Source organism: Phoenix dactylifera, unplaced genomic scaffold, assembly GCF_009389715.1.
Source record: "Phoenix dactylifera cultivar Barhee BC4 unplaced genomic scaffold, palm_55x_up_171113_PBpolish2nd_filt_p 000877F, whole genome shotgun sequence".
Lineage (NCBI taxonomy): Eukaryota > Viridiplantae > Streptophyta > Magnoliopsida > Arecales > Arecaceae > Phoenix > Phoenix dactylifera.
This window is the reverse complement of record NW_024068240.1, coordinates 117,625-188,267: the sequence shown is the minus strand read 5'-3', so window position 1 is coordinate 188,267 and position 70,643 is coordinate 117,625. Positions and strand designations below refer to the sequence as shown.

At 44.2% G+C, this 70,643-nt stretch overlaps 5 protein-coding genes across 7 annotated transcripts in view; 1 reads left to right on the top strand and 4 right to left on the bottom strand.

Annotated features, from left to right (window-relative positions):
• LOC103711394 (ribosome biogenesis protein BRX1 homolog 1-like) overlaps positions 1-5,993 on the bottom strand; it is a 7,944-nt gene extending 1,951 nt beyond the window's left edge. Inside the window, exons 1-8 of one of the 3 annotated variants that reach the window (XM_008797521.3) lie at positions 5,815-5,993; positions 5,142-5,334; positions 4,907-5,048; positions 4,407-4,485; positions 4,059-4,183; positions 1,489-1,590; positions 355-423; positions 168-266 (exon numbers count right to left, since the gene is read on the bottom strand). In XM_008797521.3, the coding sequence (XP_008795743.1) occupies positions 168-266; positions 355-423; positions 1,489-1,590; positions 4,059-4,183; positions 4,407-4,485; positions 4,907-5,048; positions 5,142-5,323 (798 nt within the window). In that variant the 5' untranslated portion in view covers positions 5,324-5,334; positions 5,815-5,993. Of the gene's footprint in view, positions 1-167; positions 267-354; positions 424-1,488; positions 1,591-4,058; positions 4,184-4,406; positions 4,486-4,906; positions 5,049-5,141; positions 5,357-5,814 lie in introns of those variants that run through there. The other 2 variants (XM_008797522.4, XM_017843872.1) reach the window with 2 other exon arrangements.
• A 3,051-nt stretch (positions 5,994-9,044) lies between these two features.
• Positions 9,045-15,384, bottom strand: LOC103711410 (bZIP transcription factor TGA10). The gene is made up of 11 exons (XM_026806327.2): positions 15,123-15,384; positions 14,298-14,395; positions 13,450-13,502; positions 13,196-13,330; positions 12,918-12,983; positions 12,734-12,793; positions 12,487-12,564; positions 12,281-12,353; positions 11,914-12,185; positions 10,650-10,889; positions 9,045-9,887 (listed from the first exon to the last, which is right to left on the bottom strand). Exons 1-11 carry the CDS (start codon positions 15,218-15,220, stop codon positions 9,741-9,743), a joined length of 1,320 nt encoding a protein of 439 aa, XP_026662128.2. The 5' UTR covers positions 15,221-15,384; the 3' UTR covers positions 9,045-9,740.
• A 4,812-nt stretch (positions 15,385-20,196) lies between these two features.
• Positions 20,197-20,961, bottom strand: LOC120107476. Its single transcript, XM_039120755.1, has one exon. The coding sequence runs from the start codon at positions 20,959-20,961 to the stop codon at positions 20,197-20,199; it is 765 nt and encodes a 254-aa protein (XP_038976683.1).
• Positions 20,962-34,215: 13,254 nt separating this feature from the next.
• LOC103711395 (TBCC domain-containing protein 1) lies at positions 34,216-49,092 on the top strand. Its single transcript, XM_008797524.4, has 9 exons — positions 34,216-34,778; positions 35,751-35,891; positions 39,484-39,906; positions 44,059-44,163; positions 45,840-45,980; positions 46,943-47,146; positions 47,463-47,555; positions 47,800-47,911; positions 48,750-49,092. Exons 1-9 carry the CDS (start codon positions 34,311-34,313, stop codon positions 48,791-48,793), a joined length of 1,731 nt encoding a protein of 576 aa, XP_008795746.2. The 5' UTR covers positions 34,216-34,310; the 3' UTR covers positions 48,794-49,092.
• A 1,312-nt stretch (positions 49,093-50,404) lies between these two features.
• Positions 50,405-53,790, bottom strand: LOC103711396 (thioredoxin-like protein Clot). Its single transcript, XM_008797525.4, has 2 exons — positions 53,542-53,790; positions 50,405-50,828 (listed from the first exon to the last, which is right to left on the bottom strand). The coding sequence occupies exons 1-2, from the start codon at positions 53,684-53,686 to the stop codon at positions 50,575-50,577; spliced, it is 399 nt and encodes a 132-aa protein (XP_008795747.1). The 5' UTR covers positions 53,687-53,790; the 3' UTR covers positions 50,405-50,574.
• Positions 53,791-70,643: the final 16,853 nt, after the last annotated feature.

Here is a 70,643-nt window from a genome sequence, read left to right as displayed (position 1 = left end):
TTTGAACCAAACGCCAGTCAAATGTTTACATGCTTATTTCTATTGTAGATATTTTCTTTCTGCTTATTTTTAGTTTAAAACATTTTAGATGAAATAACAAATACTAGCTAAAACTTTGAATCGTGTAAAAAGGCATATCTAAACACAGAGAAAAAGATGACAGCTACCTGGTTAGGTGATACATAAAACGGGTTCTCATACAATGTTGGGCCACCAAAACTGCCACCAAATATCTTGATTGGATTCAAACAAAATCTTGGACCAACCTATTTGCATCCAACTCCACGTTATCAGAGAACCAATATTCATGTCAAGACATATGCCTTACAAACTTGAGAAAAAACTACTGGATACCTCTACGAGCGTCATTTTGTCTAAACCTCCTCTGTCCACTTTATCTGTTTCATTGTGCGGAACAGAAATCTGCATGGCCATCAGACTTTAGTAAGGTTTGAAAATATAATATATACCTATATTGATAAAATTCTGGAAAACAATTTTATAGTTCAAAAGCTGCATTTTGATGCCCTTTAAAGCATAGTCATCCAGGACTTGTACATTAAACTTGAACATCGGATATAATCCTCAATCCAACTTCAGGCATATGACTTGTAACTATGCCATGCCTCTTTAGTTTTTCCAGTAAATTCATTGTAACTAACATGTGCAGGTTAAAACAACATGAAAATATCAACATGGGTTGTAAAATTTTACACCATCCCTAGCCAAAAGAACCAGGAACCATACCTTCAAAGTCGTGCAATGGATCAGTAAAATTCCATATCTTCATGGTTCAAAAGCTTTTGACCACAAATAGTTATCCAGAGTATCACAATAATTATAGTAGTATCCATATCTAGGTTTAAGAACAGAGCTAGGCCTCCTCCCAGGAGGAAAGTACCAAAGCACAAATGGAACATGTGGCTTCGATTTTCAATTTTAAGAGTTCAGTAGTCATGACTTTTCAGCCCAGGGTACCGCACCCACAACAAAATTTCTCTGCAGACTTGCTTCCACAACTTCCTAAGCACTTTCATACTCTAATTTTTTTGGGGAGCTCCACTTGATTGCATTTGCACCAAAGCTAGATTCAAGCAGCAGGTTTGGGGGGTCGGTCCAAGGTCAAATAAATCTGCTGGTAATGTTAACAGGGCTGTGGGGGTGTGTGCGCCCTTGCATCGAACACTGAAACTCAATATCTGAATAGCTCAGATGGAGGCCTTAAGCAATAATGAAGCCATTAGACATAACAATTGCATGCACACACTGGATCTTGTTTCATACAAAATTAAGCATTGCATGTCATAGATGCCACCACTTGGCATTCAGCTTAACAATTGGATCCTAATTCACAAATTATCCGAAAACAGATTAATTGAATGGTGTTTTCACGTAAACAAAACTTTTATCTTGCTGACAAAGAATCTGCTTACTTGGATAACAATTCATATGCAACTAATCATAAGTGTCATTGTAAGACCACATCACCTGATAATTTCGAAACCATATGTGATCGTCGACGATTGAAAAAACAAGGACATGGTCATGGAAAGGTTTAGCTTTTCTGTGATCTTTTGGTGTTCCAAATATCTGCAGTTAGAAATAAAGGCATCAGCATATTTGCAGCAAAACAATGTTACCAATGCACACAAGGAAACAGACTTTTCTACAGGGGCCACTAGCATCGGCTACAGAATGCATCAGTACATATGCAGCAAAATAATCTCATCGATGCACATATGGAAAGAAACTCTTCTACAAGGGCCATAGCATCAGCTGCAGAGTCATACAGATACTAAAATTGCTAGAAATATCATAATCCAATCAAAATGTCATCTGAACTTTAATGAGATCATGAGACAACTATTAACATGCCACCTCTAGTCTAAGCGATGTTTGATATGGTTATCCTTGTAGTCTATATTAAATATGTATTATATAACTATGATGTGTTCCGTATATTGTTTATCGATGTATTTTTATTCTTACATGAGTCTATACTTCGCAGAATGGGGTAACTTGTGCAGTGGCGGGATTTTTGAAGTGTATATATCAGGTTGCTCTTGCTAGTCGGTTATATTTTTTTAAAAAAAACCACTCTAAATCTTACTCCTTATGTTTCATGACTCCTAGAAAATGAACATAGAAATATCCAACAAAGGAAAATTGGGGCTCATCAGAAAGTTGGGATGCAGATATTTTTATCACATGTTTGCACATACAACAAAAAAGAAGATCATTAAGGTTACAACCCATCATGTCTTTCACATATTTGAGGGAAACATTGTTCTCACAATAAACATTCTCTTTTAATGAGGCCCTGCCAACCGCACAATGGTTTTCTTTGTACATTGTGCTTTTCAATTTCAAAGCAAAATACTTCTATGTCTCACTCAAAAAACGTCGATGGAGTATTCAACTGGTCCCTTTCACATATTTCTAAAGGGGATCACACATAAGGTAGAAATTCTTTTTCTCCAATAAAATGTCACAACTAAACCTATACAGGGTCACAACAGATTGGAAGATCTCTTTATGTGTTTCAATAGTAACCTTCTGTCATTCCCCAGTTATCACTTGGTAAGCAAGCAAAGTGTCTTAACAGGCATAGTCTCTCATTTTCTTGCTCCAAGCTCATCATAATCAAATCCTAACCACTCCAAACCGAATAGTTAAAGGATGTTAATTTGTTATGTACTCCTTTGTTTATAGTTTCTCCATTGAACCTTTAACCTCTAATGAAGTCAACTCAAGATTCGAGTAATGAATTTCCATTCTTATTTCCATAATTTTGTTGCATGTTTGAATAGGTGGGCAACTAACATGGATCCCAAAGGAATTATCGTTTCTCAATAGTCTGGTTTCCTCTCGCTATTGCTAAGTCTAAATGTGACAAAAAGTCCTTGCCATGCACAATTATGTTTTCTTGATTCTTGAGCATTTCAGTATCAGTTTGGCGACGTTCATCATTCATCCAGATGTGTAACAACTAAATCTCATGTATAGAGTGCGAGTGCCAACCAGGCAGACCAAGCCCAATTAAGGTTGCAATGCAACCAATAGTGCAGTTTTCCCACATTTAACAGGCATCCTAAAGTCTAAAAATTAAGGAAAAAAAGAGTCCACTTCAACATGCAGAATTTAGAAAAGATCACCTTTATCTACTCCAACAAGACTAAACTTCCTTTTTTAGAACTCCCAGGTAAAGCAAAGATTAAAAGAACAAACTTATTCATGAGGCTGAATCCTGATGGCTTCTTCAACTTCTGGAACATTTCTCTTCCAAATGTTTGTTGGTAGTACTTGAGATAACAAAACCATAAAACATTTTCACTGGTCCCTTTTCACCAAATCAAACATTAGTTCATCCTATTTTAAATTCATGGTTTTTCTACAAGTCAATCGGTAGTTCTGTTTCATTGTAAACCATTGGCATATCTGACATCTGATAGTGGCAAATATGAATACCAAAAACAAAAAAAAAAGGGTTACACAAACAGAAAAATAATGAAGATGCCTTGGACATGCAAAATGTCAAAAGGAGCGGCCACAATTTTATTTTGAAATGACAAACTATAATTACACAATGCTAGATAGCTGCACCACTAAGTTGAGATACAACATAAAACTTCAAAAAGAAAATCAGCAACATATGTATTTCTAGTAAATGATTTCTAATTCCTTGCCACATATAGATAGGTGCTTCAAGTTTTGATTTAATCCAATTAAACTATATTTTTCAGGGGTCAATCTGTTCGATATACCTATCCGAGTTGTACACATATTTCAAAATTATATTTTTTTAAAAAAAAAAACTAGTAAGTGATAACTTTTATTGGGTAAAATGATTTTTCACACAATTGGTGTTTATGCCTTGTTTTCTATGTAGATAGAGAGTGTTCAATAAAGTGAATGTTTTCATTTTTTTTTATAGATCCCATTGCATGCCTGATCTAAAAATGTTTGCTCAAAATGAGATTATGGATTCAACTTATACACGATTTCTGAAATTACAATTTCAGCCATCACACATAGTAAGAATGAAAAACCAAGCATACCTGCATTATGATCTCCTTTAGAAGCTTCCAGTGAGGTTCTTTATCAAAATTTGTTGAAAATGTTAAGATTGGGCGAGATCCTTTTAAGTGATTTCCAGTCAGCTTCAATTCCTCCATTGTGTGTACTATAAAGAATGAAATAAACATGCTTAATCAAGGCATGAATATATGATGGTTGCGGAGCATCCAGACAACACAGAATTTTCCTTAGTTCTTATTTATGATCAAAAGAAGATACTTTCAGCTGATACAGAAGTTAAAATGGTAATTGAGAAATCTACATCATGTTGCATATATCTTAGGCATAGTATGCAGAAGAACACGATGTAAGCGATTGAAAGTAGTTACCAGCATTGACCAAGAATTTCACAGATGGTCCGCCTGGGGACTTGGCCATCCAGAGGTAAAGATCCTTCTGCTTTCTGCACTGATGTACAGGTATAATACAAGGAATGAACAACAAATAAATCACATTTATGGTTGCATTTAAGTAATTAAAAAATAAAGTGATGACAGTGTAGAACTATCAGATGTAACAAAACCACTTAAGATTGTAGACTTAGAAAGTGAATATAGCATCTAGCCATGTTAGGGGTAAAAATAGGAAAGAAACAAAAAGAAAAAGTTTCTCTTTTATTAATTTAAGAAAGAATCATAATGCATCCACCATTTATATGGAAGCTTAGAGCCTTGATCTCAACCACTTCCAGCTGCTAACCTCATGGTTGCTGAATTTAATTACAAAAGAGGGCCACACTATGGTGATATTCACAAAAGCACGCACATTAACCTTCAATATAATTAGTTAGGTAGGCAAGTAATATGCGATAAAAAGATTTAGCCTGTACCTCAAAAAACAAGCAGCTGGAGCAGTTCCTGAGCTCAACCAACTCATTAAGGGTAGCTCCTTTGCTCTCTTTAGATTCAACCTTGCTATCTTTCTTGCAGTGAGGAAGAAAAGACACCACATTCAACATCAGATGTCGATACCTACCAATACAAATTAAACCATATTCAAACAAAACATACAGAAAAAGAAGTACTTTTCAAAAGTTAGGCATCGGTATAGTTATAATAGACTACCTATAAGTAATTCGCCGTGAGCATGTGACTAGAACCTTCTCTTTGTTTCTAAAGACTGGAGAATCTCTCTGCTTCTCAACTTCCCCCTCCTTCCATCCCACAAGAGTCCGTTGGGGTCTCGCTGGGGCGATTTCCTTCTTTGGAGCTTCTGAAGCCTCCTCATGCTTTCGCTTCTTCCCCATTCCCACTAATTCTGACATGAATTCTTACCATTACTAAATTGAAGCAGGAAAAAAGGGTAAAAATCTATTGCTTCAAAGAATTACATCTCTCACTTCATAAAAATTAGTAGCTTGGACGGATTTTCAATTGTAAGATTACCGAGCAATTAGTACAATATCCTAGGAAAACCAGATTTTATTACAATAAACACGGGGAGAGATTTATAGAGCAGGAGAGCTTAGAGATAAGAGAAAAAAAGACAATAATTGTGTTACTATATATCGTTGCTAAACAAAACCCTAAAAATCTCATTTTGAATTAAAAAACGACCTTTATTCATCAATTTGAGCGGAAACTTAAAACATCTTAGTGCGTTAATCGATCAAGAACCTATAAATATTCATTCAATCGTAAAAAAGTAGATTAAAAGGCGAGAATCGAGGAAGATGGCCGGCTGGGATACAAAACCAAGAGAAGGAGAACAAGAAAACCCTAGAAGATCAGGGATTACCTGAGAACGAGCCCTTAAGGGACTAGGGTTTCTCGAGCAGGAGAGGGAGAAGAAGAGAGCGGAGGACGCCGCCGTCCTATTTGATCAATCGGGATTTCGGGAAGTGGTTGGAGGGAGCTTAGGAATGGGGCGAGCCACGGGTGGATCAGGGGTTAGGGTTTTGGGTTGGGGTTCGTGAAGGGATGCCAACGGGTTGGGTTTAGCTCCGCCTTACTGTATCCGTATCCGATCCGCACTTATTGCCTATAATCTGGACCCGCATCCGCACGCATTGACGATCCAATAAGAGTAGAAGAAAGAGCGAGAACTGGTATTTTTCCTTTTCTTTTTTGTTTTTGTTTTTTGTTATTACAAATTACAAATTACAAATCAATGAAGCAATTGCAAGGCTCCGTCACCTGGCTTTGCCGGTAGATATCCTTTGAAACGGAAAGGGAGATGGGCTGCACAAATTAGGGTTCATGGACATCCAATTTTTTAAGATTTTTTATTATTATTTTTAGTTTCTTTTCCTGGCTGTAGATGGTACACTGTACAAATAAGTTCAAGTTGGGGACTAATCTAAGACGGAGTCCAAGGACAGACCTAAAATTTTCAATTCCTCCGTGATGTGCAGGTGAACTCAAATTTGGGATATAGAGACGACAAGGGGAAGAAAATAGAGTTAGAACATGGATGGGTTGGACCAAGTTGAATGCCTCGGCCCTAATATAACCCTATCCAATCTCAAGTTGAGATTTCTCTAATCCGACTAGATCTTGAGGTTGTGCTTCTATGGATCGATAAGATAAAAAGATGGAGTGTAGGGCTAAGATTAGGAGAAGGGTTTAATTTAATGATGGAGAGGAATTGTGGACGGAGAATATGACTGACTCATCAGTTTTTTTAAATCTTATATTGATGTTCTTGCAATCTAACTACTTTGTAAACCCGTCGAAGATTGAAAATTTGACTTTTGTGGCGGTTCAAGAGGAAGCTAACTATGAATCCAAGGTCTACAAAGCTAAAGGTGGAATTAAGAGATCTTATAAATATGTTAACAAGTGTCTCTTCTATGTCTTGGTATCTTGAGCAATATGCATCCAAAACTCAAATATAAGAGTATAATAATAAAATATATTATAATTTTAAGTTGCTTGTGGCAGTCTAGTTGTGATGTATACTATAGGATCCTTACATAAACATTGGTTTTCTTTTTTCTCAAAAATAGAAGAATAGGAGTGGGGTTTTAGGCAAATCCTTGCATGTTCATAAATAGAAAATCAGCATATATAGAGATAAGTTACATATGGTCGCTTATCCTATTATTTTTGCTACGTTTATCATCCTCTTCCATTTTATGCCTGTTTTTATATAAAAAGTTATTTAAGGATACTGACATAAACATAATCTTACCTTCTTTATTTTAACATTTATCGATTTTTAAGCATATAAATAATTTTTGAGCTTTTGGTGAAACTTCTATATTTCCCCTCCAACTTATAATTTTCTAAATCTAGTTGGATTCTAATGCTAAAAAAGTGACTAATTATGCGGGGACGATGTTTTCAAATTGTCTTGTGAACCCCATTATGCACCTTTTCTTTGTATGTCAATGGAGAGAAAATAAAGAACCGAAGTCAATTCATCCAAGTCATTTAAAAGACTTTGTGCACCATCTAGCTACCTCCATATTTATATTATAATCTATCGATCATATTATAACGAACTCGGAACCGATTAACAACTCCTATTCTATTAAATATTAGTTCATATATAGTCCTCCTTATTCTCAATTGATAACAACCCATTTTTTAAAAAAAACCATAGTAACTACTTAGGCCTTACCTCGTCAATCAAAAACCACTTTTCTATGCCTTCACAATATTAATTATATGCCTTGATTAGTCTGAACGAAATATCCCCTAAGTTCAACTTTTCCAATAACAAAGGCCTATTGCAAATATTTGCTTGTAAGAGGTATGTATATATGCATATAAATTTCAATAAAGAAGAAAAATAATGTATGATGATAGTGCAGAACAATTTGCATAACTAAGTTGTCTAAATGATTTGACTGCAGTAGAAAGACAAATTAACATACCAGATTATCAACATCCAATTAGCTCGCAGTACATTAAAATTGCGAAAGCTTGCTTCTGGGTGTGACATAGATAACATTTGATGCAAAATGAATTTTTGTATTACTACATACAAGCTTTTTCCTTTTTTTTTTGTAAAAATATATGGGCTGATGAGACAATCCGAATAAAAAGATGATGGCCAGAGCGGGGTGGAAGTGTGTACTTCAACCACAGCACTTGGCAATTAATGGTAGGTTCCTATATGCTGAATTCAGAATAAATACACGTACATACATATATAAAATAAATAGTGAAAAATACTAGATTTTGAGCAAATTAATTTAATCATCCATCACCAGATTGGAATATTGGATGATCAAAACATCATGCAAACTTGAAATTATCACCAATCGTGACATTGTGAAAAGAATGTCATTTCATGCATAATATTGGAACTTGCACGGCAAGTTAAATACTCGTGTTAATATTTTATCCTCTCAGAACATGCACACGCTACCTCTTTTCAACCGGGTTTAATTAGATGGGATTGTAGGGGATGACCAAGAACAAGCTCATGCTGATGTTTGTGCAACCCATCAACTTCGTAAACACATTGATTTGACTGAAAAATTGACTCTCCTGCAAGGATTCAAGATAGTGCTCTAGATATGGATCCAAGGCCTCCAAAGCTGAAGATTGAATGAGAATAAATAAATGCTCTATGTCTTTGTATCTTTAGCAGTATATCTTCTTTTGTACATAAACCGTTTCATCAATAAAATTTTTCGAGAAGTGTCTCAGTTTCTCCATTTCAGCTCAAAAAAGCAATACATATCCAAAGTACGTATAAGAGGAAAGTAATGGAGTATATCGTAGCTTTTTCTTATGAAAAACTAGCAGACGACTGTATACAGGATTCTTATGTGAATATGGGTTTGTGGTCAAACCACATGCTATAATCACAGTTCACTTTGTAACTGTTTCATATGTAAGATAACAAAGCCTAGCTTTGAGCTTTTTCAGGGGAAAAAAAAGAAAGAGACAAGGCCTTTATTCCACTAACAAAATCTGAAAATTAGTAGCACGAGAGTACAAGATTCACCAAGTAATTGATCTCAAACCTCGGTGTTCTTGTAGTTTGTAGCCTAGGTTGAACATGAAGCCTTTCAGTAGTAAATATTAGCCAGTAAAGAGTATTTCTCCCAGAAAATCACGTCTAGCTAAAAAGGCCACCGGCCTTCTTGCATGAAAAATAAAAGCAAACAAGGAATAGATGACCATAGCAAATAACTAGAAGCATAAAGTACAAGCTAAATAAAGTGTGCCGAGCCAAAGTTCAATACAAAACCCCCTCTCTGACACCTTCAGTGAGTAATCCAAAAACATGCAGGGTAGGATAGCCACGCGGTGACGTGTTTACAAGTGGACCCACCCATCCCTTCTCTCCGTGCTCACACCTAGTAGTCTTGCTTTTTCTTTAATTCTCCTTCCTGAAGTTCTCCTAGGATCTTCTCACCTCCCTCCTCTTTCTCCTCCCTCCATCAACCAAGTCAGGAAAGATTGCCCCAGTCTCTACTTCCCCACAAATCACCCTCATGATAAGGTAAGCTAAGAAATAACGCAAGCAGATGGGTGAAGCCTAGGCCACATCTCATCGATTCAGTGTATCTATATATTATATATATATCTGTACATCTCTGGAAGAGTCAAATGTATCCCTCTACTCCTCCATAGAATCCCATTCAATACCAAGGAAAGAGATGGAGGTGGCCTGCATGCACGTACACCACTATAACCTTATTCCTGATCTCTCCTTTTTGATTTTTTTCTCTCTGTGTTGAACTTCTAGTGTTCAGAGAATCACTACTGTCTTGGTCGAGATAGCCACAGGGAGCTCAGCGCACGGAGCCGATGGAAGTACTCTGCGATGGCCAACAAGCATCTGGCCATTTGACGGGTCGTCAAAATCTGGTGAAGCCGGTGGAAGGTCTGCTGCCTCAGATTATCTGCCTGTAAGCATGCATTTTCTTAGAATTAATATCAACCTCATCCTCCCCATGTCGCTATTGGAAATATAAATGCCTTAATTTGTGAAGAAAATGAGGAACGATGTTGAAAATTTTGTTCATTTGGCGAGGTGGAGTTTTATGCAATGGCGTCTTTCTCCTTGAGATGGGAGTATCGCCACTAGAAACAAAAGGTCACACGTACGACTTCGCATGTTAAGGAGGACGGATATGGTGATGAGCTCATACAAGCCAAAGAAGGCACAGGCAGCACAGCTTCACCATTCCAATCCAGCGAAGTCCTTGCGTGTGTATTTGCCTAGTTATATATTTATAACCAACTAAAGAGTGTGGTTGTACCAGTTTTGCTGAAAACTATACTTTTATTAAGTTGCCAGACTAACTCCTAACCTATTTTACTAAGTTATCCCCACAACAACTCCGATGACAGTGACTTTAAATAACTAGGAAACTTAGTACGAGCTTCTCTCAGTACTCAAATCTCGTACCCTCTGTCTCTCACCTTCTTCTAGAGGTCGTGAGTCTGGGTCTCGTGACACGTGGATTACACATATTGTTCAACAAATTATAAATAATAATACATTAGTAATAGTCTAATGATGGTTTTGATGTTGATGAGATAAATTAAGTGGCATCTGCGGTTGTATTATAGAATGACCGCTGTTTATGTACATTCTAATTACCTCAATTTCAATTATGGGATTAGTTATTCAAAAAAAAGGAAGGTATTAGTGATGGGGCTTACTTGTCGAACAAAACCCTCAAGGGAGGTAAGCTTGTTCATGGCAATGGCCATTTGGCCCATGTAGTGAGCCATATTGGAAGGGCAGCTCAGCGCATCAGAGGTTACGATATCCGACAGAGACTGGTTAAGGGCTTCAAGCCCTTGGCTCAACGCTTCCTCCGTCTCCTGCGCCGACTGTTGCAGACCACATACCCCCAATATCTGTTGCTCTGTTAGGGGCTCAAGGTGGCTCAAGAGCATCTAAACACCAATATATTTTAAGCACATAAGAAAGAGCTAAATAAGTAGGTATTCGTTGTACAATACCATGCATGCAATAATACCATACAATAATAACAAAAAAAAACAAACAGATAAGACCTTCCAGCAGCTTGCATTTTCTTATTGAAAATGATAGTGGTTGCACTTTTATCAGTGGATATTTCAATAAACCACAGGAAATTGTCAGCTTTACTACACATAGAAATGCGTGAAAAGAATAGGTGTCATATATCTATTTATTATGTAGAGAACAAAGGCAAATCTGTAAATGAGAGGATGGAGAAGTTAAGGGATCCATGCATGCTTTCACGGCTCAACAGTTGGTTTTATTTCTGGTTTTATTCCTTCTCTCCTTCCATGTAGAAACCAACACCACTTACTTTGTAGAATATATGAAGGCAAGGCCACAGCTCCACCAGTTATATACCTCCAACTCCTCCACATCAATACTCGATGACATGCATGAGGTTCATGTCAAAATCTTTTATAAAACTAAATTGCTCCCGGAATCACAAATTAATTTAGAGGAAAAACACAATCCTTCAACTATTCTTATAGCCATATCTAAATATTGGCACCAATTATATATATATTTCAAACTTTTGAAATTTTGTGAACTTTTAAAAAGTAAATTACCTATGATTGCAATAACTGGTTGCATGCTGTCCTTCATCCCCATATTAATGGGTATGAACGACTCATCTTTTGATCATGATGAGAACAGAAATAATTGGTAGTTAGTCAATGGAGCAGATCTACTTGGTCTTACCATTTCCGACCAATTCAAGCCTTTGAAACCATACATGGGCAGTAACATTGTTTTGTTAAACCCCTGGCCTTGCATTTGCTTTTGGGACTTAATTAGATGTCTACAGTGGCAGCCGAACTACAACTCCTATTGCATCAAATCGTGTCCACACCGGTGCCAAGGACATATATCCATGCAGAACTGGGAACATGCAAAGGGATATATAATACGAATTAGGGTTAGGGTTTGGAGAACCTTGATGAGCTCGGAGGGGCGGAAGCCGCCCATCCACATGAAGCAGCGCTCGGCAGGGGTCTTCCACATGCCGGCGATGAGGTGGAAGACGTCGGACTTGATAACTATGCTCTTGAGGTTCATCATCTCGTCATAGTGGACCAGGCAGTTCTCCACAAACAACCGGAGCTCATTCTCCGGTAGGTGCTCTTGCACTGCAGCCTGGAGCTCGCACATCCGCCGGTGGTGCTCCTCAAGCCACCTCGCAAACTCCATGTCAAACATCGCCACATCTGAAAACAGATGACTCATTATAACATAAAAAACCGAACATTTATAATACCATACTATATGTTCATATGTAAATTTTGGTCATGTTTGATGATGCCTGGGCTTAGTGAGCTGATGCTGGGTGGGAAACCTTGGTCCCCAAGGAGTGCTCCACCACCGAAGAACGAACCCTGGTTATGAAAAAATATATGTGACTGTTATCGAAAGATAACGAGCATATATAACGTAAAACCGAAGGGGAAAGAAATGGCGTTATGATTCAAGCTCAAATGGAAGTGTCTCAGTGTATATAGAACTTCACACCTGAGCTCTTGCCCTCTGGAGCTCTTGTTCTATCTGAGTCAGCCTGATTCTACTGTTCTCGAGTTGTTGGACGTAAGCCTGTTGAGGGAATAGAGATTAGATGAGACTTTTCTGTGTGGTTAGTTGTTTCCCGGGACAAGTAAAAGCCAAACTAAAAAAACATAAAGGGTGGCTTAAGGGGTGGCTTAGATGGCAGTTTTCTTCTCCTTTATGCTATATTCTTTCGTTTTTCTTTTACTTGACTGACCTTCTTCCTTAGCCTGCTTTTCCTGGCCGCCTCCCTATTCTGAGCAAGCCTTCTCAGTGTCTGCCCACAGGTAAATCAAACAGATAATATGACGGAGCAGAAACCTACTCTACCTTGGGAAAGAAACAACTTAGAAAGCTCCAGATGATAGATAGCTTATCTCTTTCATGCAGATGCAACTTACCTTAGGATCTGGTGTCCTGGGCTCTCCTTGTTCTGAAATAGATGTGCCCTTTCTGTTCCCTTCCTTCTATCCATATGAAAGAATAACGGTGACCAACATATTAAGTGGAAAACCCACCCTGGGTTCTCTCAAGTAGTTGTAAAAATGACTATTCCAATCGTTGAAGTGAAAAGATATGGCTTCAATGTTATCTTTGGGTTAGCCGTTCTTCTTTTTTTTTTCGGTTTTGTTTTGGGGAGGGGGGGGGGGGGGGGGGGTGCGGGAAGATAGTGTTTCACCTTCACTACTGCTTTAGTATCCTTCCCAGGGTCAGGCAAAGCTGGGGGATCGCTTCTTGGGTTGCCCAACTCCATGATTTGATCTGATGACTTCTTAGAACCACTGCTTGTTGGAGAAACGAAACTAATACCGCCCTATAAAAAACAAAGAAGCATATGAGAAGATCATGTGAACTAGATCAGCTCATCAAATACTCCAACAAAAAAGTATCGACGAACAAACAAGGAGAAGGTCGTGTGTTGAGTCCCCGTACCCTTATAGATGGCTCTACATGCATAGGCTGAGAAGGGAAAATGTTCAGAGTCTCTGCATACATGAAGCCCTGCAAGCATTAAATCCCCCGAAGGTGCACCTCAAAACATCCCACCAGAAGACCATAAATAGAGAACAATCTCCCTCGGGGAAATATAGGCACCGCCTTTTAATTCCACAGACAATCATGACCGTAAAGTAGAATCTTTCAGATATAATACACAGCACTGTGTTCGTGTGTGTGTGTGTGTGTGTGTGTGTGAGTGAGAGCGAGAGAGAGAGAGAGAGAAAGGAGAAGCAAAAGATGCATGAGATATATATGAGCCACAGCTAGGCCTTCATATTTTTCCATGCACTTGTGCTTTCTGCCATTCATTAAAAAAAAAAGTAAAGAATTTGCTCAAAAAAAAAGTATAGAGAAATAGAACAATAGAAGGGTGAATAAAGAGAGAACAAATGGGAAGGAAAGGGGGACAGAAATCTAGTCTTACCCTCTTCAGTGCAGGAATTTGCAAGGAAATCATGAGTAGTTTGTTATATGACATAGTCTTAAAAAAAAAAAAAAATACTTTTATTTGTTTTCCAAAAATTCGAGTTTCTAATCCTATCAACCAAAATCTGGTCAAATATGCAGGACAGCAAGATCTGTTTGCCATGATCTTCTCATGACCCCAAAAAGCTTTTCTTGAAGGGAATCTCTACAGCTATCTCATATTCCCCCTCTCCCCTACAAATCTATAGACCTTGTGAAATGATAACCTTTTGGATTCCCATTGAAATCAACATAGGAGATGAGGCCCAAAGAGGACAGAATTAAAAGACAAGAAAGAATAATTGGAGAGGACTCACGTCTTTGTTCTTGAGCTGATGAGGGATCCTGCCAATTAAGATACATGGACAAGTCTTGGTCCAGCTCCCCCAAGTCATAGGCTCCAGTTTCCTTGCTTCTGCTATCATATCAAGAAAAGAATCCAAACAAAAAATGAAGTCAAAATCAAAACTTTTTTCTATGAAACAGCCATGAAAGCTAACTTTGCAGTTAATTTACACCACAAATGAACCAACTATGCTGTAAGAATACAAATTCCAACTCTGGAATTTAGCTTTCCTCCACTCTAATCACATGAAATAGAATCCGAGGCACGAGCATCTCAACTCAACGAAAATTCCTAGACATGAGTCTTTCACTACTCTATTTGTTACCAATCCTTCATTTCTTCCCTTCCGAAAAAGACATCTAAGCTGGTTTAATTTACAACAAATCAAAACAAGATTCCCTAAGAAAATGAAATCCAAATCAAAACCTGACACCAAAGCAACCTTTGTACCCTAAAAGAACCAACTTTCTTTCAAAGAAGAAAATATATCTGCATAAATTTTAGTTATCTTCCACTTTTATCGCATGGAATAAAATCCAAAACTTTGTCAACCTTAATTCAAAACTACAATCCTACCACGAGTCTTCCTCTGCTCCATTTCTAACCAATCCTAAGCTTATTTTGAGTCATAAAATAAACCTCTTTCGCCTGAAAATATCAGATTCTAAGACATGCTTCTTGCTCTCTCTACTCCACCTCTTTGTCTCTCATCAAACTAAATGAACTAAAACGAATTCAAAGCCATGTGATCTCTCTTCTCATGATAATTAATTCTACCATCTCAAGCGTTAATTACATGGAGTTTCCATGCGTCGAAGAGGAGGGCTGGATCAAGCCAAAGGATATATGCTGCTCTTGCCGCTGCCTCTGGCTCGAATTCCCTTTATTGGCCATCAAATTCCTCCGATTCTCTCCCTTCTCTCTATCTCCTTCTTTCTCTTTCTCCCTCTTCCACCAGCATCAAGAGACTCCATTAATGGCGCAACCAACTTCTGTTTTTTCCCATTGGCGATCTCCGCAGCAAAGCCATATAAAAAAGCCGACTTTTTCTTTCTCAGTTCTCTTCCTTCTGACCGAAAGCACGCCTTGAGACGTTGGACGAAGCCGAGTTCCAGATAAGGCGGGTTGTGAGATGCGGTAAAATGACCGCCCAACCTAACGCCTGCACGAGGACAAGAACAGCAGTAGACCAATTGAAACCTACCGCTCGGAGAAGGTGGATGCCGCTTACGCTGGTGACCCGAACACGGGCGGCGGTTTTCCGAGACCGGGTTTGGGTGCCTTCGTGGGCATCAGACTAGATCGCCCTTGTCTGTCTCTCCAGCCGCGGTTTCTGTGGGCATTAACTTGGTCGCATCAAAGGTAGGCGTGAGGCTCATAGAAAAGAATTCTGATTTTAGCTGAATTTTCATTGCAGATCACGTTTATTTGAAGTCTATGACTGATGGGCCTTATTTGGAAAGTTTTTGTAGGAAATTTAGAAGTTTAAGGGCTATAAATTCTTCTGTTGCTTTTTCAACATGTTCTTTGATGATGGTGATGCCAGCATTGCTCAAGAGCTAGTTCTAAATTGTTGAACCTTAGTTGGAAGTATGACAATAGCATCTTTAACTGATGTTGATGTATGAGATTTGTAGTGGTTGAGAGTGGAATTGGGAGAGTCATGAATTGAGACAATCTAAAGATTTGACCGTTGCAAATCTAGCCAAGATGTCAATAGCCATGTTCATGCTAACTCTATATTTGAACAAAATGATCATTAACATCATACGCCAAAGAACATCTTGCTTCGACTGAGAATAGCAAGGTTTCGCAACAACAGAAGTGCTAAAGAGAAGGTTGAATGAGGTGTATATGCTTTGTTCTCGGTAATATGAGATCAATTTATATATTGATTCTAGCACAACTTAATTGTTTAGCTCTCTAGCATTTTAAGCAAGGATATAACATTTCCTGAAAAAAGAAAAATAAAACATAAGAATTGGAAAGCAATTCACTAGGTCTTATATAATCAATAAAGATACATTAGAGGGATAAGAAGATTTCTTTTAACCAAAAAAGAAGGATGAGAAGATTGAAGGAAACAACTCTTTCATCGGACTTTAGTCAACAATGATGAGAGTTCATAATAACTCTAAGTGCAATACAGAAATAATCTAGTTAAGAAGTATCTCAACAATGTGGTCATAAAAGTTCAAATTCATTCAAATGTAACCACAAATACCATGATCAGTTTGTGGTCATCCCTAATAGATTTGTGCTACAATGTTCCTTAGTTTATATAAATTATGGACCGAGTCCATTGTGATACTATTTGTATTAATTTAGGATCTCATCCAAAATAGTTAGCCGGAAGATATTATTTGAATTTCTTAATTCTGTATAAGTACTCAAGATCTATCCAGTGAATAATCGATATGGGACTAAACAAATGTTTGCACGGCTCCTCATAGCTGGCGTACAATATAGTTGGTATGGTTGGGTACAAAGTGGAAGCCTAAATAGTTGATATTGCAACAATCAAATATCACGTGCCCAAAATCACAAGAAGACATCAGGTTCGTTCGGTCATTTTAAGAAAGCTCTAATTCGGTCAATGCAAGCTTGTAAGTCCGGGCACCGCCATGATGCGAGCATGACGCTAGAATAACCGGTCGCAGCCACGTGCACAGGTGTTGCGACCTGGTTCCCACTCGACTGTTTAAAAAGTTGGGACGTTTAGAAGTGGGCCCCCACAATCTGAGAACCGTACAAAAACCTTCACGCAAACGGACGGCTGCGATCTCCCGATGCCCACTACCCGTCCCATCGTTATAAACGTCCATGCACCCAAACGTAGACCCCAGAAAGCGACCTCATCTCCACATTGATCCCACTCTTTACCTCCGTGCTTCGTCCGTGCACGTGGGGCCCGGATGGCTTGAATTTGGGTGCGGCGCAGGACTGGCTTTTGGGGTTCGCGTAACATTGGGCTCGGCTAAGGCGGCGGGTCCACCCGACCGGCTTTACCTCGTGTCCGTTTCTCCGGCGCCTTAGCATCCAGGGTGCGGACCCTCTTGCCGATTCGTACCCCTTATTTTATACTCCACCTGCACGCAAAGTTGGCTATGCGACACTGCCTTTGAATAACAACCATGGTTTAAAATAACCGGGATTTATGGTGTTGACAATGCCACGGCTTTACCAGGCCTCGCTATGTAGTATAATATGTATAACAGGCATTTAAATAACAATTGTTAGTTATTTGTAATTGTTAAGTGGTCATTATAAATTATCGATTATGTTCATTTTTTAATCTCTTCATAGTTGATAAATTCAATTCCTTGTTATTCATATTTTAGTTAAATTTGTGTATAGGTTTATTAATCCAAAGAATAATCAATAACATGCGAATAGGGGTTGAATGAAATAACAATATTGTTTGACGTAATTATCTGTTGTAATAGCTAATAACGACCGTTACGCATAAAATTCATTATATTATTCTGGATGTAGTTAAAGGGAGGCTAAGTAAACACATGTTGTTAATTTTTAACTAATATTTTGTTTAACATTATAATAAAAATGAACATACTAAGGGTTTGGTATAACGAAAAAATGCCAACTTTGTTTATATTACACCTTGTTTATATAATGACATTTATTTCAGCGCCTATTACCTGCATCCGCATTCGGATCCGCTATGGATCGAGTAAAACCTACCCTATTGGGATCGGGTCAAGTTGGTTATCTAATGATGCAGAGTAAATTGCCACCTTCAACATTTTTCATTTGAGAGTATATTCAATAGAGCTTATATGATAGGTACAATGATGGCATTAGCCAAATTGCAATTAGCTATTCTTTTGAAATTTGTAATTGTAGAGAGAGGGCAAGTAAATTTTACGTGTTGGAGTGGCTAATAAAACTGAATGTGCTTTGCTCTAAAGAATATCACCGTGCTAGATGGGTATTATCTCAAGGGTCGTGTGGGACCCAAATAAACCCTTCTCCCAAGAAAGAGAGAGAGAATTGAAAGATTGAATACTATCAACACTTGATTAAATACAAAACATGTGTAGGCATTTCTAACCCGAGATAGGGATAGTGTGAGCTTCCAATATGATGTTTTTAGATCTCCTTTTTACGCTCACATTATACAAACAACCTGCAGAACATCAAGATGAAAACATTATGTTTGAGTAAGATTTATTGATCATGGCTGTAGCATGTTGGGGTCACCTTTCCTAATGAGAGGTCACTAAATATTAATAAAATAAGAAAAGTTTGATCATTTACTGAATTAAGGAATTTGGTAGTTGACTTTAGTTCATAACTTGCATGGATGGGATAACAAATTAATTGATTTACTTTTGAGATGTAGTAGTTTTTCCAATTAATTTTTATCTCTCAAGACACTTATTTTCAAGGATCCATGAATTCTCTTCCAATTCAACAAACTATAGATGTCATAAGTTTGATAAAAAGAATCACTAGACTCGATATAAACTACTCTGACGACTACAAAGACTTGATAAGTTTTTTTTTTCGAAAGCGAGATCCGTCATATTGAGAAGTTGAATCACACAACAAACTTCTAAATGTTTTAATTTGTTTGAATGATATCCAATTAAAGTTTTTTTTTTTTTTTTGAATTTGGATAACATTTCAACCTCTATAATGTAACATCACCCCTTAAGAGTGCAATACACTAAGCGATTAGTCAAACTTTATCATTTGGAGCATGAGACAAGCTAGTTAAAGATGAAATTTTTTTTCGAGAATAACTTTGACCAAATATATCTCCTATTACCGAAAGAATTAGATGAAGCAATTAAAGATAAAGTTGATGTAAAAGCCAAAATCTAACTTCTGAACGGTTCTATTTGTTGTATCATCTTTTAATTAGATTATGAATCCGATTTAAATTGTGCAAGGATAAACCTTACTAGTATAAATAAAAGCTTTGTACATAACTCGATTTTTGTTATCCATTGATAAAATAGAAGAAGACCTAGATCTTACTTTCACTAATTTTTTTTATTTTTTAATTTTTTAAAGATTTGAGTTGAGCAGATTGAAGAAATTTCTTCCTTCTTATTAATCCGATCAAAAGCCATAATGTTTCTTAATGACTTGTGATCAAAGTTTATGTTGCCAGAAAAAAAATATTCATTACTTTGTTTTCAAACCTAACCATTTGCATCATTTTTTAAAAATTTTCTACGTTTAGCTCTTGCAAATCCTTCATTACTCTATGTACGCTATTTAGTATTTATCCTGAATACTATGTATCATGTTGGTTTATATTACTTAGTTCTTAAATTGGCAGCTTCAATATTGCTATCAAGATTGACCACGCAAGCAATATTTATAATTTTAGAGCTACGGCTCGGACATGGTTATAAACATCAAGCATGCAAAAGAAAAATCTACAATCATTTCGTTTTCATTTATGAAGTCCAATTGATTAAGAGTCTAATGGTATTAGACCATCCTAAGTAGAAGATACAAGTGTAAAGGAGTTAATTCATAAATAAAATTCACTTAAAATAGATTGATTCCTTTTGCCATCTTTGTTTCTTCGCCTGTTGACATCAAGAGGAAATCTAAAAAGGTGGAAAAGGATTTCCCTAGGTATAGGCTTTCCTATTTGGTTATTTGTCTTGGTCTTGGATATTGACTCTCTATATGTAATATATATAGGTGGAAGAAATCTGGCAACAACATCACATTTTCAACTCCCCCTTATTCAAATCCAGTGTCAATATCAAAGGAGTTCCACCATATGCGTATACAAAGGAGTAAGATAGGAGGAGTGTAGCTTTCTATCCTTGTGGTTTGGCCTACAAACCATCCTTTTTTTTTTTTTTTTTGCTGAAAGCAGGTGATCATACACAACGTGTATGAATACACCCAATAAGGTCAAAATACACTAGCTCACGGAGTGCCAATGGCAACTCCGCCTCCCCCACCCAAAGGGTGTACCCTGAATGGTAAGCCGCAAAGGCAGCCACCCAATCGGCCGCCCCATTGGCTTCTCTGAATACATGTTTGGCCTCAACGGCCACCCCAGCCCCACACATCATCCTAATGTCCCGAGTCAAGGGGTGGTCTATGCCCACCCCCCTCAACCCCTGCTGGATCCACCCGATAACTGTGGCCGAATCGCCCTCCAAGACAACCGAGCCGGCCCCCAGTACCTGCCTCGCATATCGAAGACCCGCCCAAGCAGCTCGTAGCTCTGCCCCGGGGACCGAAATGCCGAACAACTGACAGCCACCTGCTGCCACCACTCTGGAGTGCGGGCCTCGTATCACAAAACCCGCACCACCCTGCGCACCTCCATCCTGTACAGATCCGTCGAAGTTGACCTTGAGGAAACTCGGGGGTGGGAGCTCCCAGGTGAAATACACCATCTGAGACGCTGCCGAAGCAGAGAGGGAACCCCAGGTGTCCCAAGCTATCGAAGGTCTATCGGAAGAGGGTCTGATCTCCAATGCCTGTGCTCGCGCGAACTCCGCTACAAACCTCGGTGACACCCTGCGCTCGCCGAGGGTGCGGGCGTTCCGGGCCAACCAGATCTGGAGAGCTGTGCAGGTCGCTCTAATGGCCTCCCGACATGTCTGAGGGCAGGCTAACCACTGCTGTATCATCTGTAAAAACTGGAGCCTCCCGCTCCAAACCTCTCGCGGGATCCCTGCCTACTGCCATGCCGACCTCGCCCACGTACACTGGAAGAGCACGTGGTCAACCGACTCGTCAACACTGCATGTACCGCACTCCGCTGGGATCCCCCAACCTCGCCTGCTCAGCACTGCTCTCGTCGGAAGGCGATCCCACGCCACCTTCCATAGGAATAGTGCTACTCTCGGGTGAAGCCCCGACCTCCAGATCCAGGTGCAATCCCGTCCCGGCTCATGCTCTCGCTGGATAACCCGGGAAAGATCTCCCAGTCTAATGCTGGACCGGCAAGAAGTGCCCCAAATCCTGACATCTGGCCCCCCACATCCAGGCACCGGGATGGACCGGATCCTCTCAGCTAGGTGTCCTCCGAACAGCTGTCGTAGCCTGTCGTCATCCCACCCAGGCTCTCCCGGGACGAGAAGATCGGAGACCCGCAGCCCCTCTACTGCCTCAACATCGACCGTGGTCGGCCACCCCCTCAGTGGAACTGAATCAATCCATGGGTCCGTCATCACATCAATACTCCGCCCATCGCCTATCAGCCACCTGGTATTTGCGGACACCATCGGAAGGTACCTCGCAATCTCACGCCACATGAAGGAAACTCGCCGCCCTCTCCATGCCACCCCTGAGCCCTCGCGGCCATATCTGGCTGCCATCACCTGACTCCACAACCCATGTGGCTCTAATAGAAACCGAGCTGCATGCTGAGCGATGAAGGCCTCACGCCGCTCCAACAGGGACTGCACCCCGAGACCGCCCTCACTGGTAGGTCGGCAAACATGCTCCCAGGCCACCAAATGCACCCCGCGACCTCCGCCATGTGACCCCCACAGGAAGCACCGCAGCAATCGCTCGACTCTCAGCAAGATCGTCTTTGGAACCACGGTGTTGGCCATGAGATATACTGGCATGGACCCCAACACCGATCTGATCAGAGTCAGTCTCCCCATCATGGATAAGGAGGCCGCTCTCCATCCCTCCAGCCTGCTCTCTACCCGCTGCACCAGGCTGGAGCACTCTGCCACCCGTAGTCTGCGACCTATGATGGGGACTCCCAGGTAGGTCAGTGTCTCCTCCTGCTCAGGTATCTGCAAAATCCCTCGGATCTCCTGTCTGACCCTACTCTCCGTGCTCGGGCTGAAGTGAACAGCTGACTTCTGGAAGTTAACTCTCTGGCCCGACGCCGCGCAATAATCCGCTACCACCCTACGAAGGACCCGTGCATCGGAGACCCGCGCCCTGGCCAACAAAAGACAATCGTCAGCGAAAAATAAGTGAGATAGAGGACTAGCCCCCGGGGCGGGGACGTAGGCCTCCAAGTCCCTGCGAGCACTCACCCTCTGCAAATCACAAGACAAAATGTCAGCACAAATAATAAATAAATAAGGTGATAGAGGGCATCCCTGACGCAGCCCCATAGTGGACTCGAAGAAAGGTGACGGTGTGCCGTTGACCAAAATAGAGAACTTTGGCCTCCTGACACACCCCAGAACCCAATCAATCCACCGCCTGTGGAACCCATACGCCTCCAGTGCCTGCTGAAGAAAACTCCATCTAACCCTGTCATAAGCTCTCTCCATATCCAGCTTAATAGCCATCAAGCTGCGTCGCTTCGATGCTCGCTGAAGATCCCACATCATCTCCTGGGCTAACAGAACATTATGGGAAATATTTCTGCCAGCTATAAACGCCCCCTGCTCCTGGCTGATAATGCCAGGCAGAAGGGGCTTCATTCGTCCGACCATTATTCTTGCCACAACCTTATACAAGGTTGTGCACAAGCTGATGGGCCTAAAGTGACTGGGCTCTGCTGCCTCCTGATGCTTCGGGATGAGCGTGATGAAAGTAGCCTTCCAATCCCCTGGCATCATCGCCTGAGAGAAGAAACACTGAACGGCCTCTACTATCGCTATCCGAATGATACCCCAATACCGTCGGAAGAAAAAAGGGGGGAAACCATCCGGTCCCGGGGCCTTGTCTGGAGCCAAGGCCCAGACCGCCTCCTGAACCTCCTGAGCCGACACCGGTCGGACCAGGCCTGCATTCTCTTCATCCTTGATTCGCGCATCCACCCTCAAGGGGTGGATGCTATCGCCGGAGTCCTCGTCCTCCGTCCATCTGGCACGGAAGAAATCCAGCAGGGTCTGTCGGATGGCAGGCTCACCTTCCACCCGATGTCCTGACCCATCTCGCAGTGAGTGGATCATGCTCCGCTGCCTCCGGATAGCCGTCGTCCGGTGGAAGAAGCTGGTATTACGGTCCCCCTCATGCACGCAGTCTCAACCCCCTCAACTCTCCGAAAGATATCGCCCACCACCTCGCGATTCCATCGCCGGAGGCGCCTCCTAGCCAATTCTAGTTTGCGTGATATCTGGTGCATAGCATCCCCCCGCACTGGAGTACGCCAAGCATCGCGGACGATATCCCAAGACTGCGGGTACGATAGCCAAACCTTCTCAAAGCGGAAGGGGCTATGATGACAAGGTCCCGATGATGTAGAAATCAAGAGGGGGCAATGGTCCGAGGCGATCCGAGGTAAGTGACTAACCCTGCAGGTGGGAAAGCGGAGGATCCAGTCCGGAGACGCAAAGGCCCTATCTAGACGCTCCCAAACCCTCGCAGTGCCGAGCTGATTATTGCACCAAGTAAACTGAGGTCCGGAAAAACCTAAGTCCACCAGGCCAACACGCGATACAAAGTCGCGAAACTCCCTCCTGTCCGCTCTATCCATGTAGGCAGCCCCACCCCTCTTGTCACTCGATCTTAGAATGCAGTTAAAGTCCCCAACTACAACTGTCGGGACACCCTGGGCAGTGAGACTGGTAATCTCTCGCCAGAGAACTCTCCTGATCCTGTAGTCCGTGCTCGCGTACACCCCACACAGTACCCATGGGGCGGTGTCTGGTGCCGATACAATCATAATCACCTGTTGGGGGCAGTTGTGGAAGACATCACAAGTCGCCACCCCTCGCCTCCACAGGACCAGAATACCTCCCGACAGCCCCTGGGACTCAACTGCATATGTCTCCCAGTCCCTCCCCAAGCGCCGTCTCAGACGTGCAAGCCCCTCACCAGATAGCCTGGTCTCACTCAGAAAGCAGATCTCCGGACAGTGAACTTGCACTAACCGTTTGAAGGAAGACATGAAGGACGGCTTGGCCGCCCCCCTACAATTCCAGGCGAGGATCCTCATGGATCACAGTCCACATAGTCGGCCTCAGACCCGTCCTCCCCCTGGATCGCCGAGCCAGCCTCAAGCACGCTACCTGGGCCCACCACGAGCTCATCAGGTATGACCTGCATGACTGCCGCCCTGACGCGCTGTATCACAGTCGAGTGGTCGGTATCCCCTCCAGACGTCAGTGGCACGACCTGACACCCCTCCGGGGGCGGCACGGGGTGGTCCCCCGTCCCACTCCCACTGGAGGTGGCCACTCCCTGCTCTCCCTCGACCAGAGGCAGAGGGCCGAACCGAAAAACTCCATCCGGCTCAGTGCCCATCTGCATGTCCCAAGGCCGTGCCTCACGCGTCACATCCGATGTGAGGAGGGCGTGGCTGTCGTGCACGGGAGGCCCAGGCACCAAATCACTCCCCCCACAAGGAGGGCTGTACCGGAAAGGCCCTACCAGTCCCTCGCTCTGGCCCTGCAGATCGAGATCATCCTGACTCCCCAGACCCGGATGTGACTGGGCCTCTCGACCTGCACCCTCCTGGCCCAATGGACAAGGCGTGGGAAGGGCCTTAAGGCCCAAGTCCTCTTTCCCATGGTCAGACCGCGCGGCCAGAAAAGGCTGGCCGCACGCCTCCTCGCACGGGCCCAGCGGAGCCTGGGCCCTCGCGACCACAGTCACCAGCGCGCCCTGCGCAGGTCCGGGCGCGATCTCAGCGCCCGGCGCGACCCCAGTGGGTGGCGCGCCAGTAGCGCGAGGCCCGGTAGATGGCGCGCCAGCGGCGCGGGGCGCGCCGATAGCCAGGGCCGCGCCAGCGGCTTGCGTCCCCGCCGGCCCGCGACCCCGGCGCCCGGGCCTGTGGGCCCGGGTACGCTGGGCTCCTCGGCCCTCAATTTTGTGGGCCTGATGGGCCTCTTGTCCGACAACCCCAAGTGGGCCAAGGCCCGCCGGCGGCCTGGGCCACTTTTGGGCATTGGCCTGGGCCGTATCCGCCCGGCTGGGCTCCGGAACGGCCCGAACCGGGGCCTTGCCGGGTCGCCGACTCGGTTCCGGGTCCCCTGACTCGGCCAGGGTCTCGATGGCCGAGTTCGCCCGGAGGGGGCCGAAGGGAGGCTCCGGGTGCCCCTCCCCCCCAACGGTCAGTGGCGACCGGCGGCGAGCCACCTTCGCTGGCTTCTGCCAGCCGTCGGTGTCCGCCGGAGACACCGGCGTGGGTGTGCGACCTGCCGGAGATAGCGGCCGATTCGAGGACGACCCGGGTCCCGGCTGTGGCTCGGTCGTCTCTCCCGGCCGCGGCGGCCGATTCTCCCGCGGGAGTTTCTGCCGCGACGCCACCATCCAGGGGCCGTAGATCGGACCCTGGATCTCCACCCCATCGTCCGGAGGCGGTTGAGCAGGCCCGCCCTCCCCCGGATCCACCTCCGCAGAGGCCGTACCCCCCCCCCCCCCCCCCCCCCCCCCCCGCACGAGCAGTCGCCGGAAATCGGCACGCCACGGCCTCGTGCCCCATCCGCCAGTGTGAAAACATAATTGGATTAGGTATCTTTAAATACATCTGCAAAAAAAAAATTCCAAAGACCAATTGGTTTCCGTAGACTTTGATCGTACCTCTCTAGAACAATCAAGGGCAGCTATATCTTCCCCAACCACTCCTCTCAGTTGGATAGAAACCAACCTGAAAATGATAGATGGCAAGAATAAGCCAAAGTATCCTCCTAACCACGATGGATCCAAAGAAGCACATCTGTTTGAACGATATACAATTAATTATTTGATATGCTTATCACTATACGTTAATAGGCATTGACTTAGAAAATGAAGATGATAAAGAAAAGATTAGAAAGGATTAGGTTGTCGACCTCTAATTTATTACTAATTTTTTTTCAAAATCCAATAATTCATCTTGAGAAGTTCATGCCAAAATACAAGTGTAACTGTTGATTCTTCCGAATGCCTAATGTCTCAACCCTAGGTTGGCAAGCTCTCATCATATAACAAGCTTCATTTTTTTTTTGTTTTTTTGGTCAAAACGACATTTCATTTCGTGATATACCTCTAATGTGAGTACAATCTACCATATCAAGTGAAAGTAAATAGTGCAATGGGTGTGGGATACATTCTAGGTTTGTACAGATAACCTTCGCGGAATGTCGGGTAACATAAGAGACGACTCAGTCTGCTGCATCGTTCGCCTTCCGATACACACGAGCTATCTGACAGAAGGTCGACTTTCACACCAATCTACGTTTGTTCCGCATCAACGGATGGTCATCTTCATACCTGTCCACTTTTTAGAAACTTTATTTTTTCAAACTTCGCCCTGATAAAAGGTAGAGCATGAGACGTTGTTATGCATTTTTGCTGAAAAAACCCTAGAGGCGCGGACTCTGAGAACGCAGACTGGCATCCACTAGTGTGACACAGGTATCGAGCCAATGCCAAGCCAAGTTGTCCTACGAGCCAAAAATGGGACGATGGACTCATGGACCTAGGCCTGGGGATCTTTCTTGTCACCAAGGGGACATTGGGGGATGAGAAATTTCCATAAATAGAATATTCCAGCTTACGGTGGCTGCCACGATGACAGCATCTTATGCCGAGATTGGCCCATATGCTTGTTTATGGCTCTCAATGAGGCTTTCCAAATATGGTAATATTTGTGTTCTTTTTTTTTTTTGCTAAAGTATATTTGTGTTCTTCTTGGCAGCTCCGGGCTTCGTTCAGTGTGACTTCAAACTTCCTCCACCTTCGTTTTGACCACCATGCTTAGCCCGTATATCAATTCCACCACAATCTTAGCCTTTCTCTAACTCATTTGTAGCCCCGCATTTGGCCTGGCCATAAAAAAATTGCTGTCGCGCCCTAGTCAGTTACTGAAGAGTTTTGTCTAGTGATTGTGTGGCCCCACATTTGTCCTGCCCATCATGGAAAATATAACACGTAGGTACGAGAGTATTGTGAATGTCTGGGCCTATCTGTCATGTCCCATAATGAGTTAATGACTAATCTATCCATCATCACGTGCATAAAACTCGTTTTGGCACGGTCCAAAATTCCATCCAAAAAAAATTAGTTAAAAAATATTTTCTAAGTTTTTTGATCTTACATCAGCGTCCAAAATCTATTCGACGTGGATCAAATACACATCCAAAAATATCCTCATACACTCCTTCTGTTTAAGCCTCAGCATTTTTGCAACTATGATTGGCATATTGCCAGTCTCAATGGATATTTGCTGTAATATGCCATGATAGGTCATAGACTGGATCCACTCCGATACCATTTGTCACAAATCAAAGATCTCATTCCAAAAAATTAGTCGGAATATATTATTTAGGTTTTTTTGATACTATATAAGTTTTTAAGATCTATTTGGTGTATATCCAATGTGAGACTAAATATACGCCTGCACAAAATCTCACATAAATTCGATTCTAATACCATTTATCATAATCTAAGATCTCATCTAAAAAAATAACCGAAAGATATTATTTAGATCAATTGACTCTACTTAACTATTCAAAAACTACCTAGCATGTAGCTGATGAAGAACTGAACATATGCATGCATGCATGGATCCTCACATATTTGGTTGGTGGAAAGAATTTTTCCTCCAAATATTTTTTTCGGAAAGCTATAGTTTGGATATATAATGATTGAAAAAATAATTTTTATATATTTGATTGATCATAAAAAAATTATACATCTCAAAGTGGTTTGTATTTGATTGAACATCTATTTTTCTAAGAAATATACGTAAAATTCTTAATATATTTTTAATAAAGAGAAAGACTTTACTTTATTCTATCAACTTGAAGGTATATTTTTTAAAAAAATTTACTCCAACTCCAAATAAATAGAAAAGTGGCTTTTTTATCGCCAATATGGATTCTTCTTTTTTTTTTAAATAAAATATATGAATCTTATTTTTATGACAAAATAACTTTTCGGCCCCTCTCCTTTTTAAAAAATTTCAATCAAACATCCCAACACTTTCTTCCTTTCCGTTCCTTTGAACCAAACGAGTCCATGGTAGCATTAGTCTCAGTCCATCTCTCTCTCTCTCTCTCTCTCGGATTAAACAAACTTAAACAAAATGTGCTGAAGTACAGAATCCTTTTGAAAGGCTTTCTGTGGGTCACTCCAAGGGCCAGCCCATGCAGCACATTAAAGCTCTTCGATCTCTTCTTCAAGCCACTACTGTTCTAGAACAATGTTCCCCTTCTTTTCCTTTTTCTAAGAACTGGAAAACTGCTACGAAAAAAGAAAGCAAACCAGAGATATAAAATCCTCAAATAATCCACAGTTTAATATAAAAACCAATAGCTTTCAAAGTTAAAAATTCAATGAATATTCATAACCATAAACTTCAACATCTAGCTGTGAAGGAAATTCATTACATACCTGAGACATAAACATAAGGACAACAGCAATTGAATATAAACAAAACTTTGTATGTATTGAAAGAAGACAAAATGAAAAGAGAAAAAAAAATTAAGGTCAAGGGAAATGGGGGATGGGGCGCCGGTTGTGGTGAATGGGGTCAGGGCCGGTGGGGACTTGCCTTGCCGACTCCTTGCCTATTGGTGTCATAATGTTTGAGCCCACTTGGTCCCTTCCCTTGCCCTTGCTATGCTCTTCTCCACCCTATATTTTTACCCAAAGATAGTTCATATAGATTTATCAGTAAAACATAATTTGGTGCATTTAGTTATATGAAAAAATAAAAAAAGGAGCCTTTTCAGATAGGGTATGGAGCCTATGCAATACTAATAAAAAAAAAAATGCAATATGCATCATTTTTACTCCTTGTTTATTTTTTTAATATTTACCTTGAAGATGTTTGATATCGTTACCATCTTTTCATCCAGTAAACCTGCCATGAAAGATAAACATGTTTAAAAAAGGATTCAGAACACATACACGCAGAGAAACAGAGAGAGAGAGAGAGAGTACCAGGACGAGAAGCAATAACGAGGAGAGGGGGTGGCAAAAGTGCCACTGATGTGATGAGGGAGACGATAAAGAACCAGGTAGCAACCGCCATGTAGAAGAAGATGAGAAGAAGAAGCAGAAGAAGAAGAAGGAAGGAGAAGTGCTCTGTCCCATGGCATTAGGCTCCCTTGCTTTGAGAGCGTTGTCATCGCACGAGCGAACGAGTTGGCGGGAAGCGCGTCACAGCTGGCGACGTATTAGAAACCGTTGGCACGTACGGTGTGGCCGCATGGCGCTGTACGTAATCGAAACCACGGTCCAACGGGCTCAGGTAAACAGCCCTGGTTTTTGGCGGAAATTACAATGGATACCCAACATTTTGGACGTTAGCTATTTTTATCCCGTTGTGCCTTCTTGTTGACAAAAATAACCCTATTCAGTTGGGTAATCACTGTCTCCTTTTGAAGAGACTCAAGAGATGATGGTGGACACTTTGGTCATTCTGAATAAATTTGAACATTGAAGGGCGTTTCCGTAATTTCAAGACTGGACTCAGGAGGTGGGCGTCAGAACAGGAAACTTGCAGGGGCGGGGTAGTTCTATATACACCCCCCCTATTGCTCAGGACACTCCCAAAAACCAAAAAAAAATACCCAAACTAACCTTTAGTGTAATTACCATATTGCCCTTGAAATTTTCTCAGTACACCCCCCTTCCTCCTCCTCCGTTTCGTTTTGAAAAGAAAAAAAAAACCCCCCCTCAAACCCCCCTTAAACCCCTCGATCCATTTACATCGTTTAGGCGATCTTTGAAGGAGATTTAAGCCCCATTCGAAGCATGGACAAGCAACTAGTGATTTGGGACGAAGAATCGGCCGCAAAGGTACGTGTTCCACCTTGTTTCGAAATTTTTTTTTTCCCGGTTCGTGCTCCGTTCGGCACTGGATCGCCGAACAAAAGGCTTCTGTTCGGTTGAGGGTTGCCGAACAGAAGCCTTCTGTTCGGCTGAACAGTGCCGAACAGAAGCCTTCTGTTCGGCAACCCTCAACCGAACAGATCTGTTCGGCTGCACAGTGCCGAACAGAAGGCTTCTGTCCGGCACTGTTCAGCCGAACAGAAGCCTTTTGTTCGGCGATCCAGTGCCGAACGGAGCACGAACCGTGAAAAAAAAAAATTTCGGGAGAAGCCGGCGAGGTGGTTCCGGGAGAAGCCGGCGAGGTGGTCGGAGATCGGGAGAATGCCGGCGACGAGAGGGAGAAGGGGGAACGGGGGGGTTTTGGGCGTTGGCGAGGTGTTTTGGAGGGGAAGAGCGGGGTGGGGGGGGTTTGGGGGGTGTAGAGAGCAATTTAGGTGAGGGGGTGGGGAGGGTGGGGGGTAATTTAGGAATTTTTAATTTTTTAGGGGTGTCCTTAGCAAATGGGGGGGTGTAGAGAGTATTTAATTTTTTTTTAATTTTTGGGGGGTGTCCTGAGCAATAGGGGGGGTGTATATAGAACCACCCTGCAGGGCGTCGTCCTGCGATTATGAAATTACCAAAACAGCCCTCCTCGTCATCCTTGGATTGTCAGCGTGGCGCCATCCCGGCGTGCAGGTAAGATGGCGCTTTCTAGGATTATGGAAAAACCTAAAATTAGCTATAGGATCAAGATATTTTACATTTTGAGTTTGTAAACTCTAATTTCATATCCTTCTTATCATCCAGTCCCCTAATTCAAATGGACAAACTTTGGTGATGCTTTGCATACCATATGTATTTACAGAGGATAAAACATACAAAATTTACAAATATTAACGTATAGTTATTTGGTGTAGGTTGCTAATCAAACCTAACTTGATTTAGAATTTAGAATTGCATGCTTAGTTGGCCTGATTTATAGTTACAATTATGTAATAACAATTTTAAATAGAAATTAAGCGGTCCGTTCTTTCATATCTAAAGATCATTGGAATCGGTGACTATTGAATGTAGGCAGTTTTTAGCATAGAGGTGCAATTTAAGTTAAGCTCAACCTGAACCCACTCGCCTAACTTACTCATTGAATATAATTGCATTAAGGTTTTATAAAATTGGGCTAACGTTGAGATCAAAATTCTCAAGGCCACCTCAAATTCAAATGGATTAGAATTGACCTTCAATGCAGCCCAAACCTAACCCAACTTGAGCTAATCTGATAACCCTACCTAGCCCGATACATATAGGTAAAAAAATAATGCATATTTATGTTTTATATAGATTCCCTATATATTTATATAATTATATATTTGGTCTTCTTGAATTATATTTAAAATGTATCGTTAAACTTTGTCAATGATTGAAACCTCAATTCAACAAATATTGATTCAGCAAAAAATGTCTCAAAACCTTCCTTCTTGGATTTAATCCAATTAACACGGCACAACCCAACTAACTAAGCTAGCTCGACTTGACTAACTTGATCCAGCGTAAATTTTGCTTAAGATTATGTTGGTTGGGTAAAAGAAATTCCCACTTGAGACTACATTCCTAAAGGCTATGTTCGATTAGGGTTTCTTCATACCCAACCGAAACTACTTGAGTTGTAGCCACACCTAGGGCCGAAGACTCATGGTCTAGAACCTCAAGTTGTTGGGAGAAAACTAACCTAGGCTAATAAACCTATGTGGCACCCTTTTGATTAATCAATATAGGACTATGATAATTTCTCTCACTCAACTCATGACTTCCTCGTCGTAATTAGCTCATACTCAAGAGAGAGAGCCCATTTATGACTCGGATCCTCTTTGACCATACCGGATCCTCCTCAACCTTGTTATCCCTCAATGAGGGGCCAAAATTACTAATAAAGATAGTGACACATAATACATTTGATTCCGATATCACTTGTTATGGACTCACAGCTCAAAAACTTAAGCTATTAGGAGGAGGACCAACCTAGGCTCGTAAACTCTTGTGGCACTCCTTTGATTCGTCATTGTGGGACCATGACACTAGGTTTCCTTGTGCTTCTACTTAACCTGATAATTTTCTCATATTGATGGTCAGAAATCCTTGCGGCTTTTCCTCCACACCTCTCTCTCTCTCATGATCGGGTCAAAGTATTTTGGCTTTGCATAAATAACTATGTCGAACAATGTTGTACTTGATGAAAACTATCATATAGCAAAACAAGTTGTTGAGAATATATGATATAATCAACCACAATCACTTAATAGATATTAACTGAAAGAAATATCCTTTATCACACATATAGAGAAAAACTGCCTAGGTACTACAGAAAAATACATCTTTTCCGACTTTTTTTATGACTTTTACTGACGTTTATAAGCGTCGGTTAAAGTTCGGCTGATGCTAAACAAAGTGTCGCAGAAGCGTCGACGGCGATACCTGAGTGGAAAAATTTTTTTCCGATGGTTTTGGAAAGCGTCGTAAAAGATCAGTTTTTAGCGATGCTTTCTAGCGATGCTTAAAAGCATCGCTAAAAGCCTCAAAGCCGACGATTATAAGCGTCGGCTTTAGTCTTTAATTTTTTTAAAAAAAATTATTTTCTTCAGCATCCCCATTCCTTCTTACATCAGAGATCCACCTAGTCGTTTGGCTCAACATCAACGATATCAGCCCCAGCAACATCAACTCTTTGAATTTTTTTTTCCGAAGACAGGGACAAACACCTAGGCATCGGTAAACAAAACTAAGGAGGAAATCAAGAACTCTAAGAAAGGATAGAACCAAAATTTCGTAGATCAAGTCAACGAAATCACCTTGCCACCATTCAGACCAGTTTGCACAACAGGCTTTTCACATGCATTACTCTCAGGCAACGATTTCCTTCAAGAAAACATGTGATAATTAAGGCAAAGGGACGATAACCATGCATATAAAACTTTATTAAAGAAAGAAAAGAAAAAAAAATACCGAGAGGCGGCCATCAAGACCTTTCTTGAATCCTTCCTGCGAACAAAATGCAGAAGCCAGAGCTACTACTCTTATAAGATGGTCAATTAAAAAAGAAGAAAAGAGGGGCGGAGAAAAACAATATACCTCGATGATTCAAAACCTGATTCACAGGACTCAGCCTTTGTCTTTTCCTTTCCAGAGTATATCTTGAAATATTTCGCTATTACTTGAGGGAAAAAAGAAGAAAAAGTGAAAGCAAAAGGAAAAAAAATGATGTAATGATCAAAAGATTGCTGAGAGAAAGCACGAGGCAAAAAATAAGAAAAGGAGAAGGAGAAGCAAGATTTGTACTGTTCTTGGAGGGCTTGGGATCTTTAAGGATTCGAGTTCGAGTGGCCATGGCTGCTTTGCCCTAGATCACATGAGAAGTGGTGAGAGTGGCGATGGTTTAAGGGTTTCAGGGGAGGGAAGATATTAGGAGGCGGTGGATTGATGTCGATGCTGGACAGAGGAGGAGAGGAGAGGAAAAGTTTATAAGAACTAGGGCATCAATTGAGAAGGGGCTGATATTTAAATGGATTTGGCCTCCGACGACACTTATAAGCATCGTTGTAGGTCGAACCTTTAGACGACGCTTAAATTTCAAAGCTTTACCAACGTTTTTTAGAAGCGTGGCAAAGTTTGGCGATGAACCAAAATTTTCCGACGCTTCTTCCTAGCGTCGGAAAAAAAGTGTCGGAAAATTTCTTCTTGCTTATAGTGAGGGATGTTATTTAATTAGAACTGCTTGACCAAGGATGCTGTTAAAACTGACTTTGCCTCTTTTTGGAAGGGCCCAACATCAATGGCAGCAGAGCCGGCTCATTGGTGAAAAGGATGAGATTTGTGATTGCAAAATATAATAATATATATTTTTTATTTAACACACATCGTTGCAACAAGTTCAAGTAGTTGAATAAATGGACGTGGCTTCCGGCTGGTGGCTCCATCAAAATCGCTATTGGCAGGTTCACGTAAACCCCCCGCAAGGAGAGAGAGAGAGAGAGAGATACAGAGGGGATAATTGCACAGAAGGGTAAAAGCGATAAATTCGTATATGTCAAGGATATAAATGCAAATGATCGCCCAAAAGTTTAATAAGGATACAATATAAATGCAAATATCTGTAAGCGATAAGCCGCTGGTAAGGTGTTATTTGCAAAAAGCTTAAATAATTATCTTCTGCAATCCCGTTTCGCTTGACTCCGATATCATTCGCGCTGAGATCTGCGCGCCCTCGTACTTTCCTCCCAGGCCTCTGACCCCGAGTAAAGAAGGCGAAGAAAGCGAAGCGGGGATGGGCGACGAGAGACCCGACCCCTCGACCCCCACCATCCCTCCTCCGCCCTCCGCAGGCGCCCCTCTCCTCCTCCGCCCCCGCCGTGAGCCCTTCGAGTATGGTCTCCTCCCCATCCCCAAGCTCATCTTCTCCGACGGAACCCTAACCCTCGGCACCCTCCGCGACAAGCTCCTCGGCTTGTCCTCTCCCTGCCCCGGCAGCGTCGATGCCCTGGCCCTCGCCGAGGCCCTCCAGATCTCGGCAGACCTCGCCCGGCTCGTCCTCGACACCCTTGCTTCCGTTCTCCCTTCCGGTACCCAAGACCCCGCCGGAACGGCCGACGTCTATGACCTCGTTCTCTTCCTCTACATCCAGTCCTACAAGCGCCTCCTCCCCAAGGCGCACAAGGATTCCGCCGCCGTCGCCGATGTCTGGCCCTCCACCTCAGCCTTCGATGGGTATTTCTCTGCTCTCTTGCCGATCCAGGTAGAGGCTTTTCTTTCACTTGCTGCTTATTTCTCTCTCTCTTCTTTCTTTCAAAGTTCTAATGCCTGATTTGAAATCAATCCGTATTTTCCTGGAATTAGTCTAGCATGACATCATATAGAGTTGCTTGCGGCAAAATTCGGAGTATGAAAGAATAAAAGAGGAACTTTAGCTGGAATGCCTTTCATTTGGTGTCCGAGCATGCGATGGAACTGCCTTTTGATTCATGACGTTTCGGTGGGATTGCTAACGTCATACTGAATATTTCATGCATGCGACTGATGGATACTTTCCCGAAGCTTGTTGCCATTTATTAGAGTTGCTATTGTGGGAAACATTGGAAACTGAAACAAGATCAAGCTTTAAATGGAAAGGGACATTGTAATGCATGGAATTGATTGGGAAATTCTCCCATTGAAACACGTATTGGTGAACAATGTTTGTGCTGATATTTGAAACCTGGTGCATGGTGTTGATGTGCACAGCAAGTAGCTTTGTCATAGATAGAAGCATGCGTGATCTGTTGAGCATGTACCGAAGTAGTATATATTTGAAATTGCTGTTAATCTACTAGTCAATGTAGATGTGCCGTTTGAGTTTTGAAATGAATGGACAGATATGTGGCATTTCCTGGATGAGGCTGACTATGTCTAGCAAATTACATCTTCAATTGAGGTTGACGAAGTGGTTTTGTTATTTTTTGTGCTGAACATAAATGTAGAGATGCTTTCGGTGTGTATTACTCTGTTTCCTTTGGATGGAGGAGCTTCCGATATCTTACCTTATAAGAAAAAATTCAAAAATTTGGAGGTCAAAAGTGGACCCTGCACTCATCATTTTAAAATTAATCATCATGTTGATTATACATGCTCTATGCTTTGACACTTAAATCATGTTAATGTTACATATGTTTACCGCGTATTCATGCTCTAGAGGTTTTAGTGATTTAAGATAGTGTTTTTTTAAGTGCAGCTCGTACGTAGTAATAGTCGGCGTTCTATGCATTCACAAGCTGATGAAGAGGCACATCAGTTGTCTTATCTGCAGAAGCATATGGCCAACATACTCAATCTTTTGGCTGAATCTGTTGAAGGCGAGGGTGATGAGTCTATGGTGGGTATACAGCTACAACTTTAGTCCAGAACCATGCTTTTGTAATTTTAGTCAGTATTATTTGCAACCTTTGTCTGCATTATTTTCTTTCAGTATTTCTTTTGTTTTCTTAGAAATAAAGAAATATACCATTTTTAATGATTGCATTATATAATATATGCTTCAGCAACCAGATGATTTAGTAATTTCTGTCTCTCTCCTGCAGTCTAAGTCGGCTACAAGCATTATTGATTGTTACATTTCATAAGTTTTCTAATATTATAATCTTAAGAAGCAAGGAATCTATATCTGCTTATAATGGTTAGAAAAATTCGCTAATGATAATGAATATTTTGAATGTTGTGATGGAAAAACTGCCAATTAGTAGCTGTAATCAACGCTTGATGTAGGTCATATGTGATGTTTCATTTGGAGTGTTAGGATTTCAGGAGAAGGGATATAACAAGCACTTCGTGATTGACAACTCTAGTGATAAAAATATCTCGTGAAGAACCAAAGTGGACTTTGAGTAATCTGGATAATGCTTGATTTTTAGGGTGTTATAAATTTTAGATTGTTTGAATCATTTATTTAACTTAGATGCATGGCACATATCAATTTTGATGCACCAAAATTAATTTATCTTTCCATCTGGCAATTCCCATTCCCCTTGCTCATGTCTTCACCTCTTTGCTGAACTTGAGCTCCTTTGGGTGCCATGGTTTTGTTCCTTGGCCATCCTTTTCTCAACCCTCACCATTCATGGGTTGGGCATCCCGCTTGGCCTACCTGAGCCCAAAGTCTTCTTGGTGGGCTCAGGCCAAAGATTTTAGGCCCGTAGAGTTGGGTCAGACCTAGAAAATAGGCCAGTTTAATAAATGGGTCAAGCTCGGGCTTGGGGATTAAGCTAGCCCAAGACTGATGTGGCCTTTTTTTAATTTTTTCTTGTGCTATTTGTTTATGTTTGATGCATTTATAGACTTAATCGACAATTATTGTTGATATGTAAACTTAATGGGACAATAAACATATTGGAGGTTGTTGGTAATATTTAATTATTCATATTTTGCTTCTTTTTTTCAGAATTTTTTTAAAGCTTTTCTTAGTATTTTTTAGTACCTTTTAGAAAACAAAAAATGATCATGAAGCCTTAAGCTTGGGCATGGAAGGTAGGCTCGAAGGCTGGCTGGGCCTGGACCTAAGAAAATTGTGTTGACATTTAGGCAAAGCTCGGCCCAGCCCAGCCCAGCACGGCTCATGAATAAGTCTAGCTGCAACATTAATTTGCTACATATACGAGGGCATCATAGGTAGTTGATGGCACTTGCCACCTATTTGTTGCCTTGTAGCTTATGGAGGTGAGGGATATTTTGTTCTCAATCACTATAGATCAAGGTCCGCCATACCGGTACCGGTGGCCGGCCGGACCGGTACGTACCGGCCGGTACCGCGAGCCACAGCTTTTTTTTTTGTTTGAGGGCCACTTCTTCCTTAAAACCACGCGCGAGGCGCTGTGGTTCCGAAAAAAAAAACCGTACCGGTGCGAACCGGCCGGTTCGCACCGGTACGAGGCCGGTACCGACCGGTACGGGCTCCGTACCGGCCGGTTCGGAGATGAAAATCGAAAAATATCGGTTTTCATCTGTTTCCGGTACCGGTCAAGGACCGGACCGGTACGTACCGGCCCGTACCTACTGGCTAGTACGTACCGGCCCGTACCGGCCCATACCGGCCGGTACGGGCCGGTACGGCATTCCTTGCTATAGATATCCAAGGAGAACCACAAAGTCTCTACTTGCCTTGAATCTTCAAACTCAGTCGTGGGCTTTCAAAAAAGTTTTCTGGTTGTGCTTGGGCTTGGCCTAGTAATCATGATTAGGGCTTACTATATCTGTGAGATTACTCTGAGTAGTTTACTTCAAGATAGGGCAGGCTATACTGGAGCATGGCTTGTTAATAGCCCTATGTAGTGGCCATCCCTAAGGAATTCAAGGAGCTTGTTTCCATATTGGAGCTCACACAATGTTGTCTATCTTTTAGAGGAGGATGTCATGAGAATTTATAGTTGGAGTGTTAGAACCAAGGTTCGCCGTCTCGGTACTAGACCCTGTATCGGTGCCACACTAGCACAGTGTCGGTATAGTAGGGTACGTAATTTTTTTGGCATACCGAATGTCGGTACGCCACCGTACCAAATATCGGTGCTAAACCGGTACGGTATGTTCCGTACCGTCCGGTTTGGACCGGTACGACATACCATGGTTAGAACCAATTCCACTATGAAGTAATATCACCTAGCTATAGATGGAGATCTGTGATTTATCCTCAAAAGGTGCAAATGTTGCATGACTGGTGGGCCATGTTAAAATATTTACCACGGCAGCCATCTAAAAAGAGATCATAGTGAATACTATAAGGTTACCAACAGTGAGGATTATTTACTCCTGTTTTGCTCTACCTCATGAGTTCTAGGGAAACATATAGGTGGCTACTTGGCCTTATCCTAGTTCTCTGGTTAGGCAAGGGGTTAGTAGGCACAACATTGAAATGTGTCCTACTTCCCCATTTCATTTTTTGAGGGCATTCTATCTCTGCTATGCAGGTGGGGATTGCTTGAGTGCTCCTTTTACTCTGCATTTCCTCTTTTTGATCTCCTCATACTACTTTGGCAACTGGCAAGGAAAGATGCATTCTTCATATTTTTTTCTCTTATTTGTACACATGTTAATCTAAAAGTTCCATGAGGATATTGACTTATCTAATATCATTATGTTAGAAATGTTTAACAATCTAACATGGCATTGTTTCCTTATTTTGAATGCTGGAAATAATAGTGTCATTCCAATTGATCAGATGGCAATAATCATTCATATTAATTTGATTGTTAAACTGTCAATGTTTCAATTAAGATCTAGTGACTGATTAGTTCATTTTGCCTTGCTGATTTGGGGAGATGTGGGACCACTAGCAAGGATAAGAATTATTACACTACAGGGATAACCGACAATTTGATATGCTTAACCAGAAATTCCATTGACTAATACTTTGCACTCATATAGCCTATGCAGCCTAGGAATGAAAAGTGACATGACGTTACATGTACCACATGATATGTATTACAAAGCAACTAAATAGTAAAATTGTGGATTGGGTTAGATCAGTCATTAAACTGATCATAAAATTCAAAATTTGGTATTTCCCCAAGGAAATACCATGATATATTACATGCTAAGTCCAAATTACATATGCTAAAATTTGGATGAATTTGAAGCGCTTAACTGGTTCATTTAATATCTGAGTATATGTTACATAAATTTCGGTGCAGCATAAACACCAGAATCCAGTAATAAATTAAAAATGCTGGGAATAGATGTGATGAAATCCATATAATTAATTCCCAATATCGCTGTGCATCTTCATTTTGCCTTCTTAGACTTTATATAGTATTGAATAACAATTGACAATGTTTAACAATTTAGTCTCCTGACATCCTACAATCATTTAATGGTACCTATGGAAAACTGGACTTTCTGCATTCTATAGCCCACATGTTATAGTTATTTAAAAGGTCATTGTTGGCTTCTGAATTACATTTTGTTCCAATTGCCTGTAGGTTTTAACATCAGAAAGGTTTGAACACCTTGGTTTCCTCATTCAAATTTGTGAGAAGGGTGGTGAAGAAATACCATTGAGACAGGCACCTCCATTCTTTTCAAATTCAGATCCGGACATGCCTGCTGTTCCTGTGTCTGCTGTGCAAGTTCATGACTGGCTTTTACAGAATATAGCTGCTTCATTGGAGCATACTGCTGAGAAAGTACCAGTTAAAGAAAATGGCCCAGTTAACACCTCAGATCTAGATGTGTCTATGACTGATGCCTGCATGAGTCATGCAAGGACCCAAAGCAGCAGCTCACTGAGTGGAACCACCGTGCATAACAATGCCACATATTCAAGGAGCCAGACTTTTGTGGAGGGCTTCTCTAAAGCTTCTGTAGTGAAGCAGGCATGTGATATTAAGGGCCACTCTGTTAAGGTGAGAGTGAAATATACAAAGATTTTAATGTTGGAAGTAGGCATTTGATCCAGGAATCTCTTAGTCCTTCTGTGCAAGTTATGATGCCCCCCTGTTTACATTTTAATCTGTTGAACTTTGCCATGGTTGGACTATATAGTGTTGGCATGTGGTATTACTGACATGCTTTCTACTAGGAAGAACTTTTTTTTTTTTGAAAAAAACAGGGGCCTCAAATTTTATAGTGAGTGCTAACAATCTCATCCTATTTTTAATTAATTTTACGTAAACAATAATCACAATAATCCATTTACTTATGAAACTACATTTTTTTTTAATGGGGTGTGGTTGGTCCGACAATAACAGGATATCAAGAATCATTTCCAACTTACATCAGGTTTATAAATTGTTTTGCAAGAAAGTAAAGACCCATTTCTCACTTAAAATGTTCCGAGCTATTTCTTGCTTCTAGTTTAACTTGATGGTTTCATAGAAGAATTCATGAATTGCTGTTTGTTCGTCATATTATAGTGATCATTAAAATACAAAACTCAGCATGGTAGAACAAAAGAAGAGAAAATCAATTGGAATCCTTCTCAGTTGTCGAATCTTTAGTTAAATACACCATTCTCAAATCTCGTGACTCTAATGCTCTCTAGCTTGCAAAAATTTTTTTGGTGGAGACTCTGGGACAAGGTCTGCCGTGTCGGTACTGGAGCTCATACCAGTTGGTTAGTAGCATGGTTCGGTATGCCCCCGTGCTGTTCCATGTGGGCCCGTATCGACACAACAGAGAGGGCGAGGGAGCGGGAGAGGGAGAACGGAAGAGAGGAAGAGAGAGAGGGGGAGTAAGGGAGATGGAGGGAGGGCTATCGGAGGCCTTCGGAGGGTGCTAGAGGGCCGGAGCAGGGGCTTTGCCCTCCGAATCCTGTTTCGTTCGAAATAAGGGTCCGTCGGGGTTTCTTTTTTTATTTAAAAAATTTTAAGTGAAATTGGCAAACTCCTTGCCGGATTTCACTTAAAAATTTCAAAAAAAAAAGAGCCCAGACGGACCCTTGTTTTGAATGAAACAGGGGTCTGGAGAGTGGAGCCCTTGTTCTGGCCCTTCGACGCTCCTCCGACACCCTTTGGAGGCCTCCGGCGGCCCTCCCTCCCTCTCCCTGTCCTTTCCTCCTCCTCCTCTGTCTCTTCCTCTCTTTTCTTCTCCCTCTTCCCCGACCTGTCGGTTTACCATTTTGCATACTGGAACCATCTTGGTCCGTTGCCGGTACGGCTTGGTATGCCTCAAACTGGGCGGTTTGGGATGGATCTGTATTCCTTGCTCTGAGGAGTAAAGACAGAAACCTACCTTGACACGACATTAACCCTTTCCAACCCTCATTGCAGGATACACATTATATTGGTTGGTATCCAACATGACATACCAACGAGTCAATGTATTATGCAAACCATGTATCATTTTAATAGCCTTTTGGCTCCTTGTTAGTTGGGCCTGTATCAGATACTTTAGTCGGTTTGCTAGGAGAGTTTGTCTATGGAAAGGACTTAGCAAGAAATATTGAAGTTAAAATATAGAAGTTTATAAAGCTTTATTTAGAAAGTATTGAACTTATAGAGAGAGTTCAGTTGGTTAGCTGGTCATTCCATTACATGCTTTCAAGTTACAAACTCTATACCTTGTATTAGTCTAGTGGCTTTAGGATCATCCATAAAACAAAATATAATCAATTATGATTTCAACTAATCCTATGTAAAAGAAAAGGTTCTTGAAGGCGTTTCAATTCTATATTTTTATTCAAAGATGAATCTTTAGTCAATTAAAGATTTTCTTAACCATTAGTTCTTGATTGAAGAATAAGATAACTGAAAACTTGCAGATTTGGGACCTTTTCCTTTCATCCAACTTGCATGAGACTGTCAGTACTGAAACAAATGATGGAAAGAAAAAAGAAATCCTCAGGGATTTTGTCTTGCAGTGCATAACCGTCCCAACAATTAAGAATATCAATCTACAGCATGTCTTAAACTTCTTATGAGCAATTTCTGCTCTTAAAGAATTTATACATGTGGGTGGATTGCCATTGTCATTTGGTGCAAAGGCTTTCCCCTCATCCCCTGCATCAGAAATTGAAATATCAAATGCTATATGCAAGAAAGTTTGATGCTTTGTAATGTGGTGCTCTCAGTTTTGTTTGTGACCATAGATTAAAAGCTGGTATATTCATCAACAGAATGAAGAAACCTTGTTTAATTGGGTCTGAGAACTACATGCAACTTTAATTATGTTGACCAGTCATTCTTTACTATGATATTAAGCAGTTCATTGATAATTTTCTCACATTTATAAGGACAGAACATATCCATAAAATTGTGCTATCTAGTTGCAACCATGCATTCGATTTAATTGATCAATATTTGTTTGTTGTCATTGCCTTTTGACTGAAGTACGTAATTGCTGGCATTCATTGATTTGATTCAGATTGAACCACATAGATTATAGTATACTGCATGGTGAAAATTGTTAAAATTCTTGAGAGAAAGAAAGAACACCTTGAGGGAAAGTTATTATTTATTGCTTGCCAACTCCCTCGCCCAACTTCTCTTCTTTTTTTAGGAAAGTTCGAGGTGCATTTCCAATTTTATTGTCAAGTTGATTCTTCATATTTGAATAGCATGCATATTTCGGTTGCAAATTAATGCTGGTTATTGTCTTCATTTCTAGCTCAAGAGAGTTTTGCAATTTATAACTTAAGAAGGGTGTCTGTTGAAGCAAATTGGTTGTCTTCTTAATTACGATGATGATATTGTATACTTATGAAAAAACAGAAAAGGAATGAGCATACATTTCTTTTGAAATCTATAGAGATGATAATAGTAAGAAAGTATGATAATGTGAAACAAAATAGCAATGCCAGTTTGTTACAAAGAAAGTATGATAATAGTCCTCTTGTTGGTATTGATGACAACCATTCTGCTGCCATAAAAATATGAAATACAGGAAAAAAAAATCTGGATGCCAGTTTTGAGATGCATATTGATAATTGACTGCTAAAGATTAGCACGCCTTATATATAAAAATACAATCTTCCATAACAAAGAAATGAAAAAAAAAATAAACAAAGATTTAAGGAACAATACAACTGCCCAAGCAAGAACAAAATAACTGTCATAGGTTCCAAGTGGCAAAAGTAAGTTTCTAGTTCCTAACTAGGACCTGCCATCATCCTGATAAAGCCAATATTATATAATTGTTAAGTCTTTGCTTCATCGTGGATCAAGTGCTTCTCTCTTTCCACACCTACCTTTAAACAACATGGAGGATGATGGGCAGTAGCTCGTACTTATTCACACAAATGTATATACCTTTTCTGTGGGGAGAAAAGAAATGATGCGGCATCATTACTTCTTGTTGGCTTGGAGTCTGGCTTCTCTATTTAAAAAGTCATGAGTTCTTTTTGAGATGATTCAACTGAAAGATCTTGTCAACTGAAGCTAATGCAATTTTTTTGTTTTGATGGTTTAAGTGGATCTCAAATTTTACTTGGACCACTTTTTTTGATTTGTTAGAAAGCCACAGACATAGAGGCCTTGCTAGGTCCAATTCTAATTCTCCTTTTAGGTTTATCATAACTCATCCAGGAAAAAAGAAGAGTTGCCTTGTCTAATTTAAACTTAAAAAGGAAGGTTATGTTAACCAACACATGATCCATCAGAGAACGTTTCATGGTCGGTTCCTAATTAATGCCAACTCTCTTAAGTCTTAACTTTCTCGACTTCAAAAATCAAGCAAATTCCTTTTGGAAACTATTTTACTATTTTTCAATTCCTTTTGCAATAGTTTCTTCTTTCTGTAAGATTGTAAGTTACAATAAGTAGTCATTAATTACTTACCTATCTCACTTTTAGAGACACCAGGACTAATATGAGAAATTTGATTTTTCCTTCAAATTGACACTGAAAAGGTTGGTAATGTTATGACGATTTTATTCCTGCAATAGGTGCATAATGATACATATCAACTGCTATTCTGCATATCCTATAATTCATTCTTAGTATCATGTTGTTGTATTTACCCATGTAGTTAATTAATTGAAATTACCAAAGCTATTATCGAGCTAGACATTTAAAGTTCATTACAAAAATTTCCCCATAGATTTATTTGTTGCACTGCAGGTCTTGAATTGCCATGACTCAGTAATTTATGTACTCTCACCTCTGAAGTATGCTACAGTTTATGGATGTTCTGATACAACTATTGTTCTAGGAGCTATTGGTAAGGTATGCATGATGCTATTATGATTTCACTCTCAAGCTGCTTAGTACCTCCATCATTGTAGGAAATACAATCAAAACCAAGGTTCTACATGCCGGACCATGCCGGCCAGATGGGATGTACTTTGCACAGTACTGGTAGGGAATTGGTACTTGGTACACCCTCCATGCCAAGTATTGGTACCAAGAAATGTATCATACCAAGTGTTGGTACCAAGAGAAGGACTACCAAATTTGGGTACGGGTTGTACCGGTACCAAAACCAGTACTTGAAACCTTGACCAGAACAATTGTAATATCTATTTCATTTTATTTTGGCATTGAATTGATGTATAGAATTTCTCTGCTCATGATTAAAATGTCTATACGGTATCGTTGAATGTTTCATAGTTTCATGCTGTACAAGGTTGTTGGTCTGGTTTTAGTTCATGATGCAGTCATTCTATATTATCCTGCGCTTGCTTATTAAACTGTTATATTCCAGCTTGTTCATGAAATATAAGTCTAGCTCTTAGTTTCAACTTATTGGAGACCTTAAGAGATTGTTAACCTACAAATTTAAAAATTTTAGTAGCCAAGATCCACAATCTCGGTACTGGGTATCATATTGGTACCTTATCAGTTTAGTACGGTATGGTACAGTATGCACTCTGTACCAAAATAGCTTTTTAACTATTTATCTCGGTATGCCTCGATACAGGTTGGTACACTTCGGTATGGATTGGTACACATCTTGCTACACCTCGGTACGGGGTGGTACAGGGCTTGTACTGACTTGGTAGTGCTGTTACATAGAGGAAGAACTATTATTAGAATATACTGATAAGCTTTTATTGCAACAATTCAATTGGAAGTTCAGATGATGTACAAGGCATCGTAATTACAAATAGTAAATATAAGGTTATTAGTCCATATGAACTTTTAATATACAAGAAATGCGAAAGTTTCTAAGCCCCTCAAACAGTCAATGTTTGCATAATGAGCGGCTGCAGAATCAATTAGTCAATAATGGATATCTGTCCCATTTTATATGTCACTTTCTGCAGAGTAATCTCATCCCCCCTCCCTCTTTTTTTGACCATGGGGATGAAACCACAATAGTTTAGGTTGCAACATATGAAACTTTATTTGTATAAACTAATAAATGCTTACATGCTTTTGGATTTGGTTATCAGCTTGAGAAATCAAAATCAAATCATTTCTGTTGAAAGTTCAGACCATCTTTAGTAGTGTCCATGGTGCCATGCAACAAAAATGTGATCTTTCTAGTATATTGTACTACAAGGCTCTAACATAGCTAATAATGGGAATGGAAAGAAACTAGAAGAGCAATCCTTGTTCACTACGTTTTAAATGTATATATTTGGAGCCAATATCTGTTCTTCTTAGGGTCTGGCTGCCAAGATGAAAGTGAAACATTTTTAAAGATGGATTATGTGTTCATGTTGTTTACTGGCAAACAACATCTGGGTTCCGGAGTTTGGAGAATGTTGGAAATGTCATCTCAGTAGATTTTCCATGCTATTGACATTGGTGATTTTGGTATTTGTAGTTATAGATTGCTATGACTTTTATGCATAGAAGAGCAAATATTGAAGGCTAAAGTTAGAGACAGTTGCACCGCATATCTGCTGTACTTGCTTGCTGTGAATGTCATAATTACGATTTTTACATGTTCACAGGCTGTGAGAGTGGAGCATTGTGAAAGGGTACAAGTCATTACAGCTGCAAAACGCATTTGCATTGCAAATTGTCGTGAATGTGTGTTTTTCTTGGGGGTTAATCAGCAACCTCTTATTCTAGGAGATAATCATAAATTACAAGTGAGTTGGTGCTTTAACTTTCAGTTCAATATCCTTCTAGTGTAGATTTGAAGTTGTAACTCAAGATCATGCATATGGTTTGTGTAAATTCTGTTAGTGGTCTGGCATGTGCTTGGAATTTTGATTTCATGTTGTTGTTAGTTTAAATATACGAGAATACTGATAATTTGGAAGTTATAACAACTTCACCGATCAGGCCTAAACTAATTCCTCTCTTGAAATTGTGAAAGCAATAATGTGGGGAAGTGGGTCATATAAAAGAGTATCATAAAATCATTCTTTTGTACTCTCTACCTTCTACTGAAAGCAATCTCTACAGAAAAAGTTGGTTCTAGGGTTATTGTCTTGGTACTAGGTAGTTAAAGAATTGGGTGCATAAATAACCAAAACTTAGGTCATTACATCATCTTCAGCCAGTGATAAAACATGCTCTCCGTTTCAATGTGAAATGACTTCCACAGGGGCTCAGTCATTGGTCTTCTAGTTTATCAATAACACCTGATTCTCCTCACCTAGATCCACTCCAACCTACCACATCTGGAGTCCTTGTAAACCATCTTTTGCATTTTAATTTCTCTTGCATATTTCAACAAACTTCCTCATCCTTCTGTTCTGTTTATCCAAATGATGCTCCACCAAACTACAATCATTTATGTATGAGCTGGAGAGATAGAGATTAAAAACATCTAAAGCCTCCAGAGAGTTACACTGTTAAAGAATGGGGTGACATATTGCTTTGGTTACCACTACAATATCTTTGGATCAATGCTGCAAATCCATTCCCAGAATCCCCCCTCCACTTCAACATGGATCTTAAATAAACAGTGATTCTGTTTAAATTTTTACAGTTTAGACCATGTATGACCATGTATGACTTGATTCTCTTTAAACTGTAAACATCTGTATATGGACTCATCTAATTTGTCTTTAAAACTAATATCTTATCTTTTTTCTTTCAACAGGTGGCCTCCTACAATACCTTTTATTCGCAGCTGGAGGAACACATGGCCCAAGTTGGCATTGATGCAACTATCAATAGATGGAATGAACCCCTTGTGTTGGGCATGGTTGATCCTCATGATTCACTTTCTCATCCTGCAGGAGTCTGTGATGTCCAAGCTGAGTCTGCTACATGTCTTGACCCTGATCAGTTCTCAGATTTTCTGGTATGCATCATCATTTTGTTTGGTTGCTCTATGGATGTGAAGTTGTCAGGTGTTATGTCATCCTCTGCCCCTAGGATAACATATTTTCTTTCATGAATTATTCGTCTTTGGACATGTCTCTCAGTAGGCAATAATTAATATTTTCTTCTTGACTCTTAGATTTGCTTGTGCTGCACAAAATGTTTTGTTCTCTTACTTCCACTTGGATATCTAAGTTTTATTATAACTGGATAAATTGAACTTGCTTGTGCATTCTTCTGTCATTGGTATCTGTCGCAGGACTAGATGTTTGACCTTTCATACCTTCTTATTGCAGATTCCTAAATGGTTTGGAGTTGAATCACCAGGGTCCACAAAATACAATCCATTTCCATTGCCCGAGATTTATAAGGCGTCCGAGAAGAAAAATGTATGTGGCCTAATCCTAGAAGGCTACCAACTTATATTGCCGCTATGCATTGGCTTTTATTTGTATTATGTAATATATGATCTTGTATATATGTATGTATGTACAACATGTTCTTTATGACTTGATTTCATATAACCTGTTACAGCACTCTTGCTTTGCATTTTGTTTAGAGTCTGTGTTATGTATAAATATTGGTCTTGAGTCTGATCCATCGAAATATTCTATATGGATGGTTCTTTTCCAGAATTCAATTGTGTGCGACATCCAACAAGCTATAAGGGACGCACAACTTGAGGAGAGCAGGAAACGGGAAATGGCATGTGCTCTTCATGTTCATTTTAAGGACTGGCTCTATGGTAACTTACTCTGCCTTTTGCCTTCTATACAAGTTTGATGTTTTGTATCTAGATCACTCACGCATCACATCAATTGAAATAGATGATATTCTAGAGATAATATTCATTATCTCATGAGAATAAAAGACTTACATGTTTGTTAGTAAGATTTTGCAGCAACTTGACTGGGTACATACATAATTTATTATAACTCATATGTTCTAATTCATTTTCTCCTACATACCTAGCTTGGATACCAAAAACACCAAAATAACGTTCGCATTCAGACCATAGCTTATGCATTTTGCAGCAACAGCTGGAATCCAGATGCCTCTCACTTCTGGTTTCATTTTGTTTTCATTGGAAGTACATGATGCCTTCATTTGTCCAAAGCTAATATGTTCATTAAAGACATTTATTTAGCTATCCAACGGTAGCAACCATTTTATACATCTTTTTTTGTTTTTGAGAAAACATGTTATGCAACAAATTCATGTATGCCCTTTCCACAACAAAAAGGAACGCAACATCACACTGGAATCTTCAGATGACATTTTACCTTTCAACTGTTGCATATAAGGATTTTCCTGATGGTCATTAATGAATGACAACTAGAAGGATGCAATCTTGTATTAACTCAGAATCAAGCCCAGTGCAACAGTTTGATTTAGCTTCAACCTGAGAAGTTGGCACTTGTATCCAAGGAGAGCCAGATGGCCTTGCTTTTGTACCATTCGGTTCTCAAATTAATTGCTGATATATGTTAAGGAACCTATGTGAATGTGATCATTTGAATTCTGTGCTTCATTACAAACTGAAACAAGAAAAGTTTTACTGAAGTCCGTGTTTCTAATGGCAGCTTCTGGGAACATCCGCCAGCTCTATTGTCTACAGGGTGATTGAGCTGGTGAGCATTTATTACAAAGAAATTGTGTCTACAGGGTGACCGAGCAGGTGAGAATTTGTTTCAACGGCATGTTGCTGCTGCTCAGCATTTTGTAAAGTGGGAAAAAGAAAATGAGTCTCCATCTCTCCCACCTTTTTCTCTGCCATTTTTGATATTTTGTTTGTTAAATTCACTACGTTTTTTTGGAGGATTGTCTCTACCGTATGATCAGATATGGGTCATGATATGGCACTCAAGTTATAACATGATTGCTTGAGAAAGCAGTCCGAGTATATCACTGCATCTCCTTTTTACATGTTTGCATTCTCCTTGATTGTTGTGGTCAGGTGGTGGCGTTTTGTTTAATGGCCATGTTTTTATGATGGCTGATGTAGTCCGATGATGTTTGAGTGAAGATGCCTGTATGAGGATGAGCAGGTAGCTATACTGTGTCGATCCGTTCCATATCAGGCTATAAAACTTGATGTTGAGACATTAGTTTTTTTTGTATATTCGTTTGCATATTTTTCACCCCACCTATTAACGTTTGCACTAAATCATTTATATCAATCTTTCTCCTTTCCATTATGAAGGACTAAATCTCATATATGGTCCTTAAAACATGATTTCTCTCCCAACTTATTTATGACCGCATATTGATCAAGTTTCATACATCTCCATCATATATGTTCATTAAATATGACAAATTCTTTTTGAGAGTTATCCTCAACAATTATAACAACCCATCTGTTATGTTATGGTTTATAAATAAATCCATCTCTTAAGCATCTCATATATTTCGCTCGAGACCACAGAAGACATCAACATCCCTCATATTTTGTAGGCTTTGATGGGATGGCAGGTGATTGTTGCAAGGGAGGCGGTTTTGATTTTTTTTCCTACTAGACAATCATTGTACGTCATGGCTGTCGCACATAATTTGCTATTTCAACACAACTAGATGCCGCACTGTCCGGCGGCCGACCGCAGTCGTGTGGGCTTGTAACTCGAATGGGGGCTATGAGATGACCCTGACTTGTTTAAAGGTGCCCAAGCTAAAACGTAGTTTTAAAAAAAAGACTTACAAAGGATAAAAGGAAATCAATGACTCAAAATGGTATTGGGTTGAAACCATCAATTACTAAAAACTTTTATCTTTTTCCTGTTTATATAGTTATATCTTCAATCCGGAGGATTGTATCCCTAATGGGTATCTTCTTAACTCTAAGCATGTACCTTGGCAGAGCTATCAAGATCCATTAAAAGAATCATGTGATTTACGCATGAAAGGACCATAAAAAAAGCCACATCAAACGAGTCAGAGCCAGGATGGAACCTGGCTCTGCGGAAGTAGATTGAAAGGAAAACTCGTGCTAACTACCACAAATGTAGATAGGATTCTATTCATTCTCTTTCAAATAGCCTGAAACCAGACAATGATCGCTACTAATGAACAACAAATCACATCAGTACCTAATCTACTTGGAGTTTTCCCAGAAACACATCAGAGTATAAAATTCTTAAACAGTTTTTCTATTAATCTGAAAAAGCTCGAGAATCCAAACGTACATAACATAAAATTTCTTGCATGCTAACTTAAGTTTATTGCCTACCAACACAACTGCAAGCTGTGAAATATTATTCATCATAGCTTTTGCATTAATCTGAAAGATCTTGAGTATCCAAAGATACAAAACAAAAATTCTTGCATGCCAACTTGGTAGGTTTATTGTCTACCATCACAAATTCAAGCTGTGAAATAGAGCAGTACGAAAACAGTCATTGCTGGAGAATAAGATCAATTGCTAGCTAAAAGGGCATCAATTTTGTTTCCAACATGAGCCTCATGGTCTTCCAGGCGTCCAATGATCGCTTCATTCTCCCATCGAATGAGGGTTGGAACCCCACTGAGCTTGAATCTTGGGTCGACTCTCCATGGGTGGCTAGGATTTCTCCATGTACCTTTATCTCCAACATATCCTCTCAGGAGTGCCACATCGCTTTGCGAAGCTTCTAGTTTTTCATATATTACAGGCTCTGCCACATTGCAATCTGCAAAATTAAAGAGAGTATCATTTTCGTGGGCAAAGTCTTCATTCTTTCAGTTATGAAAACAGGAATATCTGATCCAATATTACAGTCGGGAAGGAAAAGTCCTGCTCATATATTACATGCATACAGAGTAAGACAGTTGTAGTGGCACCATTTTGACATCTCAAAAACAACACATATTGCTGAGCTATCAGAGTTTCAGATCCAACGACGGACGTACAAGCAAACTGCGTCCTCTTCAAATTATATCTCATACAATCAAGGTTAGAGAGTCCTTATAGCCATGCGTATGAACAAATCACAATGCATCAAGTGCAAAAGATGGTAACAGAAGAAGCGTAAAGAACACTGATCTATTCTTTCTGTTTGGTAATGACATAACATAAGAAGGTTAGAAAGCCACCAGAGTTCGCAGGCCATGATACTTCTCCTAGATGCTACACTCCTCAAGGGCCCATTTTGCAAAAGGAATACATTCCATGTCAGATAGGGCAACTAAAACATTCAGTAGATAAGAAGCAATTTTTGTGATAATAATTTGTCTCAAATGCAAACAAGCATTTGAGGTACTGTTCCATCGAACCCATTGAAAGCAATAATTTGAAAGAAATATTAAGTATGAGAATGCAGTCATGACCTATGCTCATGAATTAAAGCATCAAATATCAGTATCTCAGATGAGTTCAAATTAAGACAGCAATGATGACAAGTGCTGCTTTAGTGGCAGAGCTAATATCCTCTTTCTCCTTCATGTCCAATCCCTTCTGAAAATGTTATCAAACAGGCATTTGCAGCATTTGGAAATTCAAGTCCAATTAAAGCACACTATATCTGTTTATAGTCTCTTGTAGACAAATCTGAAGTAGTGATACAAGTCAATAACTACAAATTTTCTCAATAAATAGTCCGAAGAAGATGCAAAAGATCTGGTCGATTTCAATTTATCGTCTCTTTCTCTCTCTCATGCACTCCTGTGGAAAATCATGATCAAGGTGATTATTTTTAAATTGTCCTATTTTACCATGCATCCACCTCTTCAAAATTCTAGATAATCCATTATATGTGGCTAGGCCCTTGTTCTCTAAAACTCGGCAAAATCACTTTACACTTTAGTCTTGAAGGTATAGGGTGTTTGCATAACATCTATGGGGTAGAGGCAACCCTCCATTTTATCCACATTGCTCTAAATAACAGATCCAACTATGAAGGAGTTACATACCAACTAATCTATGGTTGTCCATTTGATCTAGACTTAAATTTTTATTTCATTCTTATCAAAAAGGACTAGTCATGACTCAGGAATTTTGGCTCCTTCCCAACGAAAGCCATAGACAAAGATCTTCAACAGTGAAGAAGCTGCAAGGCGTCAGATAGAGAGGGACAGAGAAAGAGGTCAGCAACTTAAATTAATGTTACCACCAAAGCGATGGTAACCCAAAACCACCTCCTAGATGGTAGTTGCGAGTGGCAAGTGATGTGGGTAGTATTTCAAAGCTTTACTAAAGGTTCTTTAGAAAAGGAATGACAAAATGGTAATTGAAAATCCCATCTTCTTTACCATGAAGCATGCAAAATTTCATCACCATATCCCTTGGACCATAACTTATGCAAAATATCCAAATCTTCCAATAGGAGGAGCATAGAAATTCGTGCATGTTAAACTGGTACCTCCATCTGTAAGTTATAAAAGGACTGCAAGGAAAGTCACCCTCAGCTTCAAAACTCTAAAAACAAGTGTCGTTATTCTTGAATGACATAGCCGTTGGAATCCCAGCTCTGAATTGAAGCTTATCAGAATTCTTCACTGATGGCAGCAAATCATGCAGTCACTTCACACCTCCAAACAATTCTGCACCAGTCCATCTTGTTCTAAAGAAATAAGAAAAATAATGATTCAAGAAATCAAGCTTGTGGTTGTAGGGGTGCACTACAATCCACTAAATCACAAATCCCTCTATAATCAAAACTTTGAGGATCGACAATTATCAACGTTTATTGCAAAAAAACGTAAATAAAAGTTGTTTCATATGCAATATTATATTCCTCACTGGATATATAAATATGAATAGCTCTCTCACAAACAACTCAAACTATTGCTTTCATTCTAAAATTTAAATCATATCATATTTCATATCAGACGATATACAAACTTCTTTCAGATAACGAAAACCTAAAGTCATTTCGGGCATCAAAAGTTTACACCGACTTATGACATGCCTTCCTTGAAATCAAATAAAGAATCATTTTCCACTGAATACTGGCAATGCCCTCCCTCTTATATCATGAATCTTTATAAAAATTTTAGAATATATTATACATCGCATTTATTCAATTAATCCACGTTGCGCTTTACAACAATTTGCACACAGTCATAAAAAGACAACTACTAGCCCATGTGATATAATGTTCAAGCAAAATGTAACAAGGAAACTCCTACCAAGCGACTAACCTTACGATTTCGATTTTTAAACAAAAACAAATACCGAGCGTGCCACTGCCTATATTAAAACACCCATCAAACCACAAAAGGAGGAAGAATAAAAAAAATACGGAACGAGCAAAGGCGGTGCCAAATCACAGATCGATTATCCCTTATCATCGATTATTTCCATTGCGAAAAACCTCCCCTTTCTTGCAAAACAACAAAAAAAAATACTGAGATTGACGGATTAAAATGGCTAGATAAAGGGGGAATTTGGGGGAAAGAGAGTACCAGGGCACCAGCTAAGGGAGGTGGAGGGGTCTTTGTTCGCTAAGAAGAGCAGAAATTTTAGTTGATTCTGGGAGTTCTCCGATTTGAATCGCTCGAAAACTTCCTCAAAATCCGAGACGGTCGCATCGACGGTTTTGAGAGGCATCGTTTCCTTCCCTGTTGCTCTTCTATACTCGCTCTCTCTCTCTCTCCCTCCCTCTGGGTCTCGAAACGAGAAAGACCGATGGCCGCCAGGAATGATCAAAAGGAACCCGGCCACTTCCCAGCGAATACCGGTTACTCACGTAGGTTTCACCTTGCTTGGCGCGAATCCACCGTTGGATCCTTCGCTGGTCGCTTTGAGATATGTGCATCCGGATGAACGAGTTTGGAGCGCTTTGAGAGGCGTGCGCTGGATGATCCAACGGTGGATTCGGGCGAAGGAAGGAAGATGAATCGTTCTTTCGCGAGAAAGATACATCCTACGGTTAGCCAAGGTTCCACAACGCCGCCCAATCACACGGAAAATTTGAATTGGACTTGCACCCAAATGGATATATAACCCATTCCCTCGGAGAAACCAATGGCGAACACATGCTATGTGCCCAACCAAAAAGAACGAATAGCCATTGTTGCTGGAAATTGGACCCGGGGGCCGCCGCGAAGCCGGGGGAGGAGGAGCTCCGCCGCCTGAGAGGGCGGACGGCGGTGTGCCGGCCGACTGTGTCCTCCGTGGGGATGAGAGAGCGGAGTGAGAGGGCGGACGGCGGGGCGCCGGTCGGCCGCGTCCTCCGCTGGGGGGTGGAAGAGAGTAAAGAGGGGTGGTGCGTCCAGTCCTGTCCTGTCCTGCAAAAAAGCCGGTGGCCGGGCTCCCCGGCGCCGGCCCTCCGATGCTTAAGTCAGAGGGGGAATATGTGGAGAGAGCAGGCAGGAGAGCATTTGGATAAGATAAAGAAGATGAAGAGGATCATGTCCTCCCTTGGGTCTGTGCTGTTTACTTGTGTTCCGGTCCCCCTCTCTTCTTTCCTCCCCGGGTCCCTTTTATAGAGGAATTTTATGTTGCCCGGGAGGTGACAGGGAGTTTGTTCTCTTTTGCAATAATTGGGCACGATTTGGCCCATTAATGGCGTAGTGGAAGATAAGGCCGACTCAGACCGGAATCAGGGAGTTGTCACGGTCGATCGGACCTATTGGAGTGGTTGAACCGCCGGCCGTGGTAGGTCCGGGGTCCATGGATGGTAAGCGCATTTATTACCGAATGAAACGGCGGTCAGGGAGAGCCATACATGATGAGAGCACAAAAGTGCAATCGTCAGACTATTTTAATTAGTATTTTAGCTAATCATTAATAATAAAATTAACTAATTAACGTGGTATTTGTGTTTGAGTGCAGTAATCCAAGAAACCAATTAACATTAGGATTGAGCCCAATGCCCGGCAGCCCGAGCTCAAGTCATCTTCCAGGGCCTGCCTGACTTCATCCCGCGATACAACACAACATCGCGAACATCTCCGTGTCCGCATCCAATGATCCAGATCAGATCCCTCCCAGCAAGGAAAATCCCAGGAGCGGTCCCATGGCATCCCTTCCAAATCAACCGCGATCATTCCACATCAGATCCCCCTCCCAGCAAGACAGATTTCCTTGCATCCGTGCCAGGCCATCTACATCTTCAGTGCCCCAGCCACGGATCACCATCCAGATCAGCTCCCTCCGCATCAAGCCGGTACGTGCGTTCCTCCGTGATTCCTCCCAGCTCCAGCCAGGATCCAAGCCGCAGTGCATCACCGCTTTCCCCTTCCTCCCGAGATCCAGGCTCTCCCTAATTCGTGATTCGCCCTCGATCCCGCTTCCGTGATCCAAGCATCGCGTCCGGCACATCCAAAGAAGGAATCCCGAACCGGATTCCTTCCGTAATCGACTCCTCCCCGCCTTCCTTCCGCGACAGCATCACGCCCGAGCCGGATTCGGAATCCCTCTTCCGTGATTCCGCGATCCCGCACCGCGTCCGCGCCCCCCTTCCGTGATTCCATTTCAAGTGACCCTGCGGCTATAAGAGGAGAAGAAGGAGGAGGAGGAGGGGGAGCTTGGGGGTGGTGGTGGCTGGTTGGTCGAAGGAAGAAGAAGGAGTTTGGCTCCTTCGGTTTGTCCAGAAAAACAGGGGAAGAGGCGGACGTGGGAGAAAGAGAAAAAAAAAAAAACATTGCTCTGTTTTCAACTTCATTGAAAACAGAGCATTGAAATTTTTTTTTTAGTTTTTCGGTTTGAGTTTTTTTTATTTATTTAAGAGAGCAATGTACTTTCTTTTTTCTGTTTTAGTTGTACTTTAGTTGAAAGTTTTTATTGAGGAGTACATTTTGAGTTTGAAAGCATATTGTTCTTATTTTTAGTTTTATTTTAGGTTTTGTTTGGAGTTTTAATTTTTGAGAGTTTATTTGGGTAGAAAGTATATTTATTCTACAATTTTAATTTCTGTTCTGCAATCCATTAAATCCTCTTTCATGCAATCTATATTTCAGTCTACAATTTTCCTAATACTGTTTTCATCCAGTTTAATTTTTGCCAAAGCTTTTCTTTGATTAGTTAAAAATATAAATGCTCTTTAAATCTAAGTACATGTCTTCTAGTTAATTTCAATTAAAAATAATTCTCTAATAGACTAGAGAATCATTCCACATCCTCAAAATAATGTTTTTCTTCCATCATTCAAAAGTCAATTTTGAATCCGAGTGAACGTTTTAATTTTTATGCAACTCCAATCGCCTCCCTGTGGATCGACCTCTTACGACCACTATTCTTCGGGTAGAACAGGTAAGAGTAGAATTTAAATTTAAACTTTGTCCATCGGTTCTAACAACGATCTGTCTAGCATATTTTTAGGTAGACAGGAATCGGACGAACAATACGCTTTGATGGTTCAGTGATCCGGAGATCGTCTCAAGCCGTGTTCATTAAATGACTGAGCGCATCGGAGACTTGAGGGGGTCTCATGCATTAATGGCAGGTCGTGCCAAATACCAGCGGAGATCTTATGCCTTGACGGCTTGGAGATAGCGGCAGGTTGTAGTGGAGTTGTCAAGTCCCTCAGGGGGTTAGGCATGAGTTGAACGTTTGGTCATGGCAATCGGCTCGGCAGGAGTGCCGAGCCGAGCTGGTCGCCCAATGGGGCGCCCTGTGGCGGGGTCGCTTCTAATGCTTCTGGTAGGCGCCCTTTGGTCGAGCGCCTTCTAGCCGAGCGCCTTTATTTCGCGCTCCTTCTTTTCTGGTCAGCGCCCTCTAATCGAGCGCTTTTCTGGTCGGCGTCCTCTGGTCGGCTCTTTCTAGCCGAGCATCCCTACTTGGTCGTTGGTTGGTCCGAGCGCCTCTTGGCGCTCCGGTCGGCACTCTTGGGCCGAGCATCTTTTCGGATCGGCGCTCTCTAGCCGAGCACCCCTCTGGTTGGTGCTCTCTGGTCGGCACTCTTTGGTCGAGCGTCTTTCCGGTTGGCGCTTCTTGGCCGAGCGCCTCCGTGGCAGTATGACTTGGGGATTTCCCCCCAACACTACCCCCCGACTTCCGTGTTCCAGTTGGCTACCAGCTGGAGCGCGGGAAGTAGCTTCAGTTGGGCCGTACGAATTCTGAAAATTTTAATTTATTGCGCATTTCGAATTATTGGACGCTTCGAGATGCCTTTAATAGGCGGCGTCTCTTCTTTCCCGAAAATCCTCATTATTGGGACACCTCTTGCGAGGCGTTCTCGCGCCGTGGGCTCATGATGGGGCCGCACGATCCGATGGGTCGCTTCGGCGTTCGAAGCGTTAGCCCTAATTAAATGCGTCGTTCTGTCTTTTGGACTGACACGTGTGGTCATCTTAACGGGGTACGGCTTTTCTTTTTGCCGATCGGGGCCGTTGGGGAGGTTTATATAAACTCTCCCCTGGCCCTTCGTCCCCTTCCTATTGCCTTCTGCTTCCAACTTTTCTTCCCCCAGCTTTTCACAGTCCGAAATTCTTTTCTCCGGCGTATTCCCCAGGTCGTCCTTTTTTCTTTCTTAATCCCTTTCTTCCTTTACAATGGGTTCTCTCCCCAGTGAGGTCGAGTCTACCATGAGCGCCCTGGAGGTCGAAATGACCGAAGAGTGGTTTTTCCCTCTTCACGGGTTCCGCTTGGAGCCCGCCAGGCGAAGGGATCGGATAACCGATCCTCCGGTAGGCCGGGTCGGAGTGCATCTGGAATCGCTCTGGGCCGGCCTCCGATTTCCTCTTCACGGCTTCGTGAATGAGTTGCTGACGGTGTGCCAGTTGGTTCCGGCGCAACTCACTCCGAATGCCTGGAGGACAGTGGTCGGTTTCCTATCGCTGTGCTTACTGCAGGGGATTCCGACCTCTGTCAACGTTTTCCGGCGACTTTTTATCTTTAAGTCGAATCCGGGAGATGGAGAGTGGCTGTATATCGCCCTTCGGGCGGGTCGGCCACTTTTTCATGGTGCCCCCTCATCCATTCATGGTTGGAAGGAGAAATTCTTCTTTCTTGGTTCTGCACAGTCCTGGGGGTTTGACCCCAGGTGGGGACCGGCTCAGCTCAAGTCCATCAACAAACCCCCCAGACTTTCTCCACGTGAGCAGGGGATCCTCGACGCCATCCGCAGCCTTGGGGACGGCATCTTACTGAACGGCCTCATATGTGAGGACGCTTTGGTGAACGTGGGCTTGAGCTCGGCGCGTCCCCACGGTAAGAGTAATTACAAGGTGTATTTATTTCCTTACTGTTCTAATGTTCTAATCCTTTTTGCCCTTGCAGATATCGCAAAGATGGTGATGAAAAGTGAAGTCCTCTACGCTCGCTTCCAGAAGAGGGCAGCCGAGCTCTCGGGCGAGCCCACTAAGCCGAGAAAGAAACCGAAGGTCTCGGCGACCCCAGCGCCCCCGGCGCCAGCAGTGACCGAGGCGGGTCCTTCTCGCCCCACGCACTCCGAGGCGGGGCCTTCTCGCCCCGCGCACCCCGGTGCTGGTCAGAGGGAGGGCACGGATTCTAGGGGCTCGGGCTCCCGGGGAGCTTCAGCAGTGCTCCCATGCCCGGTGCCCCTGGCACAAGTTCCTGGTCGGCAGGACGCTCCAGTTGCCGACCAAGGAAGGAGTCCTGCGGGTCCCGCGCCTGCGCACCCCGCCTCCGTCGTGCGGCAGTCAGATCGGCCGCTTGTCCGACCCCAGCCCCCTAGCTCCGAGCCGGGGAGCAGTCACGGAGCCTCGGGGTCGGCTCCGCCTAGGCCAGCCGATGCTGGCCTTCCGGGCCCATCGGGCTCGGAGGAGCGAGTGCCTCTGGCACTCAACTGGTCGGTGTTCGAGGGCGATTCAGCCCTCGAAAACCCTCGAGTGGCGCGCGAAGTTTTTCGGGTCGCGCTGCTCCCGGCCGACCGGGCCCTGATACAGTCCATGAGCTATAATGCTTTCATGGACTCTACCCGCTGCAGCGCCGTCCGGGTATGTAGAATTCATCTGTGTAATCTGTAAAATTTTTACTCGCAGCGCCTTATGTTTTTCTTTTCGTCTCTTTTACAGCATTTGCACGAGAAGGAGATGCTGATGCACATCACCCACGACTACCGGAAGCGGGCCCGGAGGTATCAGCGTGGGTATGACGAGGTCCAGGCGAGGTACCTGGCCGCCGAGGCGAGGTACCAGGCTTCCGAGGCCGAACATCAGGTGCTCCAGGAAAAAGTAGGAGCATCCGAGGAAAGGGTTCGAGCTCTCACCGCCGAGCTCGACGAAGAAAAAGGCGCGCATACGTTGACGAGGTCCGAACTGCGCGCCGCGGAAGCTCGTCTGGCTGCCGCCGAGCTGGCACTGGCCTCCCGCGAGCAGGAGGTGGAGAACGCCCGCCTTCGCCACTTAGAGCTCGAGCGGGGATTGAATAACCTCGAGCGGAAGGCCGCATATCATGAGGCTCGGGAGCTCGAGGCCCGGGAGCAAGCTCAGAACGCGGTGAGGCTCTTCCGCGAGTCGGAGGAGTTTCACGACCTCCTAGCAGAGGAGGGCGTGAATGGGCTAATCCAAGGCTTCCGGAATTTCCGCAACCAATTGCGGCGGCTCCTCCCGGATTTTGACGTGAACCTGCTTTAACCGGGAGCAGGGGTCGAGAGGGGTGATGCGGCCGAGGCGATCCCCGAGGTCACCAAGGTCGCCTCCGAGGTCGCTCCTGCTGCTGCCGAGGCCGCCGAAGAGGCCCCGACTGGTGAGCCAGCTACTCCTGGTGCTGCTGGAGCCGAAGTAGTCGGGCTCGAGCCTTAATGTAATTTTTGTTATTTTGTAAAGTCGGGATGGCCCCCCATACTTGTAAGGGCCGAATCCGAATTTTTGTACTCAGCCTACGGGCTTTTTGAAATGAATATACTTTTTTGGAAACTCGTCTGTTAATAGTCTAAGTTTCTCTGCTCGGATCCATTTTAGGTTCCAAGGATATGGGCTCTAGGGCCTCAGCTTTACCCGCCACAGGGTTTGGTTTTAGGTTCGGCTTGCCGAGCTCCATTACTCGGCCCTTCGACCAGTGGTAAAGCAACGCTTATGCTCAAAGGATTTGGGCTCGGAGAGTCCTTCTGAGCCTAGCCCAGATTTCGACCAAGCCCTAAAGCGGTTACTGGGACTTAAACTTTCTAGCAAAGTTAGTAAACTTTGGGTCCGAGCCCCACATTGCCGGGGCGGGTCGGATTCTTTTCCAATGAACGGGTTGAATACTCGTCAGCTCGTGACGGGGATTCACCGGGCTTAGTATAATTGTGCTGGTGTCGTGAGTGTTTTCACGCCGAGGCGACTAAAACATTCTACTCGGAGTCCACTCTTTGAGGACGTCGGCAGAGAAATCCAAAATATAATGTAGAAACATTAAATGAATGGGTACCTTGTATCGTGTGCGTCCTTGCGCCGAGGCGACTGAAGACGCTCCTCTGCTCGGGGTCCGTTCTTTGAGGACGTCGGCAGAGATCCAAGAATGGATAAGATAATGTAAAAATATTAAATAAATGGGTACCTTGTACCGTATGCGTCCTTGCGCCGAGGCGATTGAAGACGCTTCTCTGCTCGGACTCCGTTCTTTGGGGACGTCGGCAGAGATCCAAGAATGGATAAGATAATGTAAAAATATTAAATAAATGGGTACCTTGTACCGTATGCGTCCTTGCGCCGAGGCGACTGAAGACGCTTCTCTGCTCGGACTCCGTTCTTTGGGGACGTCGGCAGAGATCCAAGAATGGATAAGATAATAGAGACATTAATGTAGAAACATTAAGTAAATGGGTACCTTGTACCATGTGCGTCCTGGCGCCGAGGCGACTGAAGACGCTTCTCTGCTCGGACTCCGTTCTTTGGGGACGTCGGCAGAGAAAAGTCCAAGAATAGAATAACGTAAAGACATTAAATAAACGGGTACCTGGTACCGTATGCGTCCTTGCGCCGAGGCGACTAAAGACGCTCCTCTGCTCAGGGTCCGTTCTTCGAGGACATCGGCAGAAAAAAGTCCAAGAATAGAATAACGTAAAAGACATTAAATAAACGGGTACCTGGTACCGTATGCGTCCTTGCGCCGAGGCGACTAAAGACGCTCCTCTGCTCGGGGTCCGTTCTTCGAGGACATCGGCAGAGAAAAGTCCAAGAATAGAATAACGTAAAAGACATTAAATAAACGGGTACCTGGTACCGTATGCGTCCTTGCGCCGAGGCGACTAAAGACGCTCCTCTGCTCGGGGTCCGTTCTTCGAGGACATCGGCAGAGAAATTCGGCGATGGAGAACGAGCCGAGCTCGTCGGCTGAAGCCGGCGGACAGCGAGCCGAGCTCGTCTTGGTCAATGAAGACCGCATCCCAACGCATCGGGGCATCCCGATAAACCGGGGCATCTCGACGTCTCGAGGCATCCCGGCCGAGGTCGGGGTAGGAGCACGAGCCGAGCTCGTCCGGTCAGAGAGGACCGCTACTCATAGTCGATGGAGCACGAGCCGAGCTCGTCCGGTCAGAGGACCGCTACTCAGTAGTCGATGGAGCACGAGCCGAGCTCGTCCGGTCAGAGGACCGCTACTCAATAGTCGATGGAGCACGAGCCGAGCTCGTCCGGTCAGAGAGGACCGCTACTCAGTAGTCGATGGAGCACGAGCCGAGCTCGTCCGGTCAGAGGACCGCTACTCAATAGTCGATGGAGCACGAGCCGAGCTCGTCCGGTCAGAGAGGACCGCTACTCAGTAGTCGATGGAGCACGAGCCGAGCTCGTCCGGTCAGAGAGGACCGCTACTCAATTATCGATAGAGCACGAGCCGAGCTCGTCCGGTCAGAGGACCGCTACTCAATAGTCGATGGAGCACGAGCCGAGCTCGTCCGGTCAGAGAGGACCGCTACTCAATAGTCGATGGAGCACGAGCCGAGCTTGTCCGATCAGAGAGGACCGCTACTCAGTAGTCGATGGAGCACGAGCCGAGCTCGTCCGGTCAGAGGACCGCTACTCAATAGTCGATGAAGCACGAGCCGAGCTCGTCCGGTCAGAGAGGACCGCTACTCAGTAGTCGATGGAGCACGAGCCGAGCTCGTCCGGTCAGAGGACCGCTACTCAATAGTCGATGGAGCACGAGCCGAGCTCGTCCGGTCAGAGAGGACCGCTACTCAGTAGTCGATGGAGCACGAGCCGAGCTCGTCCGGTCAGAGAGGACCGCTACTCAATTGTCGATGGAGCACGAGCCGAGCTCGTCCGGTCAGAGGACCGCTACTCAATAGTCGATGGAGCACGAGCCGAGCTCGTCCGGTCAGAGAGGACCGCTACTCAATAGTCGATGGAGCACGAGCCGAGCTCGTCCGATCAGAGAGGACCGCTACTCAGTAGTCGATGGAGCACGAGCCGAGCTCGTCCGGTCAGAGGACCGCTACTCAATAGTCGATGAAGCACGAGCCGAGCTCGTCCGGTCAGAGAGGACCGCTACTCAGTAGTCGATGGAGCACGAGCCGAGCTCGTCCGGTCAGAGGACCGCTACTCAGTAGTCGATGGAGCACGAGCCGAGCTCGTCCGGTCAGAGGATCGCTACTCAATAGTCGATGGAGCACGAGCCGAGCTCGTCCGGTCAGAGAGGACCGCTACTCAATAGTCGATGGAGCACGAGCCGAGCTCGTCCGGTCAGAGAGGACCGCTACTCAGTAGTCGATGGAGCACGAGCCGAGCTCGTCCGGTCAGAGAGGACCGCTACTCAATAGTCGATGGAGCACGAGTCGAGCTCGTCCGGTCACTTAAGACCGCACCCCGACGTCTCGGGCCATCCCGACGAATCAGGGCATCCCGTTGTGGTGGGGCATCCTGACCGTGGTCAGGGTAGAAGAATGAGCCGAGCTCGTTGCCGGTGGAGAGCGCGCCACGAACTCACGAACATCTTCAGGGACCCCGCGTAGGTACTCCATTATCCCGAGGCACCGGGGCATCCCAACCGTGGTCAGGGAAGAATAATCCTGATGGCATGAGATAATCAAGAGAATTGGTGAGCTTGGAATAAGCATGCAAACCATCAGTTTATTGTGAAATGAAATTCATGGAATGAAATTCAATGGTTGAATAATGGGGAACCCCTTAGAGTTCTACTGGTGGTACACGCGGAGATTTTCAGAGCTCCAACTCCGCGGAATGGGAGTCCCGTCTAGGGACTCTAGCTTATAAGTCCCGGGTCGGCGGATGCGCGTGACTCGGTATGGTCCTTCCCAATTCGGGGCCAGCTTCTCCTGCTCAGTTGGTCGGGAGGCTTCAGCTCTTCTGAAGACAAGGTCCCCTGGTCTGAAAGATTTGACTTTGACCCTGGCGTTGTAGTACTGAGCTGTCTTTTGCTGGTACCTTGCCATACGCACTCGGGCGACCTCCCTTGTTTCCTCGATCAGGTCGAGGTTGCCTCTGAGCTGCGAAGAGTTGGAGCTGGCATCGTGGTGCTCGACTCTTGGAGAGGGGAGCCCAATCTCTAGTGGAATGACGGCCTCCGTCCCATATGTTAGGTTGAAGGGGGTCTCGCCGGTGGGGACGCGGAACGTGGTCCGGTAAGCCCACAGGACATTGTATAGGTCTTCGACCCATTGTCCTTTGGATTTGTCGAGCCTGGCTTTGAGACCCTGCAAAATAGTACGGTTTGTTACCTCGGTTTCTCCGTTCGTCTGAGGGTGCGCGACCGAGGTGAAGCGATGGTCAATGCCAAGCTCGGAGCAGAACTCCCTGAAGTGGATGTTGTCGAACTGGCGACCGTTGTCAGAGATAAGGATGCGGGGAAGCCCGAATCTGCAGATAATGGACTTCCAGACGAAATCCCGCATCTTCTGCTCAGTGATCCAGGCGAGGGGCTCAGCTTCCACCCACTTTGTGAAATAGTCGATGGAGACGACCAGGAACTTCCTTTGCCCGGTGGCCAGTAGAAATGGCCCGAGGATGTCAATTCCCTACTGGGCAAAAGGCCAAGGGGAGCTGATAGAAGTCAAGGGAGCCGAGGGCCGGCGCTGAACATTGGTGTTGCTGGAAATTGGACCCGGGGGCCGCCGCGAAGCCGGGGGAGGAGGAGCTCCGCCGCCTGAGAGGGCGGACGGCGGTGCGCCGGCCGACTGCGTCCTCCGTGGGGATGAGAGAGTGGAGTGAGAGGGCGGACGGCGGGGCGCCGGCCGGCCGCGTCCTCCGCTGGGGAGTGGAAGAGAGTAAAGAGGGGTGGTGCGTCCAGTCCTGTCCTGTCCTGCAAAAAAACCGGTGGCCGGTGAAAATGGCCCGAGGATGTCAATTCCCCACTGGGCAAAAGGCCAAGGGGAGCTGATAGAAGTCAAAGGAGCCGAGGGCCGGCGCTGAACATTGGCGTTCCTTTGGCACCGGTCACATCTTTGGACGAAGCCCATAGCATCCTTCTGGAGTGTCGGCCAATAGTATCCTTGGCGTAGAATTTTGTGGGCCAATGCTCGCCCTCCCAGATGGTTTCCACAAATCCCTTCGTGGACTTCGCGCAGGGCATAATTAGCTTCCGTTGGGCGAAGGCATCTGAGGAGGGGAGAGGTGAAGGATCTCCGATAGAGCTTTCCCTCGTATAGTATGTACCGGGTGGCGAGGCGCTTGATTCGGCGAGCCTCTCGTTCATTAGCGGGGAGGGTTTCGTCTTGTAGATAGCTGATGAGTTCATCCATCCAGCTTGGCTCGAACTCGGTGCAGAGGGTCTGCTCGGGCTCGTCTGTGCTGGGCTTTTGGAGATATTCCAGCACTGCCTCTTTGAGAAGCTCGCTCATGCGAGAGGACGCCAGCTTTGATAGCTGGTCGGCCCTGAGATTCTCCGACCTGGCAACATGTTGAATATGAAAGGACTCCAAGGTCGAGACGAGATCCCGTACCTTCTGAAGATACTTCTGCATGGTCGGGTCTCTGGCTTCGAAGTCGCCCATAATTTGGTTGACGACGAGCTGAGAATCACTGAAGGCCTTCAAGTCCTTCACTCCTAGCTCCTTGGCTAGCTTGAGCCCGGCGACAAGCGCCTCGTACTCCGCCACATTATTGGAAGCGGAAAACTCGAGGCGCAAGGCTTGCTCGGCGACCACCCCCTCCGGGCTGGTGAGGATTAGTCCCGCTCCGCTACCCCCCGAGTTTGAAGAGCCATCGACATGCAGAGTCCATGTCAAACTCGGGGTCTGCTCCACCGGTGGCTCAGGTTCAGGCTCGACCTCATCCGGTATGGTGCACTCGACTATAAAGTCTGCGAGTGCTTGTGCTTTGATCGCCGGTCTGGGCCGGTATTCGATGTCGAATTCTCCGAGCTCAATGGCCCATTTAGTGATCCGACCCGCACGATCTGATCTCTGCAGGATCTGCTTGACCGGCTGGTCAGTCAGCAAAGCCACTGTATGAGCTTGGAAGTAGGGTCGGAGCCTCCGAGCCGAGATGACCAAAGCATAGGCGGTCTTCTCAAGCTTGGATATCGGGTCTCGGCGTCCCTTAAGACCCGACTGGTATAATATACTGGCTTCTGGAGTTTGCCCTGCTCTCGGACCAGGACCGAGCTTACTGCTACAGGGGAGACAGCTAGATACAAGTAGAGGAGCTCACCCTGTTGAGGCTTCATGAGCAGGGGAGGGGAAGCCAGTAGGTGCTTGAGCTCTTCAAAAGATTGCTGGCACTCGTCCGACCACAAAAAGTTCTTCGGCTTCTTGAGGGCTGCAAAGAATGGAAGGCAGCGCTCGGCCGAGCGGGAGATGAATCTCCCGAGGGCTGCCACTCGGTCCGTAAGCCGCTGTACCTCTTTGACCGTCCTGGGAGGCGTCATCTCTTGGAGGGCTCGGATCTTCTCTGGATTGGCCTCAATTCCTCGTTGTGTAATGATGAAGCCGAGGAATTTGCCGGAGGTGACCCCGAATGCACATTTAGCTGGGTTGAGCTTCATCTGGTACTTTCGGAGTGTGGAGAATGCTTATTGAGGTCGGCTATGTGGTCTTGCGCCACCTTGCTTTTCACCAGCATGTCATCCACGTAGACCTCCATGTTTCGGCCTATTTGGTCTTTGAAGATCCGGCTGACCAGCCTTTGGTAAGTTGCCCCGGCGTTTTTCAAGCCGAATGGCATCACTTTGTAGCAGTAGGTTCCCCCGTCGGTGATGAAGGCTGTCTTTTCCTCATCTTCTGGCGCCATGCGGATCTGGTTGTATCCGGAAAAGGCGTCCATGAATGCCAGCAGCTCGTGACCCGAGGTGGAGTCCACGAGCTGGTCGATGCTGGAAAGTGGAAAGTTGTCCTTCGGGCAGGCTTTATTCAGGTCGGTGTAGTCCACGCACATACGCCATTTCCCGCTGGCTTTCTTGACGAGGACCACATTGGCGAGCCATTCCGGGTAGGATATCTCCCGGATGAAGCCGGCTTCAAGGAGCTTGCCGACCTCCTCGGCTGCTGCTCGTTGTCGTTCAGGGGCGGCGCCTCGCTTCTTTTGTCGCACGGGCTTGCAGGTCGGCTTCACCTGAAGCCGGTGGACCATGACCTCCGGATCTATCCCTGGCATGTCTGCAGGCGACCATGCGAAGACATCCATATTGTCCCGTAGGAAGTTGACGAGGCGACTCCTCTCGTGTTTGCCAAGGCCAGAGCCGACCTGCACGGTTAGCTCGGGAAAGTTCTCTCGTAAGGGAACTTGAATTAACAACTCACCAGGCTCTACCCGCTCTTTCTGGGGGTTGACCCGTGCCTCCATAACTTCAGTTGAGGGCTGGTCAGTCGTTGGGGCAGGCACCTCGGCTGGTTGTCTTGCTTCGTGGGTCGCTAGGTAGCATCGTCTTGCCACCATTTGGTCCCCTCGAACTTCACCGACTCCCTGGCTGGTAGGGAATCGCATCAGCAGGTGGTGAGTTGAGACCACTGCTCGGAGGGCGTTGAGTCCTGGCCTTCCGAGGATGGCGTTGTAAACCGAGGGCAGGCGTATTACAAGGAAGCTCATACCCACGATACTTTCACGAGGGGCGAGCCCGGCTGTGACCAAAAGGTCGATCTCGCCCTCTACTGGGACTGAATCCCCAGTGAATCCAACTAGCAGAGCATTCATCCTCCGTAGCTGTTCTTTTGTCATCCCCATTTTACAATAAGCACCAAAATACAAAACATTCGCCGAGCTTCCATTATCAACCAGGATGCGTTTTACATCAAATTTATTTATGATCATGGAGATGACCATGGCATCATCATGGGGAGTTTCGACTCCCTCTTGATCATCATCTGAGAAGGAGATGGCTTCAGAGGTGCGCGGGCGCTTCGAGGAGGCTTCTTCCCCTGAAGCTTCCCCAGCCGAGGTTCCGCCTCGGATAGTGTTGATGACGCCGGCGATGGGCCTGTTGGCATTTGAACCTTCAGGCTGCGCTGCTCCTTCGGCTGGCTTCTTCCCTTCACGCCGGCCTTGCACAAACCGATCGAGCACCCCTCGGCGAATGAGTGCTTCGATCTCATTTCGGAGCTGATAACAATCCTCGGTATCATGGCCGTGATCCCGGTGGAAACGGCAATACTTCCGGAGATCACGCCGGATTCTGGTGTCTGGCTTCGGAGGTGGGAGCCGGATGCAATCCCGACTCTCAATCTCCATGAGGATTTCAGCCCGAGGAGCATTGAGGGGAGTATACTTTTCATACCTCCCTTCGGGTGCACGGGCCTGCAGTGGGAACCTCGGGCGGAGTGGTGATCTCTGCTGTGGCGGTCCTCTCAACCGGGGTGGACTCTTCGGGCGGGGCGGATTCTTAGCTCGTCGCGGAGGCGGGCTTCTGGGCTGGCCGCGCTCCTCGCGACGTCTCTTCTTGGGGTTCTGCTCGGTCCCGCCCCGCCTAACCGCCACGGCTTCTTCTGCCTTGGCATACTTCCGCGCCCGAGCGAACATTTCGGTGAGGTCCGTGGGGAAATTCTTCTCGATCGAGAAGAGGAATATGTAGGACCGGGCTCCAGTCTTCAACGCCGACATGGCGATTGACTGGTCAAGCTCCCGGACCTCCCATGTTGCGGCGGTGAACCGGTCCAAGTACTCTTTGAAGGATTCTCCCTCCTTTTATTTGATATCAAGGAGGGAGTCGGATGTCCGCCGCTGGGGCTGGCTGGCGGCAAAGTTGCCAGCAAATTGTCTGCCGAGCTGCTCAAAGGAAGAGACAGTACTCGGCTTCAGCCCGGTGAACCAAAGCCGGGTTGGCCCTCGGAGTGTCGCCGGAAAAGCTTTGCACATCATGGCCTCCGAGGCTCCTTGTAGGGCCATTAAGACCCGGTAACTCTCCAGGTGGTCAAGGGGATCAGCCTTGCCGTTGTAGGGCTCCACCTGGGGCATCTTGAACCGTAGTGGGACCGGTTCATCTTCGATCTCCGGGGAGAAGGGTGACTTCGTAGTGAACTCGAAGTCGTTATCACGTCCTGATTTTCTCCCGTGGAGTGCCTGGATTTGGCGCTCCAGCTTCTCGACCTTCTTGTCGAGTTCATCATTCTGGAGGATCGCTGCAGCGGTTCGTTCGAGCGCAGGTTGCCCTGGAACCGACTCAGCTTCTGAAGGCTGTGGCCAGCCTCCGTAACCTCTGGCTGGGTGCTCTCTCCAGAGGGAGGCCTGGACTTGGGAGTCCTAACCTCGAAGGGGAAGTCCGCTTGTAGGAGGCTCCGGTTGAGCTGGAGCCGGAGGAGGCGGTGCCGTTGGGATGCCCCTGGGTTGCAAGCTTTGGACAGCGGTAGCCAAGGCTTGCACTTGTTGTACCAGGGCATCAAACTGCTCCGGCCGAACTTGAGGGGTTGACTCGGCCGGAGGTGGTGAGTTCCGGACGGAATGCTCAGGACTGGGTGGAGGACGTCGAGAGGCATTGGAAGCCCCTTTGCTTCTTAGCTTCATGGCAGCGAACTCGGGCCCTTCCTCTAGCGCCAACTGTTGCTGGAAATTGGACCCGGGGGCCGCCGCGAAGCCGGGGGAGGAGGAGCTCCGCCGCCTGAGAGGGCGGACGGCGGTGTGCCGGCCGACTGCGTCCTCCGTGGGGATGAGAGAGCGGAGTGAGAGGGCGGACGGCGGGGCGCCGGCCGGCCGCGTCCTCCGCTGGGGACCGGAACACAAGTAAATAGCACAGACCCAAGGGAGGACATGATCCTCTTCATCTTCTTTATCTTATCCAAATGCTCTCCTGCCTGCTCTCTCCACATATTCCCCCTCTGACTTAAGCATCGGAGGGCCGGCGCCGGGGAGCCCGGCCACCGACTTTTTTGCAGGACAGGACAGGACTGGACGCACCACCCCTCTTTACTCTCTTCCACTCCCCAGCGGAGGACGCGGCCCGGCCGGCGCCCCGCCGTCCGCCCTCTCACTCCGCTCTCTCATCCCCACGGAGGACGCAGTCGGCCGGCACACCGCCGTCCGCCCTCTCAGGCGGCGGAGCTCCTCCTCCCCCGGCATCGCGGCGGCCCCCGGGTCTAATTTCCAGCAACAATTGGCGTTCCTTTGGCACCGGTCACATCTTTGGACGAAGCCCATAGCATCCTTCTGGAGTGTCGGCCAATAGTATCCTTGGCGTAGAATTTTGTGGGCCAATGCTCGCCCTCCCAGATGGTTTCCACAAATCCCTTCGTGGACTTCGCGCAGGGCATAATTAGCTTCCGTTGGGCGAAGGCATCTGAGGAGGGGAGAGGTGAAGGATCTCCGATAGAGCTTTCCTTCGTATAGTATGTACCGGGTGGCGAGGCGCTTGATTCGGCGAGCCTCTCGTTCATCAGCGGGGAGGGTTTCGTCTTGCAGATAACTGATGAGTTCATCCATCCAGCTTGGCTCGAACTCGGTGCAGAGGGTCTGCTCGGGCTCGTCTGTGCTGGGCTTTTGGAGATATTCCAGCACTGCCTCTTTGGGAAGCTCGCTCATGCGAGAGGACGCCAGCTTTGATAGCTGGTCGGCCCTGAGATTCTCCGACCTGGCAACTTGTTGAATATGAAAGGATTCCAAGGTCGAGATGAGATTCCGTACCTTCTGAAGATACTTCTGCATGGTCGGGTCTCTGGCTTCGAAGTCGCCCATAATTTGGTTGACGACGAGCTGAGAATCACTGAAGGCCTTCAAGTCCTTCACTCCTAGCTCCTTGGCTAGCTTGAGCCCGGCGACAAGCGCCTCGTACTCCGCCACATTATTGGAAGCGGGAAACTCGAGGCGCAAGGCTTGCTCGGCGACCACCCCCTCCGGGCTGGTGAGGATAAGTCCTGCTCCGCTACCTCCCGAGTTTGAAGAGCCATCGACATGCAGAGTCCATGTCAAACTCGGGGTCTGCTCCACCGGTGGCTCAGGTTCAGGCTCGACCTCATCCGGTATGGTGCACTCGACTATAAAGTCTGCGAGTGCTTGTGCTTTGATCGCCGGTCTGGGCCGGTATTCGATGTCGAATTCCCCGAGCTCAATGGCCCATTTAGTGATCCGACCCGCACGATCTGATCTTTGCAGGATCTGCTTGACCGGCTGGTCAGTCAGCACAGCCACTGTATGAGCTTGGAAGTAGGGTCGGAGCCTCCGAGCCGAGATGACCAAAGCATAGGCGGTCTTCTCAAGCTTGGAGTATCGGGTCTCGGCGTCCCTTAAGACCCGACTGGTATAATATACTGGCTTCTGGAGTTTGCCCTGCTCTCGGACCAGGACCGAGCTTACTGCTACAG

Bases quoted from the DNA above. Each gene is read 5' to 3' on its own strand.
- LOC103711410 (XM_026806327.2), bottom strand. From the start codon at position 15,220: ATGGCCAATAAAGGGAATTCGAGCCAGAGGCAGCGGCAAGAGCAGCAT. The intron at 13,503-14,297 runs GTGAGTCCTCTC...TCATGTATGCAG, and splicing joins ATCAGCTCAAGAACAAAGAC to AGACTCTGAACATTTTCCCT. The intron at 12,186-12,280 runs GCATCATCAAAC...ATCTGTTTTCAG, and splicing joins CATCAGCTCACTAAGCCCAG to ATGTGGCGATGTTTGACATG.
- LOC120107476 (XM_039120755.1), bottom strand. From the start codon at position 20,961: ATGATACAGCAGTGGTTAGCCTGCCCTCAGACATGTCGGGAGGCCATT.
- LOC103711395 (XM_008797524.4), top strand. From the start codon at position 34,311: ATGGGCGACGAGAGACCCGACCCCTCGACCCCCACCATCCCTCCTCCG. The intron at 45,981-46,942 runs GTGAGTTGGTGC...TTCTTTCAACAG, and splicing joins GAGATAATCATAAATTACAA to GTGGCCTCCTACAATACCTT. The intron at 47,147-47,462 runs GTATGCATCATC...TTCTTATTGCAG, and splicing joins ATCAGTTCTCAGATTTTCTG to ATTCCTAAATGGTTTGGAGT.
- LOC103711396 (XM_008797525.4), bottom strand. From the start codon at position 53,686: ATGCCTCTCAAAACCGTCGATGCGACCGTCTCGGATTTTGAGGAAGTT. The intron at 50,829-53,541 runs GTACTCTCTTTC...TTAATTTTGCAG, and splicing joins CTCCCTTAGCTGGTGCCCTG to ATTGCAATGTGGCAGAGCCT.